Below are 72,089 nucleotides of genomic sequence, written 5' to 3'. Positions count from 1 at the left end.
TTTTAATTAAATAAAAGAAAGAAAGTTTGATACAACTAGAGATCTTGTTTACAAAATTGACTCTTATAGTCACAATAGAAGCTCCACATAATCTACTCCAAATTTTATGACATATCCAATTTTGATCCAAGCGTGGTTGATGTGCATAAGCAAGACTTGCTTTAGCTTTTAGAGCATGCCTTTGTGGAATTTTAATTCTAGAAAATGGTCCTTCTTTGTTGGGTCTCCATTACCAAAAAATTGCATCTACCATTTCCCACACTTGTGGGTCCTTGCAATTGATAGCCCAAAAACCCTTCCAACAATTAGTGTAAGCTTGAGTATCCATCATCCCACTCTTTCTTGCACAAGGTGCCCACTATTGAATCAATTTTTTTTTTTGTAGTTTGGTGATCTAGGCTCGTTATCAATGTCTAAAAATCCATTGCGAGCCAAATGGATAGATTTCCATGTCACTTGGAGCTAGCATAACAAAGTCACCTTGGTGCATATCAGACATAGGGTCAAACTCTTCCCTTGGTCTATCTCGTTAAAGACCACAAAAATAATCATTCAACTCTTCAAGGCCTAGGAATCTTTTTGCTCCTTGTTGTAAGCTCATTGTAGTAGATTGTAGGTGACAAGAGTCCTGAGTTGTTGGCCAAAAATTTTCATACAAGCCTCCCTTTGATATGGTTGCTTTTCCAAGCTCGTCAATCACCTTACTCGAGTAATCTATCACCCACAGGTTTATAATACCGTGGAACATTTGAACCATTCCCTAGATTTTGCCAAAACTTAATATAATTCTTTAACCATAAAATCACTTCTACATGAGCCTTGACATATTCTGCCATTGGAACCAAAGGTGAATCTCCATGTGGAAACATTGGATTGCCTTCTATGTCTGTTTTTCATAGGCAAATGCTTCCACTCCAACTTGATACACCTACATGTGCCTTATACTACATCATTGGTATCTCATCTTGAATTAAAAACCTGAATTGAAGTGGTTTGGAATGTCCAACAAGTATGTCTTGTCCATCACAAAGATAACCATCACAATATTGCTTGAAATTGGGGACCTTTTCAAGCAAAAATGGGGCCGGAGATGAAGATGAACTATTTTGTAATGTATCCATCAAGTTTGGAAAATTATATGTTTGTGTAACTCTCAATTTTTTTGAAAACTTACTGAACATGGAATCTATGTCCTCATGTGTATGCCCAACCATCAAAAATCCTAGTTGGATGGTTTTGAAAACATCCCTTGCAAAACAAGCACTAAGTATCAATTTTTGTTTTACCCTACACAATTATTGTAGTAACAAGTTCTCTGGCAACTTGCAAAATGTTGGCTCCGATTCCGCTTCTGTAGCTTCCGATAGTTGCACAATGCGCTCTTTTCCATCACTCGAGTTGTGGTGGTCTAAAGCATCCCTTGAGTTCAAAGCATGGAGTAGAGAGATACTACTCCTTGGTAGTCCAGATCACCAAGAGGATGCTTATCTATCCTCTCTAAGTTATGTAAACAATTAGCAATTGATCCAATTGTTAGATTTAGATCAGCTAGCCACAAACCATTCAGACAAAAATACCATAATGACCTTCTCCATGGCCATGAGTAATCATACCTATCAAAGCCACCTGAAAATTGTATTCTGAATCCACACCCTTAGGAACAATGCATAATCTAGGAATGGCAGTCTTCTTTTGATCCATCTTATCATGGATTATACAAATATAATTTTGTGGTTGAGTTTTTGAATATGTGCGCCATGCATAAAATAAGTGCCTACAACTCATTTGTTGTGCCATGTGAACTTATCTTTCTCTCAAGATAATATCTCTCTCTTCAAGAGAAGGTTTAGCTTCTAGCTTTTCCTTGACTGAACTAAATACATTGCACTTAGAGAACTCACTTGTGTTTGTCAAAGTGACATGTGGATACTCTTTGTTCCAAATTCTACCAAAATAAGATTGAGATAACTTCTTCTCATAGCCCATTTGATCCAGTGTTGTGTTGATTACGATTAAAATTTCAACTTGTTTGTACATTGATGGAATCACTAATTGAGTCTCTCTTGAGCCATCTAGTAGTGTTCTGCTTCAATGTGGCATCTTCTCAGAGTTGTTATCCACAAATTTATTTAATAGTGCTCTCAGTAAACTAGTATGTTGAAGTCCTCTTCTCAATGTACATGTGTTACCATGCACATATTGGCGTGCACCGTTTTCAAGAATTTCTTTGTAGTGGAAAATGATGTCTTTGGTATTCCATGTAGCTCATACCATGCTCTGCAGCAAACAATAGAGCAATTTATCTTGAATTGGTATCACATCTTCTCATCTTTCTGATGGCATATAGATAGAACCTCATATACACAATTTGTGCGTGCTTTTTCAGACTCTCCCCAAAATTCTTGTCATAATCTTGTCACCAAATCATGATCTGCAAATTGACATCATTTTTTTCCACAACAATCAATGCATGAAACCCTTTGAATTGACTCAGCTGAAAGATAAAAAGTAGAAGCTGGTGTTGCTTGGACTTTTTGAGTCCTATTGATGAAACTGTATCGTCTCTTGCTTAGCAAAGGGGCATCAACACTACCATCAAGTTTTTTCCCAGCATTGTCATCATTGGATACATATTCATGTCTAGTATCTATCCCATCAACCAGGAGCAAAGCGTTGTAGTGGGCTCCCATCCAACATGGTTGTCTGTTGGGATGGGCCACTTTAGCAAAGTAATGCTTCCCACTTCAGGTATCTTCTCACTGATTGCATTCTCCCTTTCAATACCCGGCGTCCACAAAGTCATCACCAAGTACCTAAAAATTGACATAATCATGTGGAAATACATACAAGATGGTCCCTTCATTCACAATGTGCATCATTTTGTCGTCCTTTGAAAGGACCCTTTGATTTCTCCAAGATTCGCGTATTGACATTTCAAACTCTGGGCTTGTAATAGATATTACATCTGTACCCAGAGGATCAAGATGATCCCCTTGTTCATCAACACTGTAGCTTTCATTTGTGTCAATTACATTGTCATTCATTATAGATTTCTGCAAAAGAATCTTAGGCCATTGAACAAAACTCCATAATGAGCTTTGGAGAGATGTAGTATCCATTGTACAAAAAGGGAGGACCACATCCTTCAAGCATTCCTCCACTAGTACATATACATTTTCTTGCCCTATCTTTGTACTGCCACAAGTGGAATCAGGATCTGTTCTACACACAAAACCAATACCAACAATTCCATTATCAAGTACCATATGCACTTTCTCCCCAGATTCAAAGTCCATCCTGTAAGTTGAAAAGAAACACCTTGCATATTTATAGATAAATTCTCTTTGAAAAGAAATGTATAAGTCACATTACACATTACACAAGGGTTGTGAATACTATAACTCTATAGAAAATCCTATATTAGATCATAGCTTGGACAATGGTGGACCTAGTTGTAATGGTGAGTGTCGAAGGTGCTATTTTAGGAACTTTCTTGTCAATGTCCAAGTATATTTTGCTTCTTCAAATGGAAGTAAGGTTGGACAAGGGGGATTCTTGAAACCAAGAGCCCCTCTCTATATGAGGTAAAGCTTGGAGAAATGGTGGACCTAGTTCTAATGGCTATTGTTCAAGGTGAACTATGGTAGGAACTTGCTTCCCAATGTCCAAATATCCCTTGCTTCTTTCAATGGAAGTAAGGTTGGACAAGTGGTGGAGTTTGAAACCAAAAGTCCCTTTTTCTATATGAGAGTAAAGCTTGGACAAGTGATGGACCTAGTTTTAATGTCCAATTTCCAAGCTAGTATTGTATGAACTTAATTCCCAATGTGCAAGTATCTCTTGCTTCTTTCAATGGAAGTATGGTTGGACAAGTGATGGATCTTGAAACCAAAAGTCCCTTTCTAAATGAGAGTAAAGGTTGGACGAGTGGTGGACCTAGTTTCAATGACCAATGTCCAAGGTGAACTATTGAAGGGCCTTGCTTTTCAATGTCCGAGTAGCCCTTGCTTATTTTAATGGAAACAAAATTGGAGCAGTTGTGCATTTTGAAACAAAAGCCCCCTACTTTATTAGAGGGTATCTTGGACGAGTGGTGGACCTAGTTTTAATGGCCAAGGTTCAAGGTGAACTACAAGCAGTTGGTCCAACTATAATAGAGTATAGCTTGGACAAGTGGTGGACCTACAAGTTTTAATGAAAAACATAGGACAATTTCAAGGCCTTACTTCTCAATGTCCAAGTAGCCCTTGAGTTTTTCAATGGAACAAGGTTGATAGTAGGGCCTTTCTTCTCAATGTTCGAGCAGCCCTTGTTTTCTTCAATGGAAGCTTGGAGAAGTGGTGGACGTAGTTGTAATGGCCAATGCTGAAGGTCAAATACTAGATGAACTAGTAGCTTTCTAAAGTCAAAGAAGTACTTGCTTCAACAAGGAAAAGTGGTAAAGATTTGACAATTGGTGAAATTTGAAACAAAAACCCCCAAGCTTGCTATGACCATAATAGCTTTGAGCATAGTTTAAGCATGTTGTGGACATGGTCAATGTCCTAGGAAAATTTTGAGTTATGAACTCCAAAATAGAGTCTCTCTCCACCACTTATTTATGTTTATTTTCCTTGGTGAGTTGTGAAGCAAGGAAAGAGACTAGGTTTTAGATACAAAGATGATATAAGCTAGACCACAATTGAAAAAGTGGAATAGGGTGGTGCAACAAGAGTTTAGATTGGGGTTTGGTGCAACACCCCAAGCAGGGTCCCGTAGGGTTTGGGATAGCATCCTAAGCAGGGTCAAGGGGCGGCAGCCCCTATGGGGTTTGGGGCAATGGCCCGAGGAGGGTCAAAGAACGGTAGCCCCCGTTGGGTTTGGGGCAGCTCCCCAACCGGGGTTAAGGGCCAGGCGGGGTGAGGGACAGTGCCCCGCGCCTTTTTTGAAAAACAAGAAGTTTTTAATGAGGTTTTACCTCTATTTAACATGATTTTTTACTTGTATGGTATGCCAAATTTTCTATTTTTGAAAAAACTTAGTTGGTCAAGACAAAAGCAAACCCTCAAAAGGGAGATGAGTTTTAAGGTTTAATATATACATGAAATTTTACATAACCCTACCACAAAAACACACAGCGAACCAAGCAAAACACAGACAAAACAGGGGATATTCTTTCTCACACGCACAGAGGGATTTCTTGCTCGTGCACACAAGGAAACCATAGCCCATGCAAAATAGGTTGTGCACAACATGATAGGGGCGACATCACATTCAAAAGAGGGACTTCTGGCTTGTATGCATAAAGGGACCACATTGTGTGAAAAATAGAGAGTGAATAGCATGACAAAAGCAATCACACTCAAGGCTTCGACATCATAGAAAGCAGAATCTTTTACTATGTAAATTGAAAGCATATGACAAGGTGCATTTCATCTCCCCCTCTCTCTCTCTCACACACACACACACTCTCCATCTACATAAGGTTTCTGTCTTTATGTTTGGCTCTCCAAGAAACCAAAATGGTTCTCTTTCTCTGTGTTGCCTTCTTACACACACATATACATGGATCTTTTGCGCACACACGCATACATGGATCTTTTGCGCACACACACAACCCACACATAAACATGAAGAAAACTCCTTTCCTTCACACTCTTCACCTTCCTTGCTCCCATAAATACCCACATACACACCAAATCACACATATTTACATAGATACTATATCTCTCTCGCACATACATATACACAAATCCAAATTTCTCATTCTTGTTCTATTTGTCCTACTTCTGTAGGTGCATCCATCCGTAATAATGTAGTGTACGCATGTTGTGAATATGACTGGTAATGTGTTTTCTTTGCCTATGTATGTAGGTACATATGTTTATGTATATGCGTGGTAGAGATGTATACTATCTCATGGTGATATACATCAGAACATACAAATACATATGCTTGTACATGACATAGTATGGATATGGGACATACATACATATACATTAATTATTTTTTTGTACATAAGCATGCAAATTTTAGTAGTTCACTTACTTGTGTCTTCCAGTGGAGTTGCTTTCATTGGTTTTTTACTGCTGTCTGTCCAATGCCTCTGTAAATGTGATTCCTTGTTTAATTTCTCAACAAACGTAACGTAGCTTACTGAGGTTTCTAATGAACATGATAGTTGAAACTAGGAGAGGCTCATAGATAATACATGAAATGAAAATTACCTACTCTTGGGATGAAATAAGATAGATTCTCAGTATAAAGAAGATTATAGATTGAGGTTGGACAAGTGGTGGACCTTGCTCTTCCTCAAGTAGAAAATTTTGAATTGAAGTGGAAAATTTTTAATTTAGGCGATAAATTTTGAAATTTGAATCCAAGTGGGAAAATAATTTAGATCCAAGCACGAAACTTTTAATCTAGGTCGGACAAGTGGTGGATCTAGAAACCAAGCAAGCCATGCTGCTAGATATAATAGCAGATGATAGGTTGTACATGTGGTGGACCTTGCAGCGATTCTCCATGCTAACCATCCCCCCTTAGAGTTAGGTCTTTAAGCGAGCTTTGAAGCGAGCTTTTTTTTTATATATATAGGACCGCCGTCCCTACCTCCCCTTCCTCCTCTCACCGCCCATGTGCTACCTCCTCCTCCCTTGCTCCTCCTCCTCCAAAATCCTCCACCTCCTCTCTCCATCTACTCCTATAACTCCCTTCCCTTCCTCCATCTTGTGCTCCAGCAACCCGCTTCCCTTCCACAAGGTCCTCCACTCTCTTTTCCTATCACTCTATACTCATGCCCCCCCCTCCCCCCCCCTCTCTCTCTCTCTCTCTCTCCCCCCACCTCCCCTCACCATTTGTGTGTGTGTGTGCAACCCCTGTCACCCCTCTCCCCCCCTGTATTCCCCCCCTCTCTCTCCCTACCCCAACCTCCCCCCCCCCCCCCCCCCCCTGCGTCTCTCTCTCTCTCTCTCTCTCTCTCTCTCTCTCTCTCTCTCTCTCTCACACACACACACACACACACACACACACACACACACACATGGATAGATTACCCCCTTTCCAATTATACACTAGACGCACCCTCCTTATCTCTCATGCATACCGAGATCACGCAGCTCATTAGACACGACTTGATTCAGTTAGACACTAGGAGGACATGGATATAGCCTATGCATGTGCTTGGCACAAATATGGCTTTCTACAGAGAGCATCTCCTTGAGCTTACAGTGGATGGTTTTGTGATCAGACCTGCCTACATGAACACTCATCTATCCCATGGCTTATAATGTGTTATTCAAAAGATGTGCACATCATCACATCAGTTAGAGATTGTGGCTAGAAGATTTAGAGAGTACCATTAGAGGTTAGGGTTGAGAGAGATCGAGATGTGGCAGAGAGAGAGAGAGAGAGAGAGAGAGAGAGACCGGGCGGGGGGGCGCCTACATGAACACTCATCTATCCCATGGATTACGATGTGTTATTGGACAGATGGGCGCATCATCAGATCAATAGAGATTGAGGCTGGCAGATATAGAGGAGTAACAACAGAGGCTAGGGTTGAGAGAGAGCGAGGTGTGGCAAGAGAGAGAGAGAGGGAAGATATGGAGGGAAGAAGAGAGAGAGAGAGAGAGAGAGAGATACGGGGGAGGGGGGGGGGGCGGGGGGAATGCCTTCTATTTTTGTCTTCTTTAAAAGAGGGAAAGAGTGGGAAAGAGGGGGAGGGGGTGCTTTAGGCAAAAAAAGAGGGAAAAAAAAGCCAAGCCCAAGCAATAGCGATGTCGCTATTGCTTGGGCTTGGCTTTTTTTTTTCCTCTTTTTTTGCCTAAAGCACCCCCTCCCCCCCCCACTCTTTCCCTCTTTAAAAAAATAAAATAAGAAGGTATCACCCCCTCCCTCCCTCTCACAATTTCTACCCCCCCTCCCCCCCCCAACTCTCTCTCTCTCTCTCTCTCTCTCTCTCTCTCTCTCTCTCTCAGGGTGCGCACATACACCCTAAGAGATGGTATTTTCGATAGTAAAACACAACAGCCCCACCACAAGCCCACCACTCCCCTGTGTACACTCAATGTTTTCTCCATCGTCTGCCATCGTGTGAATCGTAACATGAGAAGGTAGTGCAACAACGTTCACCTGCGTTCTTCGCCGTTGGAGTGGCGGGAGGAACTCTCAATGGTAGACAAGCTCTACGTCTTTTGAAAAGCAATAATTTGTCATGTTGACCTGCTCACCCCCGGCTGTATATGTTGCATGTATGCAACCTAGCCTGGGTCAGGCGTTCGCTCACCCCTCGTCGGATTCTGGCCGCTCTCGATAATGCATGTGCGCACTCTCTCTCTCTCTCTTTGACCTGAACGACGAGAGTTGAATTCAAGACTTGTTATTCAAGAGGGAAATGGCATAACGAATCTACCACACTTGGACGATAGAAAGGTTATACCATTTTTCCTTTTTTTATTAACACACACCCACACACACACCCGAGAAGAAGAGGATTTTCACATTGTAGGAAACTATCCCAAGAGACCTCAAAGATACGAGAGCTAAACTAAGACTTGTTATTCAAGAGGGAAATGGGATAACCAATCTACCACACTTGGGTGATAGAAAGGTTATACCATTTTCCTCTTTCTATTAGCACGTGCACACCCACACGCACACACACGCACAAGAGAGAGAGAGAGAGAGGGGGGGAGGGTATGGGGAGATAAAGATGAGGGATGGAGAGAGAGAAGCGAGAGGGGAGGGGCAAATGTGTGTGTGTGTGTGTGTGTGTGTGTGTGTGTGAGAGAGAGAGAGAGAGAGAGAGAGAGAGAGAAGAGGGGATGGGTTAGAGGGATCATGAGAGGGGGAGAGGGGGAGGGGAGAGAGAGAGAAGGAAAGGAACAACTATGTGTGTCTGTGTGTGTGTGTGTGTGTGTGTGTGTGAGAGAGAGAGAGAGAGAGAGAGAGAGAGGTGGGGAAGGAGAGGGGCTGATAGAGAGAGAAGGTGTGAGGGGAGAAAGAGAGAGAGAAAGAGGGGGGGGGGGGGAAGAGGGTAGGGGCTAACACACACACACACATACGCATAGAAGGAGGAGGAGTTTCTTGGTTACTCCACTGAAGGGAGGGGTGGCAATGGGCTATGGTTGTAGGATTAGGGGCGGCACATATGGTGGTTGTAAGTTAGCACCACTAACCACTAGTGGTGGACTAAGTTAAGGGGAGGCAATGGGAGGTAGTGGTGGTGGGATGGAAAAAAAAAAAGAATCTCGCTCCAAAGCTCACTTCGTAACCATCCCCCCTTAGACTATGGTCCTTGTGGTTCTCTATGCTCCAATGGAGCTTAGATTGGAAAAGTGTAAGACCTTGCATCAATTCCCCATGCTAGCTTAGATTGTAGACCTTGTGGTTGTCTATACTTTAATGAATCTTAGTGTGGACAAGTGGTGGACCTTGTGGCTATTTGTGTGTCAATAATAGAGTTTAGCTTGGAGAAGTTTCAGAGATTGTCACTCTTTTTTCTTCAATGATAGATTTTTACTTCAATGATAGACCTTGCATCATTTGAGCTTAGACTAAGGATCTTGTGGCTCTGTATTGTTCAAATGAGCTTAGCTTGAACAAGTGGCGGACCTTGTGGCTTATATGCTTTGATGGGGCTTATATTAAATAAGCCGTGGACGCATGCATTTTTCTTCCATGCCTAACTTAGACTGTGGACCTTGCATCTATCTATTCTTGACTGGACCTTAGCTTGGATAAGTCATAGACTTTGTCACTTTTTACGCTTTAATGGGACTTTTCTTAGACAAGTGGTGGAACCTTGCATCCATTCTTCATGCCTAGATTAGATTGTGGACCTTGTGGCTCTCTATTTTTCAATGGATCCCAGCTTGGAAAAGTGGTTGACCTTTTGACTCTCTATTTTACAATAGAGTGGGTCTCTATGCTATAATAAATCTTACCTTAAATAAGTGGTGAACCTTGTGAATCTCTATGCTTCAATGGAGATTAGGCTTTGATAAATGGTGGACCTTGCATCAGTTCTCCATGAAAATATATTAAGTTATGGACCTTGTAAGTATTTATGATACAATGGAGATTAGGTTGGACAAGTGGTGGACGTTGTGGCTCTCTATGCTTGAATATAGCTTAAGCTTGAATAAGTGATGGACCTTCCATCATTTTTCCATTCTAAGCTTAAATTGTGGAACTTTTTTCACTCAATGATTCAATAAAGATTATCTTGAATAGGTGGTGGACATTATGGCTCTCTATTCTTCAATGGAGTGATGCTCAATGCATCAAAGAAGCTTAGCTTGAAGAAGTGGTGGACCTTGCATCAATTTTCCATGCATATCTTAGATTGTGGACATTCTGGCTCTCTGTGCTTTGGTTGTACCTTGTGGATCTATATGATATAATAAAGATTAGCTTGGACAAGTGGTGGACCTTGTGGATATCTATCCTTCAATATAGCTTAGGCTTGGACAAGTGGTGGACCTTGTGGATCTCTATGCTTCAATAGAACATAAGTTTGGACAAGTGGTGGGCTTTGTACCTACTTCCCATTTCTTGGTCTAAATGGCCCAGCGGTGGATCTAGAATCGACTCATCCCAAAAATATTATGTAAAATTATAAGTGTTATGATGGAAAAATGTTGAATGCACCTAAATTTAACACATGGTTAGAATGGCCAAGTGGTAGATCTTGGAGACACCAACAATTGTATCCACAATTCAAGCCTTTCTTATAATGGCCAAGTGGTGGATCTTTGATTCATCTACTTTCCAATTCTTAGTCTAAATGGCCAAGTGATGGATCTAGGATCTACTCATCCCACAAACATTGTGTAGAATTACAAGTGTTATGATGGCCAATTGTTGAATGCACCTAACTTTAACACATGGTTAGAATGGCCAACTCTACAATCTAGGAGACACCAACAATTGGATCCACATTTGAAGCCTTCATTATAATGGCAAAGTGGTGTATCTTATTGCGTAAAATTATGAGTTTCATGATGAGTAAGTGCTAAATAGACCTAACTTTAACACATGGTTAGAATGGCTAAGTGGTGGATTTAGGAGACACCAACAATTGGATCCACATTTCAAGCCTTCGTTATAATGGCCGAGTGGTAAATCTTTGATACATCTAATTTACAATTCTTAGTCTAAATGGCCAATTGGTGGATCTTGGATTTAGTCATCCCACAAACATTGTGTAAAATTACAAGTGTTATGATGGCCAAGTGTTGAATGCACCTAACATTCACACATGGTAAGAATGGCCAAATGGTGGATCTAGGAGACACCAACAATTCGATACACAATTCAAGCCTTTGTTATAATGGCGAAGTGGAGGATCTTTGATGCACCTACTTCCTAGTTCTTAGTATGAATGGCAAAGTGGTGGATTTAGGATCTACTCATCCCACAAAAATTGTGTAAAATTACGAGTGTTATGATGACCAAGTGCTTAATAGACCTAACTTTAACACATGGTTAGAATGGCTAAGTGGTGGATCTAGGAGACACCAACAATTGGATCCACATTTCAAGCCTTCGTTATAATGGCCGAGTGGTGGATCTTTGATGCATCTAATTTCCAGTTCTTAGTCTAAATGGCCAATTGGTGGATCTTGGATTTAGTCATCGCACAAACATTGTGTAAAATTACAAGTGTTATGATGGCCAAGTGTTGAATGCACCTAACATTCACACATGGTAAGAATGGCCAAGTGGTGGATCTAGGAGACACCAACAATTGGATACACAATACAAGCCTTTGTTATAATGGCAAAGTGGAGGATCTTTGATGCACCTACTTCCCAATTCTTAGTCTTAATGGCTAAGTGGTGGATCTAGGATCTACTTATCCCACGAACATTGTGTAAAATTACAAGTGTTATGATGGCCAAGTGTTGAATGCACCTAACATTAAGACATGTCTAGAATGGCTAAGTGGTGGATCTACGAGACACCAACAATTGGATCCACAATTCAAACCTTTGTCATAGTGGCCAAGTGGTGGATTTTTTATGTATCTAATTTCCAATTCTTAGTCTAAATGGCCAAGTGGTGGATCTAGGATCTACTCATTCCATAAACATTGTGTAACACTACAAGAGTTATGATGGCCAAGTGTTGATTGCATCTAACTTTTAGCCATGGTTAGAATGGCGAAGTGGTGGATCTAGGAGACACCAACAACTGGATCTACAATTTCAACCTTTGTTATAATGGCCAAGTGGTGGATCTATGATGCACCTACTTCCCAATTCTTTGTCTAGATGGCCAAATGGTGGATCTAGAATCTACTCATCCCACAAACATTGTGTAAAATTACAAGTGTTATGATAGCCGCGTGTTGAATGCACATAACTTTAAAACATGGTTAGAATGGCCAAGTGTTGGATCTAAGAGACACCAACAATTGGATCCACAATTCAAGCCTTCGTTATAATGGCCAAATGGTGGACTTAGATGCATCTAATTCCCAATTCTTAGTCTAAATGGCCAAGTGTTGGATCTATAATCTACTCATCCCACAAACATTGTGTAAAATTACAAGTGTTATTATGGCCAAGTGCTAAATGCACCTAACTTTAAGACATGGTTAGAATGGCCACGTGGTGGATCTAGGAGACACCAACCATTGGATCCACATTTCAAGCCTTCAATTTCATATGGCCAAGTGGTAGATCTTTGATGCATTTAATTCCCAATTCTTAGTATAAATGGCAAAGTGGTGGATCTAGGATCTACTCATTCCAGAAACATTGTGTAACATTACAAGAGTTATGATGGCCAAGTGTTGATTGCACCTAAGTTTGAGGCATGGTTAGCATGGCCAAGTGTTGGATCTAAGAGACACCAACAATTGGATCCACAATTCAAGCCTTCGTTATAATGGCCAAATGGTGGACTTAGATGCATCTAATTCCCAATTCTTAGTCTAAATGGCCAAGTGTTGGATCTATAATCTACTCATCCCACAAACATTGTGTAAAATTACAAGTGTTATGATGACCACGAGTTGAATACACCTAACTTTAAGACATGGTTAGCTTGGCCAAGTGGTGGATCTAAGAGACACCAACAATTGGATCGAGATTTCAAGAATTTGTTATAATTGCCAAGTGGTGGATCTTTGATGCACCTATTTCTTAATTTTTAGTCTAAATGGCCAAGTGTTGGATCTAGGATCTACTCATTCCATAAACATTGTGTAAAATTACAGGTGTTACAATGGCCAAGTGTTGAATACACCTAAGTTTATGAATGGTTAGAATGGCCAAGTGGTGGATCTAGGAGACATTAACAATTGGGTCCGCAATTCAAGCTTTTGATACAATGGCCAAGTGGTGGACCTTTGAAGCACCTACTTCCTCATTCTTAGTCTAAATAGTCAAGTGGTGTGTTTAGGATCTACTCATCCCACAAACATTGTGTAAATTACAAGTGTTATGATGGCCAACTGCTTAATGCACCTTACATTAATACATGGTTAGAAAGGCCAAGTGGTGGATGTAGGAGACACCAACCATTGGATCCACAATTCAAGCCTTTGTTATAATGTCCAAGTGGTAGATCTTTGATGCATCTAATTCCCAATTCTTAGTCCAAATGGCCAAGTGGTGGATCTAGGATCTACTCATCCCACAACCATTTTGTAAAAGTATAAGTATTTTGATGGCCAAGTGTTGAATGCACCTAACATTAACACATGTTAGAATGGCCATATGGTGAATCTAGGAGACACCAACAATTGGATCCACAATTCAAACCTTTGTTATATGGCAAAGTGCTGGATCTTTGATGCACCTACTTCCCAATTCTTCGTCTAAATGGCCAAGTGGTGGATTTAGGATCTACTCATCCCACGAACATTGTGTAAAATTACAAGTGTTATGATGGCTAAGTGGTGAATGCACCTAGCTTTAAGACATGGTTAGAATGGCCAAGTGGTGGATCTAGGAGACACCAACAACTTGGAACCATAATTCAAGCCTTTGTTATAATGGGTATGTGATGGATCTTTGATGCATGTAATTCCCAATTATTAGTTTAAATGGCCAAGTGGTGGATCTAGGATCTACACATCCCACACACATTGTGGAAAATTACAAGTGTAACGATGGCCAAGTGTTAAATGCACCTAACATTAACACCTAGTTAGCATGGTGAAATGGTGGATCTAGGAGACACCAACAACTGGATCCACAATTCAAGTCTTTGTTATAATGGTGAAGTGGTGAATCTTTGATGCACGTACTTCCCAATTCTTAGTCTAATGGGCCAAGTGGCGGATCTAGGATCTACTCATCCCACAAACAGTGTGTAAAACTACAAGTGTTTTAATGGACTAATGTTGAATGTAGCTAACTTAAAGACATGGTTAGAATGGCCAAGTGTGGATCTAGGAGACACCAACAATTGGATCCACAATTCAAGCTTTTGCTACAATGGCCAAGTGGTGGATCTTTGATGCACCTACTTCCTAATTCTTAGTTTAAATGGCCAAGTGGTGGATCTAGGATCTACTCATCCCACAAACATTGTGTAAAATTACAAGTGTTATGATGGTCAACTGTTGAATGCACCTAACTTTAAGACATGGTTAGAATGGCCATATGGTGGATCTAGGAGACACTAACGATTGGATCCACACTTCAAGATTTTGTTACAATGGCCAAGTGGTGGATCTTTGATGCACCTACTGCTATTCGTTTTTTGGCTCTCCATAATTGCCATAGTGAGCTACCTCACCGTATCAAATCACTCAAACATTATGGTTATCCTCCCCCTTTCACAGTACATAGGCGTGTGTAAATTAGGAAACTTTTTCCATATCTCCTTAAAACCTTCACTTAGCTATTTCATTGTATATATGGTTTAAATAAAGGGATTTTTAAAATTATTTTGGTAATTTATTAAATATTTATATCTAGGTGTGTGTTTTATTAAACCTATGTATGCCTTCTTTCATCCTCTTGCACCATAAGTATATTTTTTGCCAATGTGTACATACTCTAACCTCATATTTTTCTTTTATACAAATTACCCCCACATTTTCACCCTCACCCTCGTGAAAACTAAAAAATGATTTCTACTCCCTTAGTCACATCTATTTTATTATTTTCATTTACTTGCATACCTTTTCCTCTTTCACCAAAAATAATACAAAAGAGAGATCAGATCATATGATTCCAATATCTTTTTCCATATCCATAATTCTTCCATATTTTTTCTTATTATATACTCATTATTCTAACACCATGTGCTCATTGAGCTAAAATCCATGAATAGTCCATACACTAGCCTCACCATGTATATATTTCTTATTTCATCAATAATCCTCCTCCATGCATGTGTAAACGGAACTTGGATGCTTTGTATCATGATATGACAAAGGAGGGGCTCACTCTTGGATGCATTGTGCAAATTCAACAAAGGAGGTGACCACTAAAAGACTTTTGCAGGCATAAAAAATAGGATTTTTGGTGAGATTTTTGGCACCCATCTCCATTCGGAATTGGAAGAAGTTATCAAGAGAGAATATATAGTCCATAATCTGAATAATCACCTCAAATGTTTTCATAATTTTTGGAGCTACCACCGGTGATGTATGATTTTTTGATTGGACCTCAGTCTGCCCACTTTTCTCACAAGTAGCCCATAGTCTTCTCGCACCTCTTTCCTACTTCCACACACACACACACCCATTCCTCTCAATCCCTCACTCAAACCTGCACCTTCCATGGTTTGTCTCACCTTCTTCACCACCATTAATCCCCCCTCTTACTTCCATAGCTCTCATATGAGCTCTATATATACATACACCATCTCTATGCCTCTCTCTATTAGTTCCAAAGTATAATTCCATCTTACAACTTCTCTATATATAAAAAAAATAGCATATAAACCATGCTTAACCTCTACAAATTGAGAGACCTCAACAACCAAATTTCCATTTTCATCCACGATAATCAACATTGACGGCGGTGACATAAAGAAGAGAAGAAGAAAAAGAGGATCAATAGTCATTTTGAGAACCTACTGTGCGTGTTTGTCATACGTGTGAATGCAAGGAACTTGCCGATACACTGTGTGCGAACCACAAATGGCTCCAAGCACACAACAAGCCTAAACTAGTAAGCTCAAAGATGGCGATCATGTATCACTCACTGCTCTACGCTTGTTGTCGTGGAGGATTCCTCACCGCGAAGAAGAAGGAGACGCTGCTACGCCACGCTCAACCGCTTCACCGCCGTCGTGCCATCGCAATGCTCAATCGCACTCTCTCTCTCTCTCTCTCTCTCTCTCTCTCTCTCTCTCTCTCTCTCTCTCTCTCACGTATACACACACACACAAGGAGATGAAGAAGAAGAAGATGGAGATGGAGCAAGAGAGATCTTCTTTTACACAAATAAGAGAATCAATGAATTTTAGGTTTAGTTGACTTTTATATGAGCTCTCCCCATTCACACCTGGGCACCCATGCGTAGCCAAGTATGGGTAAGCTTCTTAATTTTCTATGGTCAATTAAGTTGTTTAATCGCGAGAGCCAAGTATTTCATGTTTGAGGGCTGACTAGAGGCTATACCTAGAAGACCTTGTAGTTAAGCTATGATAAAATGAATTTCTCATGAAATCATCGCCTGAATGATTACTTTTTCTTTGACCCCCCAAAGTCTTTTCACAGTGATTCAATTTTGATTTGTGTGCTTATTTTGTATGCCTTGGGTTTTTTGCTTTTCAAGGAAAAGCGCCCACACTAGGAACCTCTAGGGCTCTAGTACCATAGGCGATACATGTAAGTGGAGTACCAAATCAAGCTGAGATTTCTCTGCCAGCTTAAGATTTTACATTGTGACACTTTGATTTTTTTCAACATTTTAATTTTGCAACTTTGGGGTGTCATATAACAATGTTACCCTCCCCAAGCTCATGACATTAGTAAACTCCCTTTATAATACTTAAGCTAAAGGTCAATAGGGACTAAGCCCACTAGAAAGCCCTAGTACATTTCACACAATGCTGCCTAATTCGGACTACGAACCTAAGTAACCATTAATTATTAGGAAGACATTCCCCATGGTATTAAGAGAAGATCTCTAACACCTAGCTTGGTCAAACTAGCTTAGTCGGATTGGTTAATTTTTAAACCTAGACAAGTGATTATGACAAAAAATTACATTGAATTAAATGTTTGATACTAAGAAAATGCATTGAATAGTATGCTATCAATCACAATTAAAGCAGGCAAACATGGATGCAAAAAGATAAGGGCCAATGCTAATAGACAAGAAACACCTGTTTGTGTTGATGGTCGCGCTTGATTTGAAGTGTGAACGAGAGAAAGATTCCATGAAGGTCCAAATCCTAACAATAGAAACACGTTCCTGTACACACTAGGAAACACAAAGAATACCTCTAGGAGGCACATCAGTGGGAAAAGGTACCAGCACTTATTGAACACAACAAAAAACCATAAGGAACCCTAACCTAATTATTTGCACTCCCCTTCGAGAGCTAAGGGAATAGGATATTGTAGAGATTGCGGGGAAACCCTAAGGCTAAACCCCTATCCTCGTCGTCAAGATAAACAAAGTCATCATCCATGAGACCATATGTGCCATCCGTGTAGTCATGTAAATCTTCTTCTTCATCATAGGTACCCATGTTTACTAAGAAGGTCACTAGACGCCTATAGTCATCTTGGTCAAAAGGGTAGGATTGTGCAATGGGAGAAATGCTCTCTACTAAGTATGGATCAGTCGTGGTCAAGAGACGTTTCAGCCATTCTAGCTCCTCGAAATTCCTCTCACATGCTAGCGTACCTACCAAATCTCATTCACATGCAAGCACCGGAAAGACCATGTGAAACATTTGTGAAAAGTAACCAGGGTACCTCTCACCCAAGGCAAGAGTGGATGACTCTAGTGTACTAGCCATATCTGTATACGCAAATAGATCATGGTTAGAGTACAAATATTACCAGGGTCGTGTTCTTGTGCATAATCTGTTTTTATGATTTTGTGTTATGGCTCTTGCTCTTTTACTTTTTTATCTTGTTTTGTGAGTATAAGAATTTATATATACATTCCCTAAGATTGGAGATTAAGAATTAAGGGAGGAAGGTTGAGAGGGAAGCAAGTGAATGATGGATGTCAGCAAAAACTCCCCCCGTCCTTGGGTAGATCAAACCTTTTGGAATGATGTCGTTACCCTTTGAAAACAATTGTTCCAAGTTGTTATAGGTGAAGGCTTTAACAAATAGTTTTCGACCGCCCTATGCGTTTCATCTAGTTGCAAGGGTGGTAAGGTACTCTCCCATGATTTTATTTGCAACATTGTTGTAGGTGGTGAACTTACAGCGGAAGGTGCAAGCTCTTTCTTGCTTGTATGGATATGTACAATGGTAGGTGGAGGTTGTGTTGAAGCTTCTATTTCCGTATAGGAACTACACGCAGAGCAAGAAGCTTCATTTGATTTCGATGTCCCTGAGCTAGGTGGAACAAATCGTTCTTTCTTTGGTACCCACACTAGCTCTGGAGCAGGTGTGTAGCATTCCATGATTTTTTTCTTTTCGCGATCTTCAATTTGTTTTGAAGCCACAGGATTGAGCCCACATGGGCCCGGTGACAAGTAAGAGCACAATTTACGTTTTGGCACCCAGATTTAATCATTTCCTTTATAGTAGCCTTTGGCTTCCAATAGTTTTTTAGGAATCCAACGCAACGTTTCTTTACATTTCTTGGGGCGAATGGGACGTCTCTTACCAGGCTCCTGCCTTTTAGCATTGGCTATGGCCGCTAAAGAAGCTTTAGGGACCCACTTATATGTTTTCTTTGTTATATTGGGATGGGTCGTGTGTGTCTCAAGCTTTATTTCAACTACATTAGTTAAAGCTCTAGAGAGTTGGGCTATGGGGAGATATGGTTCAACCTCTTGGACATGCAATGTTTTGGGTTTTATTTCCTTAAAAGGAAATATCTTAGGGACTATGGCTTGAGTGGCAAGGCTAAGAGTTGGTTTCTGTGTTGTGACACCCCCTGTCCCCCAATCAATAGTGGATTTGGTCGCTATCATCCACGTGCATCCTAGGTTTATATTACCCTCCATAGTTCCAACAGGCATGACCAAAAAATCTTGAGCTACAACTCCATTGTCATAAGTGACATAAGTGTGTCAGATTCCAAAAATCGTAGTTTTTTTCTTGTTGACACCCTTGACTTGGATAATACTCTCAGATAGAGGTGGCTTCCCTAACTGACTCCACATCCCATATGATAACAGACTATATTTAGCATTTGTGTCCAATAAGACATTATATAGCACTTTTCCATAGGTTCTATTTAGCTCAATACGGTATCATAGAGGTGTGTCAGAGTCCAACCGATCCTCCTCGATTTCAACGTGGAATGCATGTGTGACTCCAAGGTTAGCCTCTCGTTTTTGTCTTATGCGTTGTTCTCGCTCCTTAGCCTCAGCTTGAGCTTGTATCTTCTTCAATCCTATTTGTGCCTTGGCTTCCTTTTTGGTATGGATGGCATGTAGCTCCTCTTGGCTTAAAGGATCATAGTATCTTTTAAGTTTGCTCCCATTGAGGAATCCAATGGTTTCAACTCCATCAAGAGTCTCCACATGAATGGTTCCTTGTGGGCTGATCTCACATACTCTATATGGTCCTTTTCTCGCATATTTCAACTTTTTCTTTTTGTTATGTACTCCATACATAAGGACTTTATCACCAACATTGATATCTTTGTTCTTTAGATAACGGTCAAACCATTTCTTCCTCTTATCTTTCTCCACAAGTGCATTTTGCACAGCTAATTTCCTCTCTTCATCTAGCCTTTCAAGGATATATAATCGTTGAACTAAGGGGTTACCATCCCAAACTTCTTGAGAAGCTACTTGAAGACTAGGAATGACAAACTCCCATGGCATAACCGCTTCTTGGCCATACACCATCTTAAATGGTGTGGAATTAATTGCAACTTTGTACGTGGTATGATAAGCCCATAGAGCTGATGTAAGCTTTAAATCCCAATCTGTGTGATGAGCTTCCACTGTTTTGGTCAAGATAGAGATTAAGGTTTTGTTGGTGCTCCTAGGTTGGCCATTTTCTTGTGGATAATAAGGTGTGGACTTATGGTGAGCTATCATAAAGTTGGTAGTGAGTTCTTTTATTACTCCATTTATAAACCGAGTACCATTGTCGCTCACAATCTCAAAGGGACAACCAAATCTTGTAATAATGTTCTCAAAGAGAAACTTGGTAGTTAACCTTGCATTGGCCTTACGTGTCGCCCTGGCTTCCACCCACTTTGTCACATAGTCAGTGGCAACGATAATATATCGAGATTGAGTGCTACGAGCTGCCGGACTAATCGGGCCTAAAAAGTCCAAACCCCATTTTTCAAATGGTTGAGTCACTTTAACAGGATGTAAGGGCATCCTATCCTTTCGTTGTGTGATCTTGTAACGTTGGCATTCATCACATCCTTTTGCAAAAAGTGATGCATCCTTAAATAAGGCTGGCCACCTATAACCTGATTGCAACACCTTTCTAGTTGTTAGTTCCCCTAAGAAATGTCCTCCGGCTATACCCATGTGGGCTTCTTGCAGTATGTATAAATACTCATCCTCACGGGCACAACGTCTAAGAATATCATCCTTCCCTGTCCTGTAGAGAGTTCCTACAATGAGAGAGTAAGGTTAACATTTTTTTAACACTTTTCGAGCTATGTCTTTACGAATCTCTTTGGGTGGAAAACCATTAACTAGAAAGTTCACAATCTTCTCACTCCATTCAGGTATGGTTTCAACTAGGAATAGAGAAGTATCGGGCAACTCATCATCGACTCCAGTAGCCCAATACCCTATCCAGGCATGTACGTATGCTCGACTTCCGACACACAAGCACTCATATTTACAAGGTGCATACGTTGCACCTTTTTTCGAACTTGAAACCACTTTGCAAAGCTCCCAAATGCATGTATTTACATCTTTTTGAGCATATGACCATGCATATATGCACTACTTTGTACATACCAAAAGTGGTTTATCTCATTGTGCCGAACCCCTAGTTGAGCATTTATGCTCAACACTTGCATCAAACAGTGACAAAAAAATGCAAAAGTAGCCCAAAAATTCCTCCAGGATCATAGGGAAACTCGTCAAGCTTCATAGCACCACCTATGTGCCCAAGACTTCCACTCACACCAAATAAGAAAGCTTTTATCTTCTTGCATGAATGCCATCCTCCACCTCGATCCCAAGCACGATATAAATCACCTTGAAGGTTGCTACACTCCATCTCACACCAGAAGCTATCACAATCATTCAGAAACATAGATAGCTCAAAATGCATCTCATAATTGGATCCCATTCGATTGACAACCATAAATTGCACATCATCTTCCTGACGCATCAAGTGCTCTTCATTTCTTATGGCTAAGAGATCATCACTCCAAGCATTAAAAAATCCACTCCGAAATTGAAAACTCTCTCCAAAAATGCTATCACTAGCAGATTCTTCTTCTTCCAGATAAGACATTTTCCACTTGAAAAGTTGGAAACATGCATACAAAGCCACATAGCACCTTATAATCAAGTCTTCATCATTCCAACTAGCCCCAAGACTCACTAATTGCCAATTAGGATCTTCACAGATAAAGGGATATGTCCTAAACATACATTGAAGTTTGTGAAATGCATCCATCAAATCATCATGCAAGCAAAAGGTCACTTTAACCTCCTTGTCTTCCCCATCCTCAAGAAGTTCATACTTAACAACCGTAGGTCGCATATTCTCATGGACATCCCTTGGAGATGGCACTAGCATCAAATCCTTACACACATAGAACTCATCCATATAACCTTCATGACCCAATGTCTTTGCATCACAACCACTATAGGGTTGCCCAAACCCTAGCTTTGGTAAAGCACATGGACCCAAGGTCACATCAACCATCATAGCATCATCCTCTCCTGCATCATATTCACTTGTCGATGGAGAAAGTCTTTTTCCATAGCCCACCATCTCATCATCAAAGCAAGCATCCATATCATGTTGCTGCAAAGCTCCTTTCCAAAAGATACGTTGCTCTTTGTGCAAGGCTACCATATCCTTCAATGGATCTAGTGACTCTATATCATCATCGCATACATCATCGAACCAACTCGCACAAGCATCAGATGTGTCACCATCATAGGGTGCCTCATCCTTGTCAATTTTAGTTTCATCATCTTCACTTTCTGTGCTAGTTCTCAAACTTTCACATTTGTCTACTACGTCCTTGCCATTTTCCACCATTGTCATGTGTATGCTCTCCAGAATTGCTTCGCATATTTCATTTGCATCGACTTTGCACATATGGGAATCCACACCTGTATCCAAGCTATTATCCTTGCTAGCATGAGCACCTGCAACTGTGACTACACATAAAGGTCATCTACACTATCCATACCATGTATTGAAAAAGGTAACTTCACGCCTGTGGCAACGCATAGCTTTCTTTCTTTTTGCAGTGCTATCTTCAATGCTTCATGCATGGAATTCGGCTCTTTCTCTTGCACTTTCACTTTAAGGATTGGTCGTAACAAACTTGTGAATACCTGTATTCTTTGGGTATTTGTAAATGCAGAATACAATTCTTGTTTAGACATGGCTTCCACATGCAATAGAGCATCTTTCCACACTCTCCAAGAATCATCAAATCTTGACCAAAAATCTGCAACAGACTCGTGCTCTTGCATAAACAAACTAGTGACCTGTTTCCATGCATCTTGGTGAGGAATCAGCTTTTTAAACCGCTTCAAAAAGCATATCTTAAAGTTGTCCCAATTCACTTTGTTATCTTGTGACAATCTCTGAAACCATTCTCTTGCATTACCTCTGACCACCAGATTGATACCTGCAAGCTTTTGTGCCTCACTTAGAACTGCACGGCATAAACATGTCAAGTGGAACTCATATGATGCAAGCCAATTGTCTGCATCCTTAGAACCTGTGAAAATTGATGGTTGGAATGGAACCACCATCATGAAACTGCCTTCAACATCCAAAATTTGTGTACATCACTGCTTAAAATTGAAATTTTGGGTGCACAACCGGCAATTTTCGCTCCTCACACACCCAGAAAACTCAACACAACACAAGGAATTTACTTAAATTCCTCACCTCACTCACCACCACTCAAAAGCTCCCTGAAAATTCTACCCACAAGCTCAATTCAAACTCCAAACACCTCGACCTACAAGCCCTTGCCTACCTGCAGACACTTCTAGGTGAGTCGAGGTGATCAACCTAGGAAATCATGCTTGATGGTGACCAAAACATACAGGAAAAAACCATCAAAAACCCGAAAACTCCAGCCACAAAATGCCACTCTCAAACCATTGCAAAGCCTTCACCAAACTCCACTCTGTTGGACTCTTTGGAGTAGCGCCAACCCTAATGGCACCGATACAGGGTCACATAGTCTTGCAGAAAGCCGCACCTTCTTCCCTCCATTCCTCGCACACACACATCCATGGAAACCTCATAACTTCCATACACTCTCCCAAGTGCAAAATTGAAGAGAGAAAGCTCTAATTCACTCCTCCACACACTCGAAAACAGGACGCGAAAGCGAAAGGACTGCACTAGACCACCTGTAGGAACCCTGCTTCCTTCCCCACACAGAGAGGTAAAAGTGTCAAAACTTGGCTTCCAAAATGCTGTATCATCCCAAGCACTCACGGAAGCGCCACTGATGTGGAAAATTGATGCCTTTTCACACCATTTTTTGACCCCCGACGGGCATTTTTCTCGGGAAAAACCCCAAACGGACTCCAAAATTCACCAAATTTTGTACGCTTGATCCTCAATACCCAAAGAACTTTTACACATCCCCATATTCTATTTTTGACCACTTCTAGGGTGGTGCACGCATCACTGCAGATCAGGCGCCGCAAATAGACAGTTACCGCATGTGTCAAACTTCTGGAGCGGGATGAGAGTACCCACAGTTGTCACTTGCATTATTTACATTCTATAAATCTCAAACACATTATCTAGAGCCAAAATAAGCCACCTAGAACCATATCCAAGGCCCCGATACCCTATCCAGGCATGTACGTATGCTCGACTGCCGACACACAAGCACTTATATTTACAATGTGCACACGTTGCACCTTTTTTTGAACTTGAAACCACTTTGCAAAGCTCCCAAATGCATGTATTTACATCTTTTTGAACATATGACCATGCATATACGCACTACTTTGTACATTCCAAAAGTGGTTTATCACCATCGATAATAACCAACATGGCCCATGAACCTTTGAACTCCTTTACAGTTTGTAGGTGGTGGCAATTCAATAATGGCTTTAATTTTGTTCTCATCTGTGAAAATCCCATTTTTGGACACTATATGCCCTAAAATGACTCCATGTTTAACCCAAAATTGGCATTTGAAAGGGTTTAAGGAGATGCGATACAATCTACACTTCTCAAACACTTGTTGTAAGCATGATAGATGTTCTTTCCAAGAGGAATAAACACAAAGGTCATCTAAGAAAACTTCACAAAACTCCCTCAAATATTCTCTAAAAGCAATGTTTATTAAAGTCTGAAAGGTAGCAGGGGCATTGGTTAAGCCAAAAGCCATAACACGAAATTAGAACACTCCAAATTCGGTTATAAAGGCTATTTTAGCTTAGTCCTCCAGCGCAATTGTGATTTGATTGTAGCCAGAGTACCCATCTAAAAAGATATAAGCTTCCTTCCCTGCAACTCTTTCAAGAACATGTTCTGAATATGGCAAGGGATAATGGTCCCTCCTAGTGGCGGCATTGACCTTCTTAAGATCCATGCACACTCTGAGTTTCCCATGATTTTTTGGCACAATCACTATTGGAGACACCCATTCAGAGTGCTCAATAGGGTATATGAATCCACATTCCACAAGCTTTTCAATCTCTTCTTGAATGATTTTTTCATATTTAGGATTCATTAGGTAGGGTCGTTTTTGCTGAACTGGTTTAGCCATGTTATTCATGGGGATTGTGTGGTGCACCACGGAATGTGGAACACCTTTCATATCATGATATGTCCATGCAAATATATCCCTGAATTCCTTGAGAAGTTATTTAAGTACACACTCCTCAATCTCTGTCAGATCTTGGGCAATGAAAACGGGTTTAGACTCTTCTCTTGGGTCTGCTAACTCTATCTCCTTAACTATCGCTGGACCGTCATAGACTCCATTGCTCCCATCGATAGGTTTTCTTTGAGCCTTTGTATACACAACTTTACGTTCCTCTATGGTATACAGGTGCAGGGTGTAAGTTTGTGGGGTCCTGTTGTTCTGTGGACTATGATTTCACTTTCGATTCCTTTTGTTGTTGAGCTAACTCTCGATTTTTTCGTCTCCTTATGGTATGGCTCAACCTTGGCTTCTCTGTAGCCTCTAGTTGTGCGAAGTCAATGGGTTGTGGACTACACCACATAATGCTTTGAAGGTATTTACCCCAGTTATCTACCAACTTCCGATGAGCATCACATGCCCGTATATAATTAAGCCTTTCTGCGGTATATTTCTTTTTGTTTAGTCTAGCATGCTCATTTGCTCGATGTTGTCGCCTCTTATATCTCTTACTCTTCTTGTTTAATTCTCGATTACGGCCGATCTCTAGTGAAGAGTCACTAGATGAATCACTACTTATGTTTTTTGCTCCCTTGGATAGACTGTCATCTAGGTTACCACTGGGCCTTGAATGGTTTGTCCCCACATTTGTACTAAGATTTAACTCAGATTCTTCCTCCTCCTCAAAATCAATTTCAATTGATTATTTTGACCCCAAATCGTGTGGGCTAGCGCTACTAGTTCCAATGCCAGTCAAACTTTCATCTTGTAGGTCATCAGAAGCTATATGCACTGCTTCTAGCATATTTAAGGATACGAGTGGTGGCATTTCATCCCCCTTAGGTGTTACCCATGTCATCCCCCTATTTCCCCAAGTGTCTATGGTTGCTGCTAGGTGGACCCAATCCACATTGTCTCACTCTGTCATCCTAGGTAGTACATCCATATAAGGAGAATCTTCGCTAACATTAGTGTCCGCTTTACACGTGTAACAATACTGCAATGGGGCCAAGTGAACTGTGGTGTCAGATCTATGATCAATTATAAACCTGTTTCCTAGAGGATGTGCTCGACCAGTCACAAGATCGCCTCGAATGACAGAATCTTAGAACTGCAAGTAGACATGGTTTTTAGACCAGTCATGCACCATTTTTTCTTCCCTCATGAAAGGTACAAGTGTTATGATGGCCAAGTGTTGAATGCACCTAATATTCACACATGGTTAGAATGGTCAAATGGTGGATCTAGGAGACAACAACAATTGGATCCACAATTCAAGCCTTTGTTATAATGGTGGCGAAGTGTTAGATCTTTGATGCACCTAGTTCCCAATTCTTGGTCTAAATGGCAAAGTGGAGAATCTAGGATCTACTCATCCCACAAACATTGTGTAAAATTACAAGTGTTATGATGGCAAAGTGTTGAATGCACCTAGCTTTAAGACATGGTAAAAAAAAGCCACGTGGTGGATCTAGGAGACACCAACAATTGGATCCACATTTCAAGCCTTCGTTATAATGGCCAAGTGGTTGATCTAGGAAACACCATTTATTTGGATCCACAATTCAATCCTTTTCGACAATGGTCAAGTGGAGGATATTTGATGCACCTACTTCTCAATTCTCAGTCTAAATGGACAAGTGGTGGATATAGGATCTATTGATCCCACAAACATTGTGTAAAATTACAAGTGTTATGATGGCCAAGTGTTGAATGCGCCTAACTTTAAGACATGGTAAGAATGGCCAAGTGGTGGATCTAGGAGACACCAACAACTGGATCCACAATTCAAGCCTTTGTTTTAATGGCCAAGTGGTGGATCTTTGTTGCACCTACTTACCAATTCTCAGTCTAAATGGCGAATAGGTGGATCTAGGATCTACTCATCCCACAAACATTGTGTAAAATCACAAGTGTTATGATGCCAGGTGCTGAATGCACCTAACTTTAGCACATGGTTAGAATGGCCAAGTGGTGGATCTAGTCATCCCACAATATTGTGTAAAATTACAAGTGTTATGATCGCTAAATGCTGATTGCACCTAACATTAAGAGATGGTTAGAATGGCCAAGTGGTGGATCTAGGAGACACCAACAATTAAATCCACAATTTAAGCCTTTGTTATAATGGTGAAGTGGTGGATCTTTGATGCACCTACTTCCCAGTTCTTAGTCTAAATGGCCAAGTGTGGATCTAGGATCTACTCATCCCACAAACATTGTAATGGAAATGGCCTATGAACTTTGAGAGTAGCGGAATTAGGAAATTAGGTGAAGCATTTTTTAGAGATTAATTTGTGAACATAGCGGGTGAACTTAGTTGATGGTAGCAACATAAACATGGTACTTAGTTACCTTGGCATGAACAATACTTTTGCAAGAGAGAGAGAATTTAGAGAACATGACAATAGTTGAGAGCCCGATTCATATGGAGCCACTCCCCCCTCCAATAGGCATTTGTATTATAGTTTCTCCCATCAAGAGAGACTTGGTACAATACAATCTTTTTGTTCCTTGTGACCTACGTGATGCAATGAAGGTGTAAAGCTTCATACATCACAAGCATAACATAACTTGTAGAAATCATAAACTATCCCAAGCCTTAGTGCCAAGGACTCAAACACTTTCAAAGGTGGAGAGAGCTATCGGGGAATGACGGTAGGGAAGAGGACCAAGAAACATTCCATAGGAGAAAGAAATAGTTCCTCACTTATCAGTACTCTTCTTTCTAGCATACATAATAGTAATGGAGATGGAGAAGATGGCAAGCTTAAGCATTGAAGCATGGCTCTTGGTTGGATTTGCATTCCATAGCCAAGAGTGTTGATGTAGACTCTCACTTCTCACAATCTTGGAGAAGGAGGTGGTTTTCCTCACCTTTCACCAAGTGAGAATGCCCTTGCCAATGAGTGTGTGTGTGTGTGTGGAGTATATTCCCCTAGCACCCTCCTTCCTTGCTTTGGCCAAAATTTCTACATGTTGCAATCTCATTGGACCCCTCTCCCCCTAGCCAATCACATGCAGCATGCAGTCAAGTACATGGGTAGTCTTTTGACAAGTGTACTCCTTACCCCTTAGAGAGAGAGAGCTTGAAAATATCTAGATATTTGTTGGATGGAAGTAGAATCTCATTGGACCCCTCTTTAGCCCAACCAATAGCATTCAAGCACACCATGTGGTTAAGCTTAGTGAGAGTCTGACATGTGTCCCATGTGCCCTTTTAGAAAAGGGGTGCCCCTTGGGTGAGTGGAAGGTTAGGTCAAAGATTCCCCTAACTTTGGGACTTTTATGCATAGGAAGCTTCTCAAGAAACTTCCTCATTATGTGTGTAGGGTCTCGTTTTGACTCAAGAATCTTACCCCCCATGCATAGGAAGCTTCTCAAGCAACTTCCTCGTTAAGTATGACAAGTACCTTAAGTACTTATTCATCAAGCATGACGAGCACCTTAGGTGGAGTTCTCACCTAAAGCTCAACCCTAGCTTGCTTAAGGTCACAGGAATTTTAACACTAACCATTGGAGGTCTTTAATGAAGCTAACCTTAAGTTCTTTTAAGCTCCATTAGTTAACCTTGCTCTTTGATATACCATCTCTCATTTGGGCCCGTTTACCATTGGCCCCATGTTCAGATAGATCCATAAGCACATGTCTATATTCTAACCCTTGTTCCCGTTTATTATCCGACATTAAATGATCAGTTTAATATGATAAAATCATTTGGGTTGGTTAGATATTATATATTTAATGACATTAACTCTCCCTTGAAATCATAGTCATCCTCGACTATGAGGTAAAAGAGATAAAGTCATAGTCATTTCTCCATGTTACTTAGCGGGTAGAGGATCCCTTTTTACCCTTCCATGTCATTCCAAGATGGATGACTAATCCATGTGGTGCTTGGAAGACGTATCTGCCACAAGCATGCCTGCTCTTTAGTCCATATCATACTTCCCAAGTAGACTGACAAGTTCTACTTGGTGTTTGGGAGACGTCGTCACCACAAACATGATTTCAAGCATGCATACTTCTTAAATTTGTGCACAGTAAAAAGAGAATCAGTCTTATAAGACAAAAAAAAAATCATTTAAAATGAATTTTCATATGCTTACTCTAGTGCATCATTGTAAGCATTGACAAGGTTCATATTATCCTTAAGCTAGGTTCTTTGCATCCATCTAGCATCTTTAAAAGAATAATTCTTAAACTTAATAAGATATCGTCAGATAATCTTACCATTTCTTAATACCTTGTCTTCATGTCATAGGATGGACTCAGGTTGAAGTGCTTCTTCTTGATCTTTGATTTTTGGAGGGTCTGCAACAGCTATTGCTTCTTTTGATAGCGCTCCTTTGTAAGTCTTACACAGGCTTTCATGGAAAACATGGTGCATGAGCCAATGGTTGGGCAACTTGAATTGATAAGCCATCTCATTGATTGGCTTAAGAATTTAAAAAGGACCATAATCTCTTTTTGCTAGTTTAACATCATATTCTTGGTGGTCCATAGGACTCTTGCCCATAGTATGCCTCAAATGAGCCTTGAGAAACTTTAGCAAGACCCAATCCTTTTCCTTAAAGGCTAAGGCTCTTCTGTGCTTATTAGTAGAAACCCTTTTTTCCTTTCTTGTGAGATGGATATAACCCCTTTTATCTTTGGAAAAGATTCTTGTAGGTCTAAGCTATATTCATCGCCAATGAAGATCTTCCCAAGTACTTTCAGTAGTAAGGGATTTTTGGATCTTCCTTCTTTAACTTCAAAAGGTACTTTCTCCATAGAAGTATGTACAATATCGTTGTATGCATACTTTATAAGAGGTACACACTTCTATCATTGAGAACATTGATCTACTTCCATGACATGGGATTTTAGTATATCAAGAATTGTTAAATTAGTTATTTCACTTTGGTCATCCGTTTGTGGATGATAGGCCGAAAGAGAAATTTAATCTACTTCTTAGATTCTCAAAGAGACCCTTCTAGAAATTACTGGTCATTCTAGGATCTTTGTCCGGCACTATGGGTGTTGTAAATCCATGATGCTTGAAAATTTGAGATCTAAAGAGGGTTGCCATTTGATGTGCCTTAATAGTCTTTTTGACAGACATAGAGTGTGTTTTCTTGTTAACCTTGTCGACTAAAACAATCCAAGGTGCTTCCCTCGATCAAATTTCAACTTTTGGTATACCACGCATTTTGGAACATACTCTTGTATGTTTACTTTTCATGGTAGGCCAACACAAATACATTTCTACTCCTTGAAGTGTAGATTATGGATTCCCTCTTTGCCCTGCATAAGGAGAAGTATGCGATTCATACATGACTTTGTTGTTGTATGGGTGAGTAACACATAGCCTATTGCCATTTGGAAGATAAGCATCCTTCAAGGTGAATGGTTCTTTTTTTTTCCCCTAATGCAAAGACTCTAATTACATACTTAAAGTCTCAATCAGTAGCATACTTATCTATAAAAGATAGATCATTGTGAGTTGCTATAGACACCACATTTATCCTTGGTCGTTGTGAAAGTGCATCAACCACTTGATTGTGCTTGCCAACAATGTGAGCAATATGACATTTAAATTGCAAAAGAAAATTTTCCCACCTCGTTTGTTTGTGGGAGAGCTTGGTTTGCGTCATGAAGTTCTTGAGGCTTTATGATCCATTCATAGGATGAATGGAGTCCCCAAGAGATAATGTTTCCACGTGTTTAGGGCATATAGAATAGCTAGTAGCTCTTTTTTATATTTACCCAATACACACTTATCGAAGTTGAGTCTTTGTCTCTCATACATGATGGCATCCCCTTCTTGAAGCAAAATAGCTCCAAGGCAATTACCACAAGCATCACATTGGACCTCAAATGGCTTTGAGAGATCTAGTAGTGTGAGAACACGTTGAGAGATAAGATTCTCCTTAAGCTTCTTGCACTTTTGCAGTCCATGAATACTTAATGTTCTTTTTTGTTAAGTCATGTAATGGGCTTGCTAATAGCGAGATTTTTTTAAAAATGAAGCATCTACAATATACACACATACCTATGAAACTTCGTACCTCCTATAGATTCCGTGGATTAGGTCATCCTTTTTATTATCTCTCACTTTGTTGGATCCATGCGGGTGCCATCTTTAAAGATAATGTGACCTAAATATTGAATCTCTTGTACCAAAAATTCATTTTTCTTCTGATTAATGAAAAGCTTGTTCTCTCTCACAACTTGAAAGATTACCTGGAGGTGTCGCTTGTACTCTTCAAGAGAATTTGAATGGTCTCAAGATTTTTGTCCGTCATGAGTTTGAATGCATGTGGAGCATTTGTCAAGCCAAAACTTGTAAATTATCAAATAGATCTTCTACCCCCGGCACGGGAAATCTATTTTTGATAGTAATTTTATTTAGTGCACTATAATCAACACACATGTAATATATGTCGTCTTTATTTTGCACTAAAAGCAATGGTGAACAAAATGGAGAGGAGCTAGACCTCACCATCCCTTTTTTTTCACCAATTCATGCACTTGCCTCATGATCTCCTCTTGTTGAGCTTGTGAAACTTGATAAGGAGGCTTGTTAGGTGGTGAGCTTCTTGGTAGGAGCTCAATTGCATGGTCATCATCCCTCATTTTAGAGATAGCTCACTAGGGATGTCATCAATGAAAACATCTTGGAATCCATTTAGTAAATTAGACAACTCTAATTCCTCTTGATTCCCTTTATTGCAGGGATATGGTGTGCCCCAACTCATTAGCATCTATGTACATGATCTTTTCCCTGTACGTGAAGTAGATTCTCCTTTCAAGGAACTTCATGTTGGAAGCCATGCGGTGAAATTGTGGTGCCCCAATGATAACATTCTCATGTCTGAGAGGGGAGATGAAGAAATCCTTTTTGTCCACATAGCTTTGGACATAAAGCCTTAATTTCCAATGAAAGAAGTAACCAAGACGTCTTGTCCCTTAATAGCTCCATTGGCTTTCAATGCATCTCCCATCTTGTGGGCTTGTATGCCTAGTTGAGTGGTCAACTCCGTGGATATGAAGTTGTGAGTTAAACCAGGGTCAAACAAAATAAAGGCATCATGCTCTTCCATCTTCGCCAAGCATAGGAAAGGAGAAATCCTTGGCAATGAGCTTCAAACATAGAGGCTCTAGGAGTCTCATTGTGGGAAATTATATTTGGGCAAGGACGATAACTATGGCCTTGCTCCCCACACTTAAAACATTTGTGGTCCTTAATAAAAGCTTCTAGATCTTAGGAGAGAGTTTATATTTACCTTTGTAAACTCCGTTCTCCTTGGACCATTTGTTGTTGTTGTTGGAATAGCCTTGGTAAGAATTTTGGATATGGTTTTCCCCTTGGCATCACTTTTGTCTTTATTTTCCATGGGCTTGACATTCCCTCTAGCCCGTTGTTGGAAATTGATGCGTGAAGCAACCATGATGTGGTGGATTACTTCGATGATAGAACTAGATCGTTGAGAGTTGACATACTTGGGCCATCTCTTTGGGTAATCCCACACAGAATTGTTGTTTTTGCTTGGCAAAGTCTATCTTTTGAAAGATAGTAGCCTTCAGATGTAAATCCCAAAACTTGTCCACATATTTGAGGGTAGACTCATGAGAGAGAAGCTTTAAACTTCACCATTTGGTAAGCACTTTGTCCTTTGCATCACTTGCAAGAAATCGCTTCATAATGGAAACGCGTAGAGTTTTCCATGTCTTTGGGGCTTTGAAGGCTAGCCCACCATTAACGAGCCAATTTTTGGAAGTGCATAGCTCCATGGCATAGCTTGGAGGACTCCGTGAAGCCCTCATCTTCAAAGGCCCATCAAATTGTTGGATGAAGGCCAATACTTTGTTGGTAGCAACAAAGGCTCCATCATAGGTGAGAAAAGAGATACTCTTTCCTCCCTCTTTGAACTTCTTTAGATTTTGTGACATTCGCCATGCAGGGTAAGATTTGTGATGTCCTCCCTTCTTGTATTCTCTAGGAGAATAGTCATAGCTTTCTTCGGTAGAGGAGGAAGGTGAAGAAGAAGGAGAAGAGGGTGACCTCTTTCTTTCCCTTTTCTTCCTTTGTTTCCTCTCTTCCCTTTTGGAGTGACGAGGAGAAGGACTATGGGTTAACCATTTCCTCTTGGGAGGGGCTGGTGATCAGCTTGACCAACGTCTTCATGGAACCACATCTTTTGAGGAACTTAAGGGGTCATTACTTTCTCGTTCTTTGGATTCCTCTTCTTGTATGGGAGAGAGTCGTCTTTTGGGGGTCTCACCAAGAGGCCTCCTAATCTCTCTCTCCTCTTTGAGAGGAAAGGAAATCCCATAAGCATGAAGTTGTTGAGTAACTTCGTCTTGCAAAGAGGGGTTGCCCATATCTTTGCCCATAGCTTGTTGCAACCTAGTAACAAGATAATTAGCAAACATGGGGGCATCATCATTAACACCTTCATGTGCAAAGTCAAAGTTATCAATGTTCATTCTACTCTCTTGGTTATTGTCAACCATGTTAATTAAACTTAGGTGTTTACTTAGTATATGCTTTGGCAATTCAAAACCTTAGTTGCTACTCCTCTTAGCCTTTGAAAATAGGCACTTAAGTATCTACACCCACGGCTCGAATTGGTTAATTATAGAGAGTGGTGGAGTGAGTCTAACATAGCGAAGCTCCCGAGGGATAGCTCCTTTCGGAATTCTCATGTCTAAATAATGGTAAAGCCATAGGTAAGTCTAAAAAGACTCCATTATTAACATGAAAGATCCCGAGGTGTGCACCATATCCCACAAAGTGGGCTCAACAAAACCGATAATAGATCCCAGTCCTAGTTACCCTAATATAATTAACAAAATCAACCATTAATAGGCTACTTAAGGACCTCTCTTCTTAAGCAAGAAAAGAGAAACCAAATTCTCTGATACCAATGTAATGGAAATGGCCTATGAACTTTGAGAGTAGCGGAATTAGGAATTAGGTGAAGCATTTTTTAGAGAGTTACTTTGTGAGCATAGCGAATGAACTTAATTGATGGTAGCAACATAAACATGGTACTTAGTTAACTTGGAATGAACATTACTTTTGCAAGAGAGAGAGAGTTTAGAGAACATGACAATAGTTGAGGACCGGATTTATATGGAGCCGGTCCCCCCTCCAATAGGCATTTGTATTATATTTTCTCCCATCAAGAGAGACTTGGTACAATACAATGTTTGTGTTCCTTGTGACCTACGTGATTCAATGAAAGTGGAAAGCTTCATGCATCACAAGCATAACATAACTTGTAGAAAGCATTAATTGTCCCAGCCTCAGTCCCAAGGCCTCAAACACCTTCAAAGGTGGAGAGAGCTAGAGAGGAATGAGGGTAGGGAAGAGGAAGAAGAAACATTCCATAGGAGAAATAAATTGTTCCTCACTTGTCATTACTCTTCTTTCTAGCATAGATAATAGGATAGTAATGGAGATAGAGAAGATGAAAAGCTTAAGCATTGAAGCATGGCTCTTGGTTGGATTTGCATTCCATAGCCAAGAGTGTTGATGTAGGCTCTCACTTCTCACAAGCTTGGAGAAGGAGGTGGTGTTCCTCACCTTTCACCAAGTGAGAATGCCCTTGCCAATGGGTGTGTGTGGAGTATATCCCCCTAGCACCCTCCTTCCTTGCTTTGGGTAAAATTTCTACATGCTAGAAGCTCATTGGACCCCTCTCCCCCTAGCCAATCACATGTAGCATGCAGTCAAGTATATGGGTAGTCTTTTGACAAGTGTCCTCCTTACCCCTTAATGAGAGAGATCTTGAAAATATCTAGATATTTTTTGGATGGAAGTAGAAGCTCATTGGACCCTTCTTTAGCCCAACCAATGGAATTCAAGCACACCATGTGGTTAAGCTTAGTGAGAGTCTGACATGTGTCCCATGTGCCCTTTTAGAAAAGGGGTGCCCCTTGGGTGAGTGGAAGGTTAGGTCAAAGATTCCCCTAACTTTGGAACTTTTATGCATAGTAAGATTCTCAAGAAACTTCCTCATTAAGTGTGTAGGGTCTCTTTTTTACTCAAGCATTTTACCCCCCATGCATAGGAAGCTTCTCAAGCAACTTCCTCATTCAGTGTGTAGGGTCTATTTTTGACTCAAGCATCTTACCCCCCATGCATAGGAAGCTTCTCAAGCAATTTCGTCATTAAGTATGACAAGCACTGTAATGGAATTTGCCTATTCAATTTGAGAGTAGCGGAATTTAATGAGAATACTTTCAAGAAATGCTTTTGTGAGCATAGCGGGTAGACATAATGGAAGATAGCAACATAATCATAGCAATTAGTTTACTTGGCATAGACAATACTTTTGCAAGAGAGAGAATTTAGAGAACATGACAACAGTTGAGGACCGGATTTATGTGGAGCCGGTCCCCCCTCCAATAGGCATTTGTATTATGATTTCTCCCATAAAGAGAGACTTGTTACAATACATTCTTTGTGCTCCTTGTGACCTAGGTGAAACAATGAAGATGGAAAGCTTCATGCATCACCATCATAGCATCACCTAAACTTGAAGAAAGCTTTAACTATACCAAGCCTCAGTCCCAAGACCTCAAACACCTTCGAAGGTGGAGAGAGCTAGCAGGGAATCAGGGTAGGGAAGAGGAAGAAGAAACATTTCATACGAGAAAGAGCTAGTTCCTCACTTATCATAACTCTTGAGCTAGAATACATAATAGCATAGTAATGAAGAAGAAGGAGATGACAAGCTCAAGCATTGAAGCATGGCTCTTGGTTGGATTTGCACTCCATAGCCAAGAGTGTTGGTGTAGGCTCTCAACCTCTACTTTCTTGGAGAGGGAGCTCTTGCACTTTGCATAGCACACAATGAGAGTGTTTGTGAGTGTGTGTGGGTGAGTATACCCCCTAAGCACCCCCCTAGCTTTCTTGGGTCGACCCCCCCTTGTAGCTCATGCTTGAAGCTCATTGGACCCCTCCAGGCCTAGCCAATCACAAGCAGGAGCCATTACAAGCAACAGGGGTAGCCTTGGGACAAGTGTCCCCCTTTCCCCTTTGAGAGAGAGGACTTTATAAATGCAAAATCAATTAATTAAATATCCTAAATTATCATTGGACCCCTTGGATGGCCAACCAATAGGCTTCAGGCACACCATGAGGGCAACATGAGGAGGAACTTGACAAGTGTCCTTGCTGCCTCTTCAAGCTGGGGCTTCCCTTGTGTGTGTGTGTGTGTGTGTGTTCTCTCTCATCCCCCCCCCCCTTGTAGGCTCGCCCCCCTCCTTGTAGGGATCTTTTTGACTTTAGGAGCTCAAGCACCTTAGTCATCAAGCATGACAAAGCACTTGGACTAGGAAGTATTCCCACAAGCATCTCAGGCAAGCATGTCAAGGCACCTCAAGCACCTTAATCAAGCGGCAAGTCAATCACCTCAAGCATGGAGTAAGTCAAGCACCTCAAGCAAGAGAAACACCTCAAGCATGACAAGCACCTCAAGCAGGTCAAGCACCTCGACGAGCTTGGGCCGGGTTCCCACCTCAAGCTCAACCCTAGCTTACCTAAGGTCAAAGGACTTTTTCACACATTATTGGAGGTCTTCAATGAAGCTAACCCCAAGGTCTTATGCTCGATTGGTTAGCCTTGCTCTTGATAGACCATCTCCCATTTGGGCCCCTTTACTATTGGCCCCGTGTTGAGATAGATCTATAAGCACATATCTATATCTTAACACTTGTTCCCGTTTATTCTCCCACATTAAGTGATCAATTTAATATGAGAAAATCATTTGGGTTGGTTAGATATTAGATTTTATGACATTACCTCTCTCTTGAAATCATAGTCATCCTCGACTATGAGGTAGAAGAGATAAGGCTTAGTCATTAGTCAATCGTACTTAGCGGGTAGAGGATCCCTTTTTTACCCTACGACATCTTTCCAAGATGGATGACTAATCCATTTGGTGCTTGGGAGACATAGCTGCCACAAGCATGTCTGCTCTTTAGTCCATTTCATTCTCCCAAAGTAGAGTGACAAATTCTACTTGGTGTTTGAGAGACGTCGTCATCACAATCATCATTCTAAGCATGCATACTAGTTAAATTTGTGCACAATTAAAAAGAGGAGTAGTCATATAAGACAAAAACATGAGTCATTTAAAAGAAATTTTTACATTTGCTTACTCTAATGTAGCATTGTAAGCATTGACAAGGTTCATACTATCCTTAAGTTGTACTCCTTGCATCCATTTAGCATCTTCAAAAGGATAATTTTTGAACTTAATAAGATACCATCGGATTATCTTACCATGTCGTAGTACCTTGTCTTCATGCTGAAGGACAGCTTCGGGTTGTAGCACCTCTTCTTGGTCTTCGACTTCGGGAGGGTCTTCAATAATTGGTTCAATTGGTGGCTCTCCTTTGTAGGGCTTAAGTGGGCTTACATGAAAGGCATTGTGTATAAGCCAATGGTTGGGCAACTTGAGTTGATAAGCCGTCTCATTGATAGGCTTCAAGATTTGGAAAGGACCATAGTATCGTTTTGCTAGTTTAGCATAATACTTTTGATGGCCCGTAGGATTTTTGCCCGTCGTTTGCCTTAATCGAGCCTTAGGAAACTTGAGTAAGACCCAATCATTTTCTTTGAGCATTAAGGCTCTTCTGTGCTTATCAGCAGCATCTTTTTGCCTTTGTTGAGAGATGGCTATAGCCTCCCTAATCTTTTGAAAAGATTCTTGTAGGTCACGGCTATACTCATCGGCGACGAAGATCTTCCCATGTAATTTTTGTAGCAAGGGACTTTTGGGTCTTCCCTCTATGATCTCAAAAGGTGCTTTCCCCGTAGAAGTATGTATAGTATTATTGTAGGCATACTCTACTAGCGGTAAATACTTTTCCATTGTGAGCGTTGATCTACTTTGGTAACATAAGTTTTGAGTAGATCGAGTATCGTAAGATTGGCTATCTCACTTTGGCCATCCATTTGTGGGTGATAGGCCGAAGAGAAATTCAATCTTGTTCCTAGATTTTCAAAGAGACCTTTCCAGAAATTACTGGTCATTCTAAGATCTCTTTCTGACACGATGGATGTGGGTAATCCATGGTGCTTGAAAATATGAGATATGAAGAGAGTTTACATTTGATGTGCCTTAATAGTCTTTTTGATAGGAATAAAATGTGCTTGCTTGCTAAACCTGTCGACTATTGTCCATATTCCTGTATTCCCATGGATAGACTTGGGCAATCCAAAGATGAAATCCATGGATATACTCTCCCACGGTGAATTTGGAATAGGCAATGGCTGGAGTAATCCAGGTTGCTTCCCTCTATCATACTTGGTCTTTTGGCATACTACACATTTTGAAACGTACTCTTGTATGTCCACTTTCATGGTAGGCCAATAGAAATACGTCTCTACTCCTCGGAGAGTAGGTTGAGTACCTCTATGCCGTGCATATGGAGGAGCATGGGATTCATACATAACCTTCTCACGAAGGGAATGGGTAACACATAGCCTATTGCCGTGGAGAAGATAACCATCCTGCAAGGTGAATGGTTCCTCTTTCTTCCCCAAAGCAAGGGCTGACATTATGTCTCTAAAGTCAGGGTCAGTAGCATACTCATCTATCATAGAGGATAGATCATTGTGAGTAGCTATAGACACCGCATTAACTTTTGGTCGTCGTGAAAGTGCATCGGCAACTTGATTGTGCTTACCAGCTATGTGAGCAATATGGAAATTAAATTGCGAAAGAAAATTTGCCCACCTCATTTGTTTGTCGGAAATCTTGGTTTGCGTCATGAAATACTTGAGACTTTGGTGGCCGGTTCGTAGGATAAATGGAGTCCCCAATAGGTAGTGCTTCCATGTGTCTAGGGCATGTAGAACAACTAAAAGCTCTTTCTCATAAATGACCAAGACTCGTTCATCACTATTGAGCCTTCGGCTCTCATATGCTATGGCATGCCCTTCTTGAAGCAAAACCGCTCCAAGGAAATCACCACAAGCATCACATTGGACCTCAAATGGCTTTGAGAGATCCAGAAGCACGAGGACTGGTTTGGAAGTAAGCTTCTCTTTGAGTTTCTCAAAAGCATTTTTCTCCTTAGCAGTCCATACAAACTTAACGTTCTTCTTTGTTAAGTCGTGTAGTGGTCCTGCTACTTGAGAGAATTTTGCTATGAAGCGTCTATAGTATGCACACATACCAATAAAGATTCTTAGCTCATGTAGATTCCTTGGTTTAGGCCATGGTTTTATTACCTCTAACTTTGATGGATCCATACGAATACCATCGTGAGAGATAATATGACCTAGATATTGAATCTCTTGAAGGAAGAATTCACTTTTCTTTTGGTTGAGAAAAAGTTTGTTCTCCCTCAAGGCTTGAAAAATCACTTGGAGATGTTGTTTATGTTCCTCCAAAGACTTGGAGTAGATGATGATATCATCAAAGAACACTCCAGTGAATTTACGATATGGTCTAAAAATTTTCTCCATGAGACGATTGAAAGTAGCTGGTGCATTAGTCAAGCCAAAAGGCATGACTAGATATTCATAAAGACCAAATGTTGTGCGAAATGCGGTCTTTGGGATATCTTCATCCACTATCCTTATTTGATGATAGCCACTCTTAAGGTCAATCCTACTGAAGTAGGTAGATCCTTGTAGCTTATCAAACAGATCTTCTACCCGAGGCACGGGAAATCTGTTTTTGATAGTGATATGGTTTAGTGCTCGATAGTCCACACACATACGGTATGTACCATCTTTCTTTTGCACTAAAAGGACTGGAGAACAAAAGGGAGAGGAACTAGGCCTCACCATCCCTTTGTCTACCAGTTCCTGTACTTGCCTCATAATCTCCTCTTGTTGAGCTTGTGAGACTCGATAAGGAGGTTTGTTAGGGGGTGAGCTTCCTGGAAGGAGCTCAATACGATGGTCATCATCCCCTCATTTTGGAGGTAGGTCCATAGGGATATCATCGATGAACACATCTTGGAATCCTTTTAGAAAAGTAGACAAGTCTAACTCTTCTTGATTCCTATCATTTTCATTTGATGAAACATTATTAGCTTTTAGAGACTCTTTGACATAAATCATGTACGCAGAAACTGAGCTCTTCATCGATTTATCAAAAGAAAGAGGATTTACAAGTGGAATAGTGCGACCACACTCACTAGCATCTATATACATGTTTTTTCCCCTGTAGGTGAAGTAAATTCTCCTTTCAGGGAACTTCATGTTGGCAGCCATGCGATCAAACCATGGTGCCCCTAGGATAACATCCTGATGTTGGAGAGGAGAGATGAAGAAGTATTCTTTGTCGACATAGCTTTGGACATGAAGCCTCAACTTCCCAATCAAGGGAGTAACAGAGGCTTGTTGTCCCTTGAAAGCTGCATCGGCTGTTACTATATCCCCCATCTCAAAAGCTTGAATGCCCAACTTGGTGGCCAACTCTATTGATATGAAGTTGAGAGTAGATCCTGGGTCAAACAAGATGAAGGCATCATGCTCTCTTACCTTTCCCCACGCATAGGAAAGTGATGATCCTTTGCAATGACCATCCTCTTTTGGAGCTTCGATGGTGGAAGCCCTAGGAGTCTCATTGCGAGTATTCTTCTTGGGGCAAGAACGATAGCCATGTCCTTGCTCTCCACACTTGAAACACTTATGGTCCTTGCGAAAAGCTTCAAACTCTTCAGGAGAGAGTTTGTTTTTACCTTTGTAAACTCCCTTCTCCTTGGACCGATTGTTGTTGTTGTTGTGGTTGTTGTTGGAAGTGCCTTGGGAATTATTTTGAGCATTGGATTTCCCCTTTGCATCATTTTTATCTTTGTTTTCCATGGGCTTGAAATTACGTCTAGCCCCTTGATGGAAATTGATGCGTGAAGCAACCATGGTGTGGAGGATTACTTCGGTAATAGTACCGGGCCGTTGAAAGTTGATGTATTCGGCCATCTCTTCAGGTAATCCCGCACAGAATTGCTGTCTTTGTTCGGTAAAGTCTATCTTTTGAAAGACAGTAGCTTTGAGATGTAAATCCCAAAACTTGTCTACATACTTGTTGATAGACTCATGAGAGAGAATCTTCAAGCCGCGCCATTCGGTAAGAACTTTATCTTTAGTATCACTTGGAAGAAATTGCTTCATGATGGAAACTCGTAGAGTTTTCCATGTCTTTGGGGCTTCTCCATTGCCACGAAGGCTAGCCCACCATTGACGAGCTGATTTTTGGAAGTGCATAGCTACATGGCGTAGCTTGGAGGACTTTGTGAAGCCCTCGTCCTCAAAGGCCGCATCAAATTGTTGGATGAAGGCCAACACTTTGTCAGTAGCACCAAAGGTGCCATCGTAGGTGAGAAAAGAGATACTCTTTCCTCCCTCCTTGAACTTCTTTAGCTTTTGTGACCTTCGCCATGCAGGAAATGATTTGCGATGTCCTCCCCTCTTGTATTCTCTAGGAGAATAGCCATAACTTTCATCGGAAGAGGAGGAAGGTGAAGAAGAAGGAGAAGAGGGTGACCTCTTCCTAGCCCTTTTCTTCCTTTGTTTCCTCTCTTGCCTTTCAGAGTGATGAGGAGAAGGACTATAGGTTGCTCTTTTCCTCTTGGGAGGAGTAGGCAATCGTCTAGACCATCGTCTTCGTGGAGCCACATCTTCAGAAGAACTTAGACTGTCATTGCTTTCTTTCTCTTTGGATTCCTCCTCTCGAATGGGAGAGAGTCTTCTTTTGGGGGTCTCTTCAAGAGGCCTCCTAAGCTCTCTTTCTTCTAGGAGAGGAAGGGAAATTCCATAAGCACGAAGTTGTTGAGTAACTTCGGCTTGCAAAACAGGGTTGCCCATAGCTTGTTGCAACCTAGTGACGAGATAATTCACAAACATGGGAGCATCATCATTAGCACCTTCATGTGCAAAATCAAAGCTATCAATGTTCATTCTGCTCTCTTGATTATTGTCAGCCATGTTAACAAAATTTATGTTTATACTTAGTGTATGCTTTGGCAATACAAAACCTTAGTTGCCACTCCTCTTAGCCTTTGAAAATCGGCTCTTAAGTATCTACACCCATGGCTCAAAGTGGTTAATTATAGAGAGTAGAGGAGTAGGTCTAACATAGCAGAGTTGCCAAGGGCTAGCCCCTTTCGGACTTCTTATGGCTCAATAATGGTAAAGCCGTAGGCAAGTCTAAAATGACTCCATTATTAAGTCCAAAGCTCCCGAGGTGTGCACCATCCCCCACATAGTGGGCTTAACAAAATTGATATTAGATCCCAGTTCCACTTACTCTATTATAATTAACAACATCAACCATTTATAGGCTACTTAAGGACCTCTCTTCTTAAGCAAGAAAAGAGAAACCAAATGCTCTGATACCAATGTAATGGAATTCGCCTATTCAATTTGAGAGTAGTGGAATTTAATGAGAATACTTTCAAGAAATGATTTTGTGAGCATAGCGGGTAGACATAATTGAAGATAGCAACATACTCATAGCAATTAGTTTACTTGGCATAGACAATACTTTTGCAAGAGAGAGAATTTAGAGAACATGACAACAGTTGAGGACCGGATTTATGTGGAGCCCGTCCCCCTTCCAATAGGCATTTGTATTATGATTTCTCCCATAAAGAGAGACTTGTTACAATACATTCTTTGTGCTCCTTGTGACCTAGGTGAAACAATGAAGATGGAAAGCTTCATGCATCACCATCATAGCATCACCTAAACTTGAAGAAAGCTTTAACTATACCAAGCCTCAGTCCCAAGACCTCAAACACCTTCGAAGGTGGAGAGAGCTAGCAGGGAATCAGGGTAGGGAAGAGGAAGAAGAAACATTTCATACGAGAAAGAGCTAGTTCCTCACTTATCATAACTCTTGAGCTAGCATACATAATAGCATAGTAATGAAGAAGAAGGAGATGACAAGCTCAAGCATTGAAGCATGGCTCTTGGTTGTATTGCACTCCATAGCCAAGAGTGTTGGTGTAGGCTCTCAACCTCTACTTTCTTGGAGAGGGAGCTCTTGCACTTTGCATAGCACACAATGAGAGTGTTTGTGAGTGTGTGTGGGTGAGTATACCCCCTAAGCACCCCCCTAGCTTTCTTGGGTCGACCCCCCCTTGTAGCTCATGCTTGAAGCTCATTGGACCCCTCCAGGCCTAGCCAATCACAAGCAGGAGCCATTACAAGCAACAGGGGTAGCCTTGGGACAAGTGTCCCCCTTTCCCCTTTGAGAGAGAGGACTTTATAAATGCAAAATCAATTAATTAAATATCCTAAATTATCATTGGACCCCTTGGATGGCCAACCAATAGGCTTCAGGCACACCATGAGGGCAACATGAGGAGGAACTTGACAAGTGTCCTTGCTGCCTCTTCAAGCTGGGGCTTCCCTTGTGTGTGTGTGTGTGTGTGTGTTCTCTCTCATCCCCCCCCCCCTTGTAGGCTCGCCCCCCTCCTTGTAGGGATCTTTTTGACTTTAGGAGCTCAAGCACCTTAGTCATCAAGCATGACAAAGCACTTGGACTAGGAAGTATTCCCACAAGCATCTCAGGCAAGCATGTTAAGGCACCTCAAGCACCTTAATCAAGTGGCAAGTCAAGCACCTCAAGCATGGAGTAAGTCAAGCACCTCAAGCACCTTAATCAAGCACCTCAAGCAAGACAAACACCTCAAGCATGACAAGCACCTCAAGCAGGTCAAGCACCTCGAGCTTGGGCCGGGTTCCCACCTCAAGCTCAGCCCTAGCTTACCTAAGGTCAAAGGACTTTTTCACACATTATTGGAGGTGTTCAATGAAGCTAACCCTAAGGTCTTATGCTCCATTAGTTAGCCTTGCTCTTGATAGACCATCTCCCATTTGGGCCCCTTTACTATTGGCCCCGTGTTGAGATAGATCTATAAGCACATATCTATATCTTAACAATTGTTCCCGTTTATTCTCCCACATTAAGTGATCAATTTAATATGAGAAAATCATTTGGTTTGGTTAGATATTAGATTTTATGACAAGCACCTCAAGTACATTAGTCATGAAGCATGACAAAAACTTAGGTGGAGTTTCCACCTCAAGCTTATCCCTAGCTTGCACTAGGTCAAAGACAGGTTTAGGTCGGGTTTCCACCTCAAGCTCAACCCTAGCTTGCTTAAGGCAAAGGAACTTTAATTCTAACCATTGGAGGTCTTTAATGAAGATAACCCTAAGGTATTTTAAGCTCCATTAGTTAGCCTTGATCTTTGATAGACCATCTCTCATTTGGCCCCCTTTACCATTGGCCCCGTGTTGAGATAGATCCGTAAGTACATGTGTATATTCTAACCCTTGTTCCCGTTTATCACCTCACATTAAATGATCAGTTTATTACGAGAAAAACATTTGGGTTGGTTAGATATTAGATATTTAATGACAAAGATTGTATAAAATTACAAGTGTTATGATGGCCAAGTGTTGAATGCACCTAACTTTAAGACATGGTTAGAATGCATAGGAAAAGTTTGGACTCAAAAATGGGCCTTGTAAGAATTGTTGATGTGGCATAGCTTTCAAAAAGTGGGGATCGGTAAATTTTTTTCAAATAAGATCCAAACTTGTCGGAGGTTGGATATTTAGAATCTACTCTTCAAATGCTATCTATTGATATATAGCATGCATGTATCGGACATTGCCTTCATGTAGATCTAGAAAAAGGTGATTTTAGATTACCGTAACGGTAACAAAACCTGGCTGATTGAAAAAAAAATGGCCTAACTTTCATAGAAGTCATCCAAACTTTTCAGACCTTGGCTCTTTTTTCAAGAACTTTCCAATGATATGTCATATCATGGGGTTCTAAGCAATATTTAGAGGGGTCTACCGGGTTGCTTTCTTTTGTACAACTTTGATGATCTGGCACTCTTAAAAGGCCCAAAAATGACTTCAAAATTTTCCAAATGTCCAAGTGGTGGATCTAGGAGACACCAACAATTGGATCAACAATTCAAGCCTTGATTATAATGGCCAAGTGGTGTATCTTTGATGCATCTTATTCCCAATGCTTAGTCTAAATGGCCAAATGGGGGATCTAGGATCTACTCATCCCACAAACATTGTGTAAAATTACAAGTGTTATGATGGCCAAGTGTTGAATGCACCTAGCTTTAAGACATGGTTAGATGGCCAAGTGCCGGATCTAGGAGACACCAACAATTGGATCCACATTTGAAGCCTTCGTTATAATGGCCAAGTTGTGGATCTTTGATGCATCTAATTTCCAACTCTTAGTCTAAATGGCCAATTGGTGGATCTATGATCTACTCATCCCACAAACATTCTGTAAAAGTACAAGTGTTATGATGGCCAAGTGTTGAATGAACCTAACATTAACACATCGTTAGCATGGCAAAATGGTGGATCTAGGAGACACCAACAATTGGATCCACAATTCAAGCCTTTGTTATAATGGCAAAGTCGTGAATCTTTGATGCACCTACTCCCCAATTCTTACTCTAAATGGCCAAGTGGTGGATCTAGGATCTACTCATCCCACAAACATTGTGTAAAACTACAAGTTTTATGATGGCCAATTGCTAAATGCACCTACCTTTAAGACATGGTTAGAATGGCCAAGTGGTGGATCTAGCAGACACCAACAATTGGATCCACAATTCAAGCCTTTGTTATAATGGCCAAGTGGTAGATCTTTGATGCATCTAATTCCCAATTCTTAGTCTAAATGGCCAGGTGGTGGATCTAGGATCTACTCATTCCACAAACATTGTGTAAAATTATAAGTGTTATGATTACCAAATGTTGAATGCACGTAACTTTAGGACATGGTTAGAATGGCCAAGTGGTGGTTCTAGGATACACCAACAATTGGATCCAAATTTCAACAATATGTTATAATGGCCACGTGGTGGATCTTTGATGCACCTACTTCTCAATTTTTAGTCTAAATGGCCAAGTATTGGATCTAGGATCTACTTATTCCATAAACATTGTGTAAAATTACAACTGTTATGATGGCCAAGTGTTGAATGCACCTAACTTTAATACATGGTTAGAATGGCCAAGTGGTGGATCTAGGAGACACCAACAATTGGATCCACAACTCAAGTCTTTGCTATAACGGCCAGGTGGTGGATCTTTGATGCACCTACTTCCTAATTCTTATTCTAAATGGACAAGTGGTGGATTTAGGATCTCCTCATCCCATAAACATTGTGTAAAATTACAAGTGTTATGATGGCCAAGTGTTGAATGCACCTAAATTTAAGACATGGTTAGAATGGCCAAGTGGTGGATCTAGCAGACGCCAACAATTGGATATATAATTCAAGCCTTCGTTATAATGGCCAAGTGGTGGATCTTTGATGCATCTAATTCCCAATTCTTAGTCTAAATGGAAAAGTGGTGGATCTAGGATCCACTCATCCCACAAACATTTTGTAGGAGTGTTATGATGGCCAGGTGTTGAATGCATCTAACATTAACATATGGCTAGAATGGCAAAGTGGTGGATCTAGGAGACATTGTGTAAAATTACATGTATTATGATGGCCAAGTGCTGAATGCACCTACCTTTAACACATGGTTAGAATGGCAAAGTGGTGGATCTAGGAGACACCAATAATTGGACCACAATTCAAGCCTTTGTTTTAATGGCCAAGTGGTGGATCTTTGATGCATCTAATTCCCAATTCTTAGTCTAAATGGCCAGGTGGTGGATTTAGGATCTACTCATCCCACAAACATTTTGTAAAGTACAAGGGTTATGATGGCCAGGTGTTGAATGCACCAAACATTAACACATGGTTAGAATGGCCAAATGGTGGATCTAGGAGACACTAACAATTGGATCAACAATTCAAGCCTTTGTTATATTGGCAAAGTGGTGGACGCTCTTCAGTGCTTTGCTGTTGCAGTATTTTATCTAACATATGCTTGTTGCCAAGCATTCTCACGCATTGATGATGATGATACTTATTTTAATCACGATATTAGGCTCTAGGTTTTATGCTTTAAATTGTACTTCATTTTGTTTTATTTTTATTTTTGTTTGTACCCTGGCATTGGAATAGATACACAAGGACTGTATCAGTGGTTCTCACACTTAGGTTCACATTTTTTAGACGGTTAATATAACATTTTCTTTTCTTTTCTCTCTCTTCTCCCCTTAACCAAATAGCGGGCCCTATCTTTGTATTCAATTTCCCACAACGTCGCCAATTGATGATTTTTTTTGGCACCCACACATACACACACTCATTTGTCATTTCAAGTGCTATACGCCCACACACACACACACACGCACACATCGAGAGTGTCTCGCTAATGCGCACATTGGAATCTCTACTTCATGGGTCCTTCTTCTTTTCATCAAGCTAATTTGACACTAACTTTGCCATAATTTTGAATGATAGGGCTATACCTCGTGTGATCTACAATATCTGACATTTAAGGCATTGTTTAGCTTAGTTTAGGTAATTTGTATATGATGCAGACTCCCATACTACCTACTAACAGTTTAAATGAGACACTTAAGTAGGTGGTTTTGCAAGTCATTCTTTTGATGAACAAAACATCGAGATTATCTTACATAATTTTATGTCTAAAAATGGCTATCGTAAATCGAGACTTTTAGGTAAGAGCAGATAGATCAAATCAATTTTATGTTGGTAATTATTTGTTGGATTGATCTACTATCTCTCGTCTGGCCTTCCCATCATGTATGCTCGTGATGTTATGACTACACACTCGTCAATGCCCTTTCAATAATTTTATTTGATTATTATTATTGAAAAAAAACACAGACACACACACAATTTCAAACGCTCACCACAATCGACCTTGATAAGTAGTCAATGCAATTTTGTCTTCTCTTTTGATTTGTCCACTTTATGTCATGAGTTCAGCAGAATGTCATGCGTATATCTTTTTCTTTGGCCAATTGCAACAAGTCACAGTTTCGCTCTTCTATTTTTGTTTTTTTTGTTTTTTGTTTTTGGTTAGTGGCACTAGTTGATCTATGCTATTAAATTAGAACTACAAAATTTTTCTTTCCACTTGGTTCACTCACATTTGTTTTAGTTTTATACTAATCCCTTCTATAGTTGTCATTGCAAAGTTCATGGCCAATTTGTTAACCCTCACACTAATACATTTTGAATCTGTTAGCTATACTTTGGTGTAAGTTTGCTAGTGGCAACACTTGTACCTTTCCCCATATGCCAACACTCGTATATATATTTTCAAATACAGTATACTCTACTGGTATGTACATCAAATATGTCATTTCTCTGCAATGTGTTCTAAATTGAATACTCAAACACTCCTAAGGTCATGGATTCCAATTGTATTGAAAGGGATTTTTATTGAGATGATTTAGCTATGCACCTACTGAGGTGAGCTAAGCTTCTATAAGATAGTCAACAACAGTTTGTAAGTACCCTCCTACTCAACCATGCTCCAAATTGGTCTTACACCTATGATAAATGTTATATTTTTTTATGTCTAGCCAAGTCCATTGGTCACGGACACACAGATTTGCCGATTTAGGTAGCGTGTAGATACCCATCTTTGTGCAGATCCGCCGATTTAGGCAACACATTGACAAATTGCAGACTCATGATTTTTCAACAATACTAAATGAAGATTCACCGATTTAGGCAGCATTAATGCAGATTCACTGATTTAGGCAGCACGTCTTATTGGTGTAGATTTCCCGATGTAGGCAACACCAATCACAAAATCATGCTGGAGTGGCTGGCCACCACTGTAACTGGAATGATTTTGTTACCCGGGTATACAAACTAGAGGATATTTGAATTTGGATTTGAAATGATTACATGCTCGCAGATGTTTAGATTTAGATTCAAAACGGATATATGTTTATTTTCTATCGCGATAGTATTGAACTTGAAAATGATGAGAATGGATTATTGAATGATGAGTGTGACCAATGATATCTTGATACATTAGGGTATGACATATGCTGCTTATTCTAGTGGTATGGGAAACTAGAATAGGTAGTATGTGGATGAATTTAGGCATATGCAATGTTGTTTAGTTTAACTATGTTTTTTACTATATGCTATTTTTTGACACAGATTTCTAATCATTATTTTTGACAAGCATCATTTGCAAATTTCTTATCTTTGCAAATGAGGATATGTGCTTTCAAACGGAGAGGTATGTTACGTAATTGATATTTACCCATTTATTGCAGCTGACATGTGGCAAAAGTATCAATAGATAATGGATTATGCAAAAGGATATTACATTTTATATATATATGATTATTCAAGCGCTCTTTATGAGATTTTGACATTTATGTCCGGCCGGCTAGTTTGTACTCATTTTTGTGCATTCAAGAAATCTATAAAATAAATACGTGCAAGAGGGAAATGCTCACTCTTGCACGGGGGGAGATTGCACCCTCTGCTTGTGTATTCTTCTCTTCTCTCCTCCCTCCTCTCTCGCAGTGCCGATGTAGCACTCCGCTCTAGGAGGTGCACTTGCACGTGTTCTTTTGCTCCCTATCTCTCTCTGTTCCCGTTTATTGTCGACTATGTGCTCGTGCAACCTCTAGCATCTACGTACGACTCTTTCATAAATTAATGTTCATTCATCATTTGATGTTATTAATTGTTATGCACACATATCCATAGTTGAAAATTGCATAAATTACAAATATTTGGGGATTTTTATTCAAACTGTCCTCTTTAAATGGCTCATTGTTATATTTTGCACCTCCTACTTGCACTCATCAACCCTGTTAACCATATGTTTTTTGTTTTTTCACAATTTTATGGCTCTATACCATCATCTGGACTACTCCATTGCCAGATTTTTAGGAGAAGGCCATTGCTATATTCTGCACCTCCTACTTGCACTCGTCAACCTTGTTAACCATATGTTTTTTATTTTTCACAATTTTACGGATCCATATCATCATCTGGACTACTCCATTTTTTACTATATTGTATTTAGGATACCATTAAGGACGCAAGTGTTTTCAATATACCATTTACATGAATCCTCTCTTTGTTTTCTATTTTGAAAAATTATTTTAACCCTTTTTGCTTGGTACTTATTTGGTTCATTATACTAACATCATTTGGTACAATATTCCATTCATGGAAAACAATGTAGGTATGCATACTTCACTAAACTCATTTCTCTATCGCATTGCTCAATCACTGTTTCTTCACAAAACTTTTACGTAATCAATTTCTCAATGTAGTTTACATTCGAGACACTCATTTCAAATTTTAATAGAAAATACACTGCTACGCTCAGGGCTTACTACTTGCAAGGTATGAAATTTTTATTGACATGATTATTCATTAGCTATGCAGCTCCTCATTTGAGGTAGGGTGCTCTCGGATATCAAGCCACAATTTGTAAGTGCCTTGTTAGTGGAACATACTCTAATTTGGTGTCAAAAAGGTGGCAAATGTTTTTTTTTTAATGTCTTGCTTGGTCCATTGGTCATATGCACACAGATTCACCGATTTAGGCAGTGTGTCAATGCTCATCTAGTGCAGATTTGCCAATTTAGGTAGCACAACAACAAACTACACATTCACGCTTTTTGAACTTATATCATATGTAGATTTGTTGATTAGGCAGCATTGGTGCAGATTCGCCAATTTAGGCAGCACGTCAGGTGTAGATTCACCGATTTAGGCAACACCAATCACAAAATCATGTTGCAATGGCTTGCCACCACTATAACTGGTATGATTTTGTTACGTGGGTATACAAAATGAAGGATATTTGGATTGGGATTTGAAATGGGTATATGTTGGAAGATATTTGAATTTGGATTTGAAATTGATATATGATAATTTTTTGTCGCGACAATATTCATGGAATTTAGCTTGTGACATTGATGAGGATTAATTTATTGGCTGATGAGTGTGACCAATGATATCCTGATTCTTGAGGATATGACATATACTGCTTATTCTAGTGGTATGGGACACTAGAATTGGTAGTATGTGGATGACGGCAAGGATATGCAATGTCGTTTAGTTTCACTAGTTTTATTATATGCTAATTTTTTGACACAGATTTCTAATCACTAATTTTGACAAGTATCATTTGCAGATTTCTTATCTTTGCAACTGAGGACAGTTGATTTCCAACAAAGAGGTATATTATGGAATTGATATCTACCCATTTATTGCAGGTGACAGGTGGCAAAAGCATCAGCAGATAACGGATTATGCAGAAGGATATTACATTTTATGTATATTTGATTATTCAAGTGCTCTTTATGAGCTTTGGCCATTCATGTCTGCCGGCCAGCTTGTACTCATTTCTGGGCATTCAAGAAATCTATAAATAAAAACGTGCAAGAGGAAAATGCTGACTCTTACACGGGGAGAGATTGTACCTAGTGTCTGTGTTATTCTCCTCTCCTCTCCTCTCTTCTCTCTCTTGCCATGTCAGCTTAGCACCCCGCTCTAGGAGGTGCGCCTACACGTGCACTATTACGCTATTTCACTCTCTCTCTCTCTCTCTCTCTCTCTCTCTCTCTCTCTCTCTCTCTCTCTCTCTCTCTCTCTCTCTCTCTCTCTCTCTCTCTCTCTCTCTCTCTCTCTCTAACACACCACAGCATGCGGTTGTGGTGTGTTAATGAGCACGAACCCTCCCTCTTTCTCATCACCTCACAGCCTCACACAGGCCCAATTGAATTCTCTCTCTCACTCTCACTCTCTCCCTACCACCCATTACATACCATACCATGCAGCCCACTAGTTGTCCCTATGTCTTTGTTGATGCTCACTTAGACCAACCTCAACCACTCTCGCTCTCTCACAAGAACCAGAACTGGAGTCTCTCACCTTAAACCACTCGGCCATCCTGACTCCTCCAACTCCATGCATCCATTCTCTTTCTCTCTCTTTTGACTATTTAGCCTTCAACAACATTCCCTCGCAGTCATTGTTCACACTAATCAACCCCTCCCTCCGACTCACACAAGCCATGCAAAGTGGGATATTCCCCCCCCACCCCCCCCTTTACTGTTCGCGCCAACACCCCATCCGAATCTCTCTCTAACTCTCCCTCTCTCTCAGTTGCCTACATGGCATCACCCACCCAGCAATAAGTGGCGTGTTGAACCAACTTGGGTAAGTGATGCATGCCTACCTTTGGTTCTGTCCAGTGGCTACATGCACTCCACGGCCATCATCTTGACGTCAACACTTCTGTAGTTGTGTTGCAGTAGGTCACGAGTCATCTAGCAGACCCATGTTGCAGCAGGCTACTACAAACTTGTGCTACCAGCATATTCGAATCATGATGTGCTTGTTGGATTTTCTTGCCCTACATCATCTACAAAGTGTGCAACTATGACAAGCTTGTGATTGTTTGGAAGGTGCAACTGGCCACTTTGTGTGAGGGGCTATTGGCATCTTGTGAGGCATGCAAAGATAGCTGCAAAGGAGCGCAAATTCTGAGGGCAAGGAGGACTCTAGAGGGCCTCAAGAATATTAGCGAGCCAATGCAAACCTCTACCAGGATGCAGACAGCATGGGAAAGGGTCTGCATGGCCTAGACTAAAGGGTGTAAGAGAGCAGAAGAGGAAACGTGGCCCAAGACAGGTGGCCTAAGACAGGTCGGGATAATCTACCATCTGTGGGAAGAAATGCGATGCCGGGGAGACAAAAAAGCCCATGCTCGGGGACATGAATAGCGTGGGACTCAGTTGGGGTGTTGTTTTGCATTGCCACAGTAACATCTCTCTCTCTCCCTCTTGACTCTCTATGAGGCTAACTGGCTGCCAAGACCAGGCTCAGATAGTCGCATCAAACACTCTCTGTCTCTCTCTTGTGCTGGGACACACCCCCTCGTCTACTGCATATACCACCCTCACAACTGTGCCCTGCCCTCCCCTCCCATGACTACTTATCGAGGGGGCGGACATTGACTCTTCAATGACCGGTGCAGCTCGCTCTCCGACAATGGCTGCTACAGAGCATTCACGAGAATTGACGACGAGGACAACAATGATGATTTTAGTTTGACATTGTTAGACGTTTCGTTATAATTTTTCACCTTACTTCATTTTTTTTAACTACCAAGTCATTGGGTTAGATCATTAAAGATTGTATCAGTTTGGTCTCGTAGGCTTTTTGAAGACGAGTGATAACATTTCATTTCATTTTGCTCTCTCTCTTTCCCCTCCTAGCACCGCTACTTACAGCGGCAAACATTGATGAAGTTCTTCTGCGAGCAGTGCCATACTTTCTCCAACAATGTCTGGCAGTGAGACGATGATGATGATGGTTTACTCCAACGATTTTAAACTTTGACTTTCAATCTTTCACTTACTTAACTTTATTTTATTTCTTTGTGCCCAAACATGGCATTAGATCCACTGCAATTGTATCACTTTACTTTCATAGGTCATTTTGGCCTTTTAAAAATGGTTCATATAACATTTCATTTCATTTCTCTCTCTCTCTCTCTCTCTTCACAACCCCTGACCACCTTGTTATGTTTTGGTCATTGACATCAATAATGTTGTATTTTTTACAATTAAAACATATATTTGTATAATAATCCAATAATTAAATATATAAAACATACAGTAAACTAAAGTACATAGCGAATGAATGGTATACTAATATATACTAATCAAGATGTCGTTCAACAAGGTACATAAGTATTGTGATCTGTATTAATCGCTAGCAACCTGTTGTCATTTAACCTCTAGCATCTACGTAGGACTCCTTCATAAATTAACGTTCATTCATCATTTGATGTTATTAACTGTTATGCACACATATCCATAGTTGAAAATTGCATAAATTACAAATTTTTGGGGATTTTTATTCAAAGACATTGTCCTCTTTAAATGGCTCATTGTTATATTCTGCACCTCCTACTTGCACTGGTCAGCCCTGTTAACCTTATGTTTTTAAATTTTTCACAATTTTACGGCTCCATCCATCATCTGGACTACTCTATTTTTGACTTTATTGTAATTAGCACACCATTAAGGACGCAAGTGTTTTCAGTATACTATTTACATGAATCCTCTCTTTGTTTTCTATTTTGCAAGATTATTTTAACCCTTTTTTCTTGGTATTTATTTGGTTCAGTATACTAATCCTCTTATACAATATGCCATTTATGGAAAACAATGCAGGTACGCATACTTCACTAAACTCGTTTCTCTATCACATTGCTCAATCACTATTTCTTCACCAAACTTTTACGTATTCAATTTCTCAATGTAGTTTACATTCCAGACACTCATTTCAATTTTAAGTAGGAGATACACTACTACGGTCAGGGCTTACTTACTACTTGCACGGTATGAAATTTTTATTGACATGATTATTTATTAGCTATGCAGCTCCTCATTTGAGCTAGGGTGCTCTCGGATATCGAGCCACAATTTGTAAGTGCCTTGTTAGTGGAACATACTCTAATTTGGTGTCAAATAGATGGCAAATGTTTTCTTTTTTTTTCCTTCTCTGGAATAGTCTTTTTCGCCGAAATATTATGGCCGGACGGCGGCCTGAAAGTGGTCGGAAATTGACCAGTCGGTTGGTCGGTTGGCCGGTGGGGCCGTGTTGGACGGGTACGCTGCGACAGACGTTAGCACAGCAAGAACTCACCTAACAAGTAATGTCAGATAAGGACAAATATCGACCCGCAGGCGCATGGAAGCAAGCATAAGGTGTCAACCTACACTCGACCGACTCCTAACTAATTCCTACAGAGGTCCCTACCAATTGTCTAAGTCACAGTCTTCAAGAGTGCAAAAGAGGATACTTCCTACAACGCTTGCTAGAGCCGAACACCCATCAAACACTTTCGAAACACCATAGAACTTGAAGGAGACCCTACTAATACCTATAGGCCGCTCTCCCTAGGGTCTATGAACCAAAATCACGACCCACAACACCCGGTGCAGAAACACGTAGGATGTCTGGTCGAAATCTGCATGTCTTTGTTTCCAAAATCTGAAGTGCCTAATGTGTAGCTCTACTCAATGTGAATGTGTGGATATGCTGCAATGCAAAATCAGATAACGTATACTCACCCAAACAACCGATGAAGCTCCCAAAGCCGGACCGTACGCGCGCAATGTGGGTATCGGCTCGTAGCTCTAGTCAAGGGCAACACGCTGCACTTCTCCGCACTCGATTCTGACCACCGTAGCACACATAGCGTCAAGACGAAGCTCACACTCTCTCTCACGTACACATTATGCTCACTCACGGACTTCAAACTTGTTTAAAATGACAAAAGGTGCTTCATTAAGGTCAAAAAGTGGTATATATACCTAACAACTTCTCAAACCCTAAAGTTCCAAAATCAACCATCTACTCAATCTAAATATCAAAACTGGGATACAATCTGAAAACTTCTATAAGTCCCAATATTTACAAGGTGAAAAATTGGGTTTTCCTTAATGAATGAATAATTACAAAAATGATAGTCCGCCAAGTAGTTAGATGCCGTGGGGTGTGTCCAGCTTCTAACACCCCCCCCCTTCCTTTTTCATGTCGTCCCCGACATGGCCTTGATCCTCTGCTTCATCTTATGGTCTCCCGCATCTTTAGCAGTGATTCGTACCGTGCATGTAGATTTAGCATTGTTGGGCCAAAGATATTTGTATGCATGGTGAAGAACCCCGTGTAGAATGCTTCTTCAAAATCCTGGAGGTGATAGGATGGTAGAAACATAGTTCTTTGATACAACGCATGTATCACCTCCTTGGAAGGCTGACCTGACATATCATAAGCACATCTGTATGTATCCTGGAAGAAGAATATGCTGTCAGTCACCTGGCCTAGATTGAAGGTGTCGAACACTGCTAGGATGGTTCTGTAGATCTTTCTCATCATAATTCATGTAAGGTCAGGTGAGCCAGTGAACAACTTTATGGCGCCCGTTAGGGTTTTCACCATGTATTGTACACTTATTCTCTCACCTGCCTTCACGGCCGACAACTTTGGGTTGGCTTCTTTGTAAGATTTCTTGCACTTTCCACGTCCTAACCTTTGGTAGAGGACAGAAGCTGAGGTTGTCTCTGATGTGTTTAGGTGCCTCTACCAAGTGGATTAGGTATTGTGGGTACTTGGTAAGCCAAGATTTCCTCCACTTTGGCTGAGAATCCACTATGAGCTTTACTCCTTCTGGCCTTGAGGTGTCTGCATTGTAGAGAGGGACCGTTGGCTCTTATCTGATTCGCCTGTTTATTGTTGTCGCTTCATATTTCAGCAATGGATATGGGAGAGAGGGTTGAAACCATTCACGCCTGAGATTGCTGGCGTCGATTTTCTGAATTGTCATAGATTTGAAAACCCTCTGTTCCCATTCCAAGGCTTCCTTTGTGCTTTCTCTGAGATCTGCCTCTATTGCCTTACGCAATTTTTCCTCCTCTTCTTGTGTTAGATCCTGTGGCTCTTGAGAGGATCCTGCTGTGCTTTCCTCTGGCATGGGTGTGTCCACAGGATCTACCACATTTTCGAGGTCGATGCCCTCATTGGCAGCTGGCCCTGAGCTTTCTGCTTCTGCTTGTTTCCGGCCTTTCAACTCCTCAATTTTCTTGAGGAGTGTCTACTTTTCTGCTTCGGCTTCTCCTCCCATAGTCACGAGGAGGTCATTGAGTTCAGCGTTTACTTTTTCAGCCTCCTCGAGCTTTATCTTTATGCTCTCCAATTCTTCTTGTAGGGATTTTTGGTTGTCCTCCATTCTGGTTTGCATTGCGATAGAACCTTCAGCCATCATCAACCTCTGCTTCTTCTCGAGAGTCAGCTCCTCCTGGAGTTCTTGCATCTGCTCCTCATATATTTGAATCTCCGAAATTATTTGAGTCGAGCTTGTAGCTCTAACTCTAGCAGGTGATGCTCGCAGCCTCTGGATGGTTTGATCTTTGACTTTTAATTGGTCTTTGAGCTCAAGGACTTCATCCAGGCTTGCTTCTTGTTCTATCTCCGCCTTTTCCTTGGCATTCCTCATGGCTTCTACTTCTTTAGTTTCTTCTGCTAGCTGGAGTGTCAGATTATCTCGTTCTTCTTCAGCATCTAGCAATGACTTGCAGAGTTGCAAACACTTTTCTTCAGCTGCTTGTAATCTTTTTGCTGCTGCCTCATTTGCTTCTTCCTTTGCTTGGCAGTTTTGTAGAGCGGTTGCCAAGCTGGCCTGGAGGTCATCTTCTCTCTCTTTTTGTACTTGGCTTTGTGCCTGCAGAGTATCCCTTTCCATCTTGGTCTTTTCTTCGGTGGACTTTATAGTTCTTAATTCTTTGTCTGATGCCATAGATTGTGCTCTTATTCCCGCTAGCATTTTCATCACCACGTCCCAATCATTAGAGGGCGGGTGTAGGTCTACCGTATCGGTAGCAGTTTCCTTCAGCTCAACTAGCCAGATGCTTGGCATCTATTCTTTATGCCTTGTTCTTGCCAAGTTGAATGCAACTGTGGCGGCTTCTTCCCTTGTATATCCTGTAGCTAGCAGGTCCAAAAATGCATAATTTGCCTCATCTAGTTCTTTTTTCTCAGACGCAGGCTTGGTCTCTTCTTTGGGCTCAGGTTCTTGCCTTTGCTCTTTCTCCTCAGCCTAGTGTTCTTCTTGATTGTCCTCAACCTCCTTATCTTCTGGTGGAGGGCTGCTAGGAGGTGGTGATGGTGGCGGTGATGGCTGTGGGCTGGGTTTAGGGCTATCTAGTAAAGCTGCAGGTTTGCCCTTGAAGTCTCTGTTTGCTTTCGTTTTTCTTTCCCTTTCTTGTCTTTCTTGTTCATCTAGCAATGTCTGCCTTATCTGCTCCACTTCTTCCTCGGTGAAAGGGACATGGGGAATGTTTTCCGCTGCAACATCAAGAATCTTGAAATTCTTGATATAGTCTTCAAAGAGGTCCCTTTGCACTCTTCTGGATGATCCGGACATAGACTCGAGAGATGGCTTCCATAGTTCGTTTAAATCACCCTTGAGGGCTCTTTCTGCTCAGAAACTCTCCATCAGCCTTTCGAGTCTTGCCGCTTTTTGTGATCTTGTCTCTTTGTCCGGCACTTGAGCAGATTCATTTTCTCCTTTCTTCTGCTCAGGTTGCTCCTCTACAACTGGCTCTAGCCGTCTCTTCAACCTTGTAGCCACCCTAGGTGCTCGTTGTGGCTCATCTTCTTTGTCTTCCTTTACCCTTAGCCAATCATTCTAAGATGGGGGGTCAGGCCACCTTCCCTTGGCATGTAGTGCTGCATAAATTACCTTGGTTATCATTTCTCCTGGCACTATGTAGGTTGGCTTTTTGTTGCCCATTTTTACCAAGCTATCATGTATGTATGCCGCATAGTTGATTATCTTTGGGGTGCCTTTTGTCATTGCCCAAGTAAAAGTTGTGGAAATTGCACCTGGCGGAATCTTGTACTTATGTGGCCTCTTCATGCACATGTGGAAGTACTGGTTGTACAATTGGCTCATGATCGCCACCTTTGGGTTGGTGATGTCTTCAAAGGTGTAATTGGCCTTTTTCTCTTTGTACACCTTGACTTCATCCCTTCTTTTTGTCACACTGTCTCCCTGATTGGAGAGATCTAGTGCATGGGCTACAACCCGCTCCGTGATAATCATCTCTGTATCGGGTCTTCCGGGCAAATCTATCACCTTGCCCACTCCATCCTCTTTGATGCTTGTTACAAACTCCCATACTCTTTTGACGTCCACCCCTGCTGGTATTGCTTCGAAATAGTTATGGAGGTCAATTTTCTCCAAGTAACCGGCCATTTTGCTTCGGAAAAGTTCATTGAGCTCTCTTGTCAGCATTGGTAGCTCTATTACATTGCCTTCATTGTCTTTGAACACCCCGTGGTAGATCTTTAGGTCGTTTGACTCTAACAGATCTTCCTGTATCCAGGTGCTGGTGGGCTTTAGTGTTCCCTCTAGAATGACAAAAGGTTCCACCTTGTTCAAATAATCTTTGATTGTCATTCTCTTCTTCTTTGCCGATGACTTTGAGGCTGCCATAGATCCTGTTGCACTGAGCAATCCAAAGTTAGCGTTTTTTCCATATCAGTTGTTAAGCTGAGTTTTACTTATCCAAATGACTTGAAAATTGAAATTATAGCTTAAAAAGAACTTGTGAAGCTGTGAATGTGCTCACAATGCAAATCTGGCCAAAAATTCCATCTAGACATCCTACGCGTAGGATGTCTTTTTCTTCAGAATTGGTTCATACTTGACATGCAGGTAGGCTCATGGAACATGGTTATAAACTTGGATTTGAATTTGGATGACAAAAAGTAGATTTTTGGGCTGATTTAGGCTTTAGGTCACAATTTGGATAGATTGTCCATCATGGGTAGCAATTGATGTCTAAATGGGTTGAAAATGGGTATATGGGCCTACTGCATCATGGTATTGGCTCCTATGATGACATTTCTTGCACAGAAGGCTAAATTTATATTGAAGACATCCTACGCGTAGGATGTCTTTTTCATCAGAATTGCATAAAACTTGTTCTGTGGGTTGTCCTTGGCCTATGGAACATGGCCATGTTCTTGGATCTGAATTTGGATAAGATTTGATGCCTGTAGGGCTCTGTGAGGTGTTTTTGGGCTCAAAAAGTGTATCTTGAAGGTGTTGGGGGTCAAAAGTGATTAGAATGGCTTCAAACTTGACATATGGGCTCTTGCTGATGAGGTAATTAAATCTGGAATGTCAAAAATTCCCTTCCATGCCAAAAAGGTCCATTAGACATCCTACGCGTAGGATGTCTAATTCAACATTTTTATTCCCTGACCACACAAATGGTTTGTTGATGTGTATGTGAATGTGTTGTGCAAGTTTCATGAGATTTGGCCAAGATTTGGTAGGTCAATGGCCCATTATTGCCTCTATGCCCTAACTTTGCGTTTTTCCATGCATATGAGGTCAAATCTTGTCCAAATGTAATGAAACTTGGTGTAGGGCTTGTAAATGTCATTTAGAACATGTGCATGACAAACATTGTTGGGTTTTGTGCCAAAAAGTGCCTTTGAGACATCCTACGTGTAGGATGTCTCCTGATGATTTTTTCAGTGTCAGTGCTCCCAGTGCTTGCCCTTTGCCCCCCTAAGTCCCTTTTGAGCCTAATTTCAACAAAAAAGTCAAATGGATAGAGTATAACTCCCTGTGTGGACTTTAGAGCCTCCGAGACGTTTTCTGACATTTGGAGTGCTTTTTGGCGATGAAATTTCTCGATGTTGGTCTCCATAGCTTCCCAATCCCTTGGGGATCCTTGCCGTATGGTTTTTGTCGACTTTGGCTTCACCGAAGCTCCATTTGGCAATTTGTCGCTCTAGAAGAACCCGTGGTTGCGTTTACATACCTTTGATGATTTGTGGTGGTATAACACCATAGGACTTGGTTGTTGATGGTCTAGGAAAGCCGCTCGTGAAGTTTGGTGGCAAACGGACTTGCGGTTTGGCCGCAAATGCATTTTGATGCTTTGTGTGTCTGATGCCGTTTCTGAGGTTTAGTGCCGCTTCGGGTCACTTTTTGGTCATGAGGGTCATATGGACTTGTCGAGCATGTCGAGATGCTCCTACCCATAAATTTTGGTAGCATTTGCTCGCCGTTTCGCCGATTCCCATTTGGTGGCCTCTTGCGGGTTTCTGGGAATTAGGGTTTTTCCCGATGGTTTCCCACTTCCTTTGGCTATCCAGGACTGGTCTCCTAGACTAGGGTAAGCTGCCGATGAAGTCTTGTTGCTTTCAGGTTAGCCGTTAGGCCGCTGTCTCTACTTGCAGGTATCTACCGCTCGCTTTGTGTGTGACCTCTACGCTAGTTTTCACGACATAATGACAATCATGCGCGAAAAGCTCAAGGTGGTGAGCCTACCTCTCATGTCTGGAGCTGGTCGGGTAGACGTGCGCATCGTACAAGCTGCTGGAAGGTCGATCCGCTCTAGGTGGAGAAGCTCTCTCCACAAAGTCAATAGTGAGAATGAGCTAAAAATGGGGTGAAAAATTCTTATAATGGAGGTCCCCGAACCACTTTTCATGAAATTTGACATGTGCTCCTATCTTCCTGCGAGATGCGGTTTAGGCTCAAAAATTTCTTGATTTGGACTCCATTTGTTGCTCTGTTTACCAGAAATTTGTCATTTCGGTCAAAACCTAGCCAAAACACGCGTTCCGCTCCAGTCTCATAATTGCACCCCCACTGTACCATAGGTTTTTCTTTAGTCACTGGTCATCCTCATATTTTTTGTTTTTCATTACGACTGTTTTTCACCTGCTTTTTTTATTTTTGAAGTTTTTCTGCCGAAAATTAGCAAAATTAAAAGGAAAATAGCAAATCAAACCCAGAAAATCCCCAAAATTCAAAATAGATCACAAACATCACCGCAACACATTATATACACTCACATGCAATTTTTATGGCCGGATTTCTCCGTTTTACCAATATTTTGCTTGAAAAATGGCTATTTCTACTTATATACACACACCTAGAGGCTTGATTTGGCGTTTGGCCGCCTATACTTGTAGCTTCATGCTGTATAAGGGCATATATACTTGGGTTACTCCATAAAATTTCGCAATCAAACGTCAACCCTTAAAATAGTCAAAAATCATGCCCTTTTTTTTGTTGTTTCTGTTATTGGTTCTGCATTGAGAATGCCTCCCCCCCTCCTAGTCGGAGTCCTCCCGGACGACAAGGTTTCGCCTCGAGGTATGTGCCGTGCATAGGTTGAAAAATTTGTGCTAATGCCTGGCCGATTAATGTGGCCCTATTTTATGCATACTCGGTTAATGCATGGAAAAATTAATGCCGTGCAAGAGAAGGGAATAAGCAAGATGCTTATTGGAATTCGCCGTCGAGGGTTCCTGCTTTCTTTGCAAGTAGCAGCTGTAACTCTACTGCTCTCTGTTTAATTGTCTTTTTGGCAAGAGGCAATTGCTTTGTCGACACTTTTGATGGAGTCGTAGCTGTTTCTGAGGATAGAATTGGCCGGGATGTGATAGCGATGGGCCTTATGGCCTTGGCTTTCCATTGGTAGTTTGGTGCTACCAACTTTTGTAGATGGTTTGGCACTTTCTTGTTTACCACTGGTTTGTCTGTCATTGGCATCCACATGTATCTGTTCTCCTTGTTGACCTGCAGATGTCTGCTTTCCATTGTTGCTTGTACCGTAGGGATTTCCTTTGGCTTTTGCTTTGGTATCCAAATGTGAGTGACATTTGGGTTATGGCTAAGCATTTTCTTTGGGATCCATATCTGTTTTATGACCTTGGTTTTGGGTTGCACCGTCTGCTTTGTTGGAATCCGGTTGTTACATTGTTTTTTTTCCGCCATTGCATTTCTATCCTTCCGCATCCATACACGTTTACCTTGTTTTGGTAGCCTAGATTTTTGCGTTGTGGCCAGTGACTTCATCTGTCAGTGATTAGCATGGTTGGATTTTACCTGGTTGCTGGTCTCAGGTTGCATGGTTTTCTTTGATGGTATTTGTTCTTTTGTCTTTGTTGCCAGTGATTGCATGGCTTTTAGTTGATCATAATGGTATTTCTGAGCAAAAGCTATCACCTGTTGTTCATGTTTGTGCGGAATTTTGACCGCCTTTGCTTGCCAATCTATCTGGACATTGTATGCTTTTTGCCAAGGTTTCCCTAGCATCATTGGGTGTTGTGTGCTTTCCTCTGTCACCACATAGAATTTGTGTGGGCAAATATATTGATGTAGTTGTACATGCAATATAATCCATCCTAATGTTTTCAATGGGTGTGATGTGATACTTTCCAGCACTTGGGGGGTAGGATGAAGTTGATCTGTGACTTTGAGCTGTTGGTATAATCCGTAAGAGATCAAATTTGCTTGAGCACCCGAATCAAGCAAGGATATTGATTCAACTTGATTGTTGCCCACTTTGACTGTAATTATTGGCTCTATTGTTTCCTCCTCCAAGTTCATCAGTCGAATGGCATTGATTCTCAATGGTGGTTTACTCTGTTGTTGTTGTCGTAGAAGCCGTCTTTTTGCAATGCGTTCTTGTGCTTCGGCTTGAGCTTCGTCCAGTACTCTCTCTTTTTCCTTCATTCTTTGTTTTCCTTGATGGATTTGTTGGAGCATCTCCTGTGTGAGGGGTAGAAGGTATCTCCTCAGTCGACACCCACTAATCCAGTTTGGCATTTCTTCACCTGCTAATGTAGCAAGCTTGACAGCTCCACTTTGTGATAGATCATGAATCGCAAATGGTCCCATCCCTCGCTTTTTAAGTTTCTTGGCATGTTGCTTCAAGGTATAAACAAGTACGTAATCACTTGTTTTGAACTCTTTGGTACGCACATGTTTATCAAAAAATTCCTTTTGTCTTCTCTTTTTAGCATAGATCGAAGCAACAGCTTGTAAGCGGAGTTCATCTAGCTTCTCAAGATCATTAATTCTTGAAGAGAGTTCATGCCCTGTCCATTCCAAGCTTGTTGCTACTCGTAGAGTTGGTATTAAAAACTCTATGGGTAGTATAGCATTTAGCCCAAACACCATGTTGTATGGTGTTGTTCCTATTGATGTTTTGTAAGCTACCCTGTATGCCCATAGTGTTGAGTGTAGCTGCTGATCCCAATCGGTTCTTGATTTTGACACTATTTTAGTGAGAATCGTGCATAGTGTTTTATTTGTGGCCTCAGCTTGCCCATTGGCCTGTGGGTGGTATGGTGTTGATTTCCTATGTATGACCATGAATTCCTCTAGTAGATATTCAATGACTTCATTGAGGAAGTGTGTTCCACAGTCATTGACAATTTCTATTGGTAACCCGTAACATAAAAAAACATTCTCATACAAAAATTTAGCCGTGGTGCGTGTATCAGCTTTTTGTGTTGCTTTGGCTTCGACCCATTTTGTGAGATAGTCCGTAGCCACAATGATATATTGGGTATGGGTGCGATATGAAGGGGGTGATATAGGTCCTACAAAATCAATGCCCCATTTTGCAAATGCCCTTGCCCCCATCATTGGCCTTAATGGCATCTCATCTCTTTTTATTGGTATCTTGGTGCGTTGACACGCATCACAACGCTTTACAAACTCATCAGCATCCATGTGCAATGTAGGCCACCAAATTCCTGCGGTTAAGACAATTTTCGCCGTCTTATTGCCCGAAAAATGGCCTCCACTTACTCCGCTATGTGCATGTTCTAGAATCAGCAGGTATTCACTTTCACTTACACAGATTCTAAGTTGATTGTCCTTTCCCCGCTTATAGAGTTGATTTCCAATTAACTAAAAGTCACGAGCTTCCAGCTCTATAGATTTTTCCTGTGCTCTTGTAATGTTCTCAGGGAACGTTCTAGTGGTTAGGAAGTCAATGATATATTGGCTCCATGCAGGTGCTATGTTCACCCGAAACAAAGTTGCGCGATCCACTGGTCGTTTGGCACTACATACTGTACAATTGGTAACATAAGAATGTGTATCCGCATACATAGTTGTCCAATAAACCCCTAACTATTTCAATCTCTGGTGTGTTTTCACTGTCGAACAATGAAATGCACGACCCTGGACATGTGCCTCTTCAAGGTAGCACTCGAATTCTTCCAGATTTATACATAATCGTAGGATTAGGTCAGATTCAAGATGATACAGCTATCCTGCTATCAACTGGAAGTTTTTTGTTTGTCAAATTGTTTGCTATTTGGATCTACATCCTGTATTATCAAACTCACTTCCGAAGGAGAGAATGCTAACTATTTCCTGGGACCATTTGGGTACCATTTCAATGTTGAAAAGATAAGCATTTGGTATGTCATCATCTACCCCTTGAGGAGCTTCCTCGTTGTGTATTCTTGAAAGATGATCAGCTCACAGATGGGTTTTACCCTTTTTGACCACCACTATGAAGTCAAATTCTAGAAATATAATAAACCCGCGTACGATTCTCCCTGTATTGCAAGGTTTATTTACTAGGTATAAAAGAGCTTGATGATCCGTGAAGAACACAAATTTGTTTGCAAGCAAATAATGCCGAAATTTCTTTACAGCATAAATCATTCCTAACCCTTCCCTCTTGGTGGTTGTGTAGTTCTTTTCTGCACTGTTTAACTGTCGGCCCGCATAGCAAACCGGAAAATCCATTGTTCCGTCTCTAGGTTGAGCTAGAATACTTCCAATGGCATATGCTGAAGCATCAATGTGCACGTGGAATATCTTTTCCCAATCTGGTCCCTTTAGTACAGGTGCTAATATAAGGTTTTCCTTCAGCCTTTGGAATGAGGTTTCACACTCCTTGGTCCATTCGAAATTGACTAGCAAACGATACAGAGGTTGTGCGATAACCGCATATATGTATATGAATCTTCGATAATATCCGCAGTGCCCCATGAAGGATTGCACTTGTTTAGCATTAGTAAGCCTGGGCAGGTCTACAATGACTTTGACTTTGTCTAGGTTTGTGGTTATGCCGTTTCTTGAGACAATGTGTCCTAATATTCATCCTTGCTTAACCATAAATACACACTTTTTCGGGTTCAGACAGATTCGATATGTTCTGCACTTTTCAAAGACCTTTTGCAAATGGTCAATATGTTCCTCTCGCAGAAGAGAGTGTACACACAGGTCATCCATGTAAATTTCTAAGAATATTCTTAGGTATTCCTTGAAAGCGTGAGTCATTAACCTCTAGAAAGTGACTGGTGCATTTGTTAAGCCAAATGGCATAATTCGATATGCATAAATCTCCCGTTCTGTGGCAAACACTGTTTTGTGTTGATCCTCCCTTGCTATTGCCAGTTGGTTGTATCCTGAAAACCCATCTAGAAAGGAATAAGCCCGTTTCCCGGCCACTCGCTCAAGGACATGTTCTGTAATTGGCAAGGGATAATTATCCCTTGTGGTTGCTGCATTCACCTTTTTGAGGTTTACACACACCTATAGTTTTTCATTCTTCTTGGGAACTACCACAATGGGTGACACCCAATCTGTATGTTCAATCTCATAGATGAACTCTACTTCCATCAGTTTATCAATCTCTTCTTTGATTCGTTTGGAAAATGTGTCATTATATGTATAAGTACGTTGTTTGCTAGGTTTTGCATCCATTTCAAAGGAATTGTATGTTGGCATATCAATGGGTCAAATCCTTTGAGGTCTTTATAGGACCAAGCGAACACATCTTTATACTTCGTGAGAAGTTGTGTTAGCTGTGCTTCCTCCTCAGGCTCTAAATCGTTAGCTATATAGACCGGCTAAGGCTTTTCACCTGGTTCTGCGAGGTCTATTCTTTTTGCATTTTCAGGCCCATCGTAAGATTCTTGGTTGGTTCTCTCCCTGATCGGTGGCGTCATGATGATTTTTCTATCTTGGATAGTAAATTTTCAATAGTGTGCTGGTACGTTCATGTTGCCCTTTTCTGACTCCCCTTTACCATCACTATCTTCTTCAATAGTCCATATCTCTCTCAAAGACCGTTTCAGTTCTTGGTATTTCTGTTTACGCTCCAGTTTGGTCCACTCTTGGTTTTTTGTTGGTTCTTTTTTTGATTTTTCATATTTTTGTGATTTTGTTTCGGTTTCAGCTTTTCTTACCTGTTTTATTTCTTCTCGCGTTCGTTCTTTTCGATTTTCTGAGAATTTTTCTGATATTTGATCTTTTACAGAATCCTCTGCTTTTACAAGCATCAAATAGTGAGTTTTACCTTTTATCTTGGGCATCAGGTTCTCTCTCGCTTTCCTTCCTGCTCTTTTCCTCCTATAGCGTTCTTGGCGTCTAGGGTGTTGATTAGCAAAATCATAAAACTTGATATTCTCAGCTTTATTCCCACGCTCACTTGAGGTGTCTGAACACTTATTATCTGCCTCATCATTTACTTCCAATTTTTCAGAGGAGTTGTAAAACTCTTCTTGTTCTGTGGGTTCTACCGTCTCTTTCTCTGGTACAACGCTTACCATGTAATAGGGTAGCACATCGTAGCCATCCTTATCGCAAAATTTTGTTGTTGGACTGTTGGTAATGGTACAGACATCTAATGTTGCCAGTATGTGCTCCCATTCTAGAGGTTCCAAGGCATCTTCAGGGAAAGGTTCCGGAATATACTCCTTGTCCTCAATTGATCTTTCTAAGATGCATTCCTCTTTTCTTAAGCTTCCACAATGTGAAGCTCCGCACATCCATAGCTCTTTTGGTTGCCCTAACCATGATGGTAGTTCCGATCTTGCTATTGTAGCCGAATCAAACTCTTCCACTGGTGTTTGGTTTACATCTTTGTAACTATGGTCTTTCAGGTGTATTTTAGTTGTCGTATCGCCATGTCTGGGGTATATGTGGTCATAACCCCAATCTTGGACCATCTTCACTTGTCGCATGAATGGTCATCCCAAGATTATCTCATAATTGTTCTTTTTGTCAAAATTGACTATTGCAAATGTATGCTCGTACTCGATTCCACACGAAGTGACAATTACTTTTTCTAATAGTCCTAGAGGCTTCTCCATGAACCCATTTGCCAACTGCAGCTTCATTCTGGTAGCCCTCAAAGCTGGTTTTCCCCATTTTTTCCAGATTTCCTTGGTGGCGATAGCAACTCCCGCTCCACTATCAAGAATAGCCTTGGAAACTACTCCTTGGAATTCTACCGGTAGCGTGGTGTTTCCGTCTTCTCCCTCCCAATATTCTCAAACCTTATTCAATGGTATCGGCCTAGTGTTTAGGTTAGGCCTGTCCAACTCCCTGATTCCTTCTTGTAGCTTCAAGGTGGGGTCTTTCACTCCAAATTTTTCTAGGCATTTTCCTACTGTGGTCCACATGTTTGGCCTTAACCTTAGGAGTTCTGCTAACGTGATTGTGCATGCCACCGTGGTGGATAACAGCTCAATCAATCCTTGTGAATCCATCACCTTGTTAGAAGAAAGTCTTTGAGATGGGAGTGCTCTCACTTCCGACTTAGCTTCATATTATCCCAGGTAAGAGGGTAAAGTTTTCAAAGAGTTTGGTTGGCTGTGCCCCGAACTAATAGATCAGTGGTCTCCCCCTTGTGAATGTATCTCAAAGTTCATTTGTGATCTTGCCTCAGATTCTTCAATAGGAGCTAAGATCACGTTCTTTTCTTTTCTCGTGCTATTCATGTGGTGACTCATCCTATTAGCCTCGTTGGCCTCCCTGATTTGCTTCCACAGATCATCTATACCATTATCGTCCTTTCCCATTTCTGCCAATATTTTAGGATGGACCCCGTCACTTGCCTCATCGGTGGTATTTGGCACTATGATAGGCTGTCCTCTGGACTCATAATCATTAGTGAGTCTTTCCTTTATTTCTTCATGTTTATCTAATGTTGTCTGGATAGGGGTTGGAGCTGGTGCGTCATGACAATTTGTCAGTTTACCCAACGGGTCTTCCATCAATGATTGAGCCGTCTCGATCATCTTTTTACACATATCCAACCTTTGTTTTTCTATTTCTACATATGGATAAGTCATCCACCTTTGCTCCTGGGTTTGGTTCTTTTTAACCCGAGCTTCATAAGCTTTTAGAAGCGCATCCAGCTGCTCATTTACCTTGTCTGCCAGTACAGATCCTCCTGATCCTGCACTTTTGGGCTCTGCTATTTCCTTGGGTGCTATGGCTGCTGTGGTGTGTGTGCTTAGGCTAGCTAGATCTTCTAACCGCTCCAATCTGTTCTTTGTATGTTTCAACTCATCGAATAGGGCTGTTTGTTCTCGTTCTTTCCTGTCGTACACGCCTTTCTCGCTTTCCAAGTGCTTCTCTGATTTTTTGTTTCTAAACTTTGGGCATCTGTTTTTGGTTCTTCTATTATGGGTTCGTTCGTCCTTCTTTGGGCTTGTGCTCATGTTATCGCCTGAATAGGTATGATTGTTTCATTTTCCGATCCTCCACTAGAAGGTACTGTTTCCAACAGGTTCAAGGTGGTTTTTGCTCCTTTGCTCGGGTTTTTAGGGCAATCGGGAATCAAATGAGTAATTCCACATTCTGGGCAATAAGCATTGACTCTAATGATTTCATCATGAGGACAATCTCTCATCCAATGGTCTCCGCCACACTTGCAACAGGGGCCCTTGGGTTGCTGAGGTGCTCCTTGAGCCCCTCTTTGCTGGTAAGCCTGTCTCTGTCCACCCATGCCTCCATTGTCTATGAACAACAATGTTCGTTCATCTAAGCTATATCTTCCTTCTCCTGCGGCCTGTGCAGCAGTTGGAGGTCCTTGATTCCCTATCATGCTCCATGGTTCTGGTGTCGAGGGTTCTTCCGATGGATAATAGACAGAGTTTGCCGCATATCCATTGGGATCTTCATAATATGCATGCATAGGCACCAAAGCCTTTTCTTCTAATTCAGTTTCCGTTGGTGTGTATCTTATACCCATTGGTCATAAACCTGGTAGGGGTGGTTGTTGCCCCAACACTGGTTGTGGTCTTTCTACACCTACAGGTCCTGGTAAGTTGCCTGCTTGATATTTAGGCATCGGTGGAACTTGAGGGGAAGCTACAGGGGCTTGGGGAGTGTAAGGTTTCTCCCTCACATATCCCTTGTTATAATAACATTCCTCGGTCCCATGGTCTGTCCATTTTTGTTCAATAGCACACCACTTGGGCTGTTTAGCCGGGGGTTTGGCGTACAAGTTGATCTTTTTTAGCACTTCATCTACGAGCTCCTCTTGGTTTACCGCTATTTCTCCTTTCAATGTTGTCTTTGAAGACTTGCTCCCACTTTGCTATGAAGATGAATCGTCATCAAGGTCCTTGAACTCCCCTTCTTTGTAGACCGCACAATTGTCCACAAGGTACAGAGCCTCCTTGGTCAACTCATTCAACGTCGTGCTCCTCTTCATATGTAAGTCTTTCTGGAGATCTGCATTCCTTAGTCCTTGGATGAATATCAGCATAAGTCTGGACTGAGTTGGCAGTTCTTCAACAGGACAGAACTTAACATATCTTTTTAGTCTTAGGGCTGCCTTCCGTACAGATTCTCCATCTGTTTGTTTGAATTTATGGATTTGTGAGATAGTATTATGAGCTATTCCCCTTTGAGAGAATTCCTCAATAAACTCGTCAAACACTTCCTCCATCGACTCAAAGTCTCTACGCTCCACAGAGTCGAACCAAGTTGCAGCATCATCCTCTAGGGTTATTCCAAACCCTCCAAACTGGGTAGGAAAATCTAACACCTCTTCGGCCCTAATTACACGCACAAAGGCTGCTACATGATCTCTTGGGTCTTTGTTTCCTGTGTATTTCTTGTTTACCCATTTTTGCACTTGAGAAGGTCTAATTCTGCAATGGTCTACAAATCTCATCATTGGATCACCCCGTCCAAGTCGATACACCTCCTCAGGCCTTCTGTAATAGGCTGGTTCCTTTTCCAACGGTGCTCCTAAGCCATAATTTCTAACGGTTCTCGCTGGAGGTGGTTCTTCTCTTCGAACTCGTTCCATGGGTGGTCCTCCAGGCTCGGTCGAGCCTTGTGTTTTTGGCTTACTCTCTGCTTGATACCTTGAATAGTGTGGTGGTTCTTGAAAATCCCTAAGCCCTCGTGCGGCTTGATAACCATCTCCATTTCGGTCTGGTTCCATTGTTGCACTTTGTCGAAGCCATGCCTGCAATGATGGCTGGTTTGCTGGTTGGTCTTGGTTGTTGAATGCTTGCGGTCGGGTATAATGTGAGGTAGTGTCATACTCATCTGAAAATGGATTCCTTGACTTTCTTGGTGTGTGGGCGGCTCTCGGCATTTTTGCAGGGGCATATGCTGATGCTCCTGGTCCTGTTTCTCTTTCTACTGCCTCTAGGAGAATACGCTGGTATTCTCGCCCATATCTATCAACAAAAACTATGCCCTTCCCCGTAGCAGCTTCATAAGAGAATAAGTAAAGAACTTTGTCTTTGCTTAGTTCGTTTACATATGGTTCTTTGCTGCAAAAGTAAGAGACAATACCCTCACTCTCGTGTTTGTAGATTCCCACCTTCTCGTTATAAGTTGGAATCTTGATTGTTTTCTTATCATACATAAAAATAGCTCCGGGCCGATCAATGTTTGGTGGCGGCTCTTGAGTTTCTGAAACCATTTTCCCTTTAGCAACGTTATCTCCATATCCGTTGTAATCTTCAGGGTTGCTAACTATTAAATAGTGGTTCCCCTTTTCGTCTCGAAATCTATCTCCATCATCATACACGCGGATTATCTCCAATCTTTGTGGTGGCCTCTCTTCGATACAAATGCACTTGCGGCCTCGATAGTCAGAATAGACTAGGGCTCCTCTTGAGTTCATTCCCTCTAGGAAGATCACTGTAAGCTTGGAATCATTCAAAGGATTTTGGGAGGTGCTTCCTTCTCGCATAGGTCCATCATAGGTGAAACCTCCTAGCTATTGACTACCCATCATGAAGAAAGATTTTTCTGACGAAGTGTCAGTATCACTACCTTCCTCAATAATCGGTGCTAGCGGATCTAGCCTTGCCTAAGTTACACTCTCTTCGGTGGACACTAAGCTACCTTGGTCACCTGCCACCTTCTGGTCTCTAACAATGTATCTTCCTGATCTTAAATTCATCAAACTTATCAATGCAACTTATCACAAATTCAACCACTCACCTGGCAACGGATCAGTTTCTGCACAAGTTCTTGCTTTGTTGTTGAATATACCTTTACACAAGAGTTTTAATTTTGGCAATTGAATCAAAGCATTTATCTGCTAGAGGTTATCTTAGTAATGATTGGTATAACTGGAGAGTTAATCTCAACCACTACTGTATTTTATACACTGCTGATGTTTTGGATTAGGTTGCTAATCTGAAACAGTACTTCCTTCTGATGTTGGCCAATTTACGTGAAAAAGTCTGAATTCAGTCTTTGCTTTGTCAAATGGGCAACCGATGTCCAAATTCACTTTTGAAAGAAGTTCTGGAACCCTTAAGCCAAATGGAACCTCACTGTCTAGGCTAGGTCAAATTTTCTCTACAGTATGCCCCAATAGACATCCTATGCGTAGGATGTCTCCTGTTGTATTTTGCCTGGATTTTTTGCACTGTTGTTTCCCCTTGTTGTGCTGAGCTTACAGCTGCTTT

The sequence above is a fragment of the Adiantum capillus-veneris genome, chromosome 9 (assembly GCF_014529385.1).
Source record: "Adiantum capillus-veneris isolate H3 chromosome 9, ASM1452938v2, whole genome shotgun sequence".
Taxonomy (NCBI): domain Eukaryota; kingdom Viridiplantae; phylum Streptophyta; class Polypodiopsida; order Polypodiales; family Pteridaceae; genus Adiantum; species Adiantum capillus-veneris.
Note: the sequence above shows the minus strand (reverse complement) of the source record.